At 36.7% G+C, this 72,089-nt stretch overlaps 3 protein-coding genes across 4 annotated transcripts; 1 reads left to right on the forward strand and 2 right to left on the reverse strand.

Annotated features, from left to right (window-relative positions):
* Window positions 1-5,785: 5,785 nt before the first annotated feature.
* On the reverse strand, window positions 5,786-8,830 carry LOC113298011 (NAC domain-containing protein 71-like). Of its 2 annotated transcripts, XR_003333956.1 has the most exons (4): window positions 8,208-8,830; window positions 7,207-7,521; window positions 6,210-6,586; window positions 5,817-6,078 (listed from the first exon to the last, which is right to left on the reverse strand). XR_003333956.1 is itself a non-coding variant. In XM_026546650.1 (3 exons), exons 1-3 carry the CDS (start codon window positions 8,718-8,720, stop codon window positions 6,434-6,436), a joined length of 981 nt encoding a protein of 326 aa, XP_026402435.1. In that variant the 5' UTR covers window positions 8,721-8,830; the 3' UTR covers window positions 5,786-6,433. The 2 variants fall into 2 exon arrangements, 1 of the variants encoding a protein (XP_026402435.1); XM_026546650.1 differs by having other exon boundaries at window positions 5,786-6,586.
* Window positions 8,831-41,033: 32,203 nt separating this feature from the next.
* Window positions 41,034-42,557, forward strand: LOC113298021 (caffeoyl-CoA O-methyltransferase-like). The gene is made up of 4 exons (XM_026546659.1): window positions 41,034-41,389; window positions 41,480-41,624; window positions 41,718-41,849; window positions 41,953-42,557. The coding sequence occupies exons 1-4, from the start codon at window positions 41,208-41,210 to the stop codon at window positions 42,244-42,246; spliced, it is 753 nt and encodes a 250-aa protein (XP_026402444.1). The 5' UTR covers window positions 41,034-41,207; the 3' UTR covers window positions 42,247-42,557.
* A 3,051-nt stretch (window positions 42,558-45,608) lies between these two features.
* On the reverse strand, window positions 45,609-46,354 carry LOC113298029 (40S ribosomal protein S16). The gene has a single exon (XM_026546669.1). It carries the CDS (start codon window positions 46,280-46,282, stop codon window positions 45,851-45,853), a length of 432 nt encoding a protein of 143 aa, XP_026402454.1. The 5' UTR covers window positions 46,283-46,354; the 3' UTR covers window positions 45,609-45,850.
* Window positions 46,355-72,089: the final 25,735 nt, after the last annotated feature.

Consider the following 72,089-nt stretch of genomic DNA (forward strand, 5'->3'; position numbering starts at 1 on the left):
AATGTTGGAATTCAGTGAGTGTTTAAATAAATGTGAACTACTTCAAGCTCCAAAAACAGGAATGCAGTATTCTTGGTCTAATTGTCAACAAGGGAAGAAAAGAATATTATGTACATTAGACAGAGTAGTGTTTAATCAAAAATGGTTGCAGAGATATGAAGATTGAGGGTATAAAGTAGGGCTAAGAATTGTCTCAGATCATTCTCCTTTGTTGGGAGGTTGTGCCAATATTCCAAAGCCAAAAAATGTGCCCAGGAAATTTCAGAAGATGTGGATTAGTCATCTTGAATTTCTATTTGTGGTTAAAGAAAGTTGGTTCACTGATATAGCTGGTGATCCTGCCTTCACCTTTATGCAGAAATTGAAAGAGTTAAAAAGAAATCTAAATGACTGGAATTGGAGTATTTGGAAATGTACAAGTCAAACTTAAAGAAGCTGAAGTAAAAGTCATGGAAGCTATGCAAGTTTCAGATAATGATCCATTTGATTCTGCTGCATTGGATGTTTAGTTAAGGCACAAAATGAGCATGCAAGTAGGGAAGTGCAACTTAATACACTAATGAGACAGATGTCAAGAGTTAAGTGGATAAAAGAAGGAGCAGCCAATACAAGTTTTTTTCATACTAATTTGAAAATAAGGTCTTAAAGTAATTTAATCAGTGAATTGGAAGATACTGAAGGCAATGTAATTTCAGATCAATCACAAATTGCTGATGCATTAGTACATCATTTTCAAAAAAAGTTTGAAAAGCAGAGTGTCAATATTAAAGAAGAGTTATTAGAAGTAGTTCCTCAGTTGGTTAATGAAGAAGATCAAAAAAGTTTGGATGCCATTCCTAGTGCAGAGGAAATAAAAGCAATAATATTTGGCATGGATCCTGAAAGTTCTCCAGAACCAGATGGTTTCTCTGAAATTTTTACAGGAGTTGCTGGGAAATAATACAAAAAGACTTGGTGGATGCAATTCAATTCTGCTGGAGGGGGAAATTCATTCCTAAAGGTATGAATTCTAGTTTCTTAGTGTTGTTACCTAAAACACAAGGAGCAAGAACTGCAAATCAATTTAGGCCTATAGGATTGAGTAATGTAGTATTTAAAATCTTTACTAAGATTATTACTACAAGGATGAGTAGTCTTATGGTGAAGTTAATATCTCCACAACAGTCAGCCTATATAAAAGGAATAAGCATACAAGAACAAGTATTACTTGCATCTGAACTGGTGAATGAAATGAAGGTAAAAAGAAGATGAGGAAATGTAGGTCTCAAATTGAATATTTCTGAAGCATATGATTCTGTCAGCTGGGAATTTCTTATGAAAGTATTAAAGAAATATGGCTTTTCTTCTTCCTGGTGTGATTGGTTGATGACTTTATTTCAATCAGCAAGAATATCAGTCATGGTGAATGGTGGTCCATGTGGATTTTTTTTCAGTGGGGAGGGGATTGAGGCAGGGAGATCCATTATCTCCAATATTATTTGTGTTGATGAAAGATGTGTTAAGCAGAAAAATATTACAATTAGTTGCCAATGGCAAAATTCTTCCTATGGTGGTCAAAAATGGTATACATCCTACTCATCTGTTTTTTTGCAGATGATGTGTTCATTTTTTGTAATGGATCAAAAAGAAGCTTAAAGAATTTATTATCTTTTTTGGATGAGTATCAACTCAGTTCAGGACAAGTAATCAACAAAAACAAAAGTAAGTGCTTTGTGGATGGTGTTACAGCTACAAGGAAACAACAGATAAGTGAAGTGGTTAATATGGAGTTATCACATTTTCCAGAAAAATATTTGGGTGTCATCCTAGCTCCAAGAAGAGTTACTTCAGAAATGGTGTGGCCTATGGTGGAACAACTTCAAAGCAAATTAGCTGCTTGGTAAGGTAAACTACTTTCATTCCAGACAGAGTAATTCTAGTCAAATCAGTCTTGTGTAGCATTCCAATATATGCAATGGTTGTCTACAAATGACCATCTTCTGTTATCAAGACTTGTGAAAAGATCATTAGAAATTTTCTATGGTCTGGTGATGGAGAAAAAAAAAAGTTTAAAATAATGTCATGGAAGAGAGTGTGTACTCCATACAAGGAGGGTGGTCTTGGGATTAAAAGGCTTGAGGTGATAAATAAAGTGTTGCTCATGAATATGTTGTGGAAAATTATTAATTCACAGGAAGAATGGGCTTTTTTATTATCTTCCAAGTTTAAAGATAAACAAGGACAGTGGATCACCACATGGAAACAATCATCTATATGGAAGGGTTTGAAATGGGCATGGAATTACTTAAAAGAAGATATAAGGTGGAGTATAGGAGATGGAACCAAAATATCAGTTTGGTTTGATACTTGGATTGGAGAATCACCTCTAGTAGACCAAATTGGTTTCTCTGAATTTGTTCAAAAAAATATTGGTATGAAAGTTGCAAACTTGATGAATGGCAATTCTTGGTGCATACCTACTGAACTGCAACCATTCATATCCAATGCATGCTTACCTGACATTAATGGTGGTAAAGATAAGCTAATATGGACTGGACACAAAAGTGGAAATTTTGTAACTTCAGCTGCGGTTGAGAGGGTAAGGGAAAAAGAGCCAAATCTTGCATGGCCAACTTACATTTGGAAACTATTTCTGCACCCAAGTATTGCTAGCAACATTTGGAAGCTTCAGCAGGGAGTATATATGGATGATGAGGAAATGAGAAAGATAGGCTATGATATAGTTTCTAGATGCTGCATTTGTCAAGAAGAACAGGATAACATGAATCATACATTATGGAAATGCAGATTCTGTTTGGAAATATAGTCTTGGATGGGATCAATTTTTGGATTCAAAAATCCAAACTCTTTTGAAGACATTTGTGTAGCTGACAAGAATAAAAGTCCCATCATAAAAGAAATATGGATGACAGCTGCCTGTGCAACCGTGAGAGAACTGTGGTTTCAAAAAAATCAACAATTATTTGAAGAAGTGAAGCCTCCTAGTAATAGTTTTAAATGCAGAATATATAAAATAGTACAGGAAGGAATCCACAGAATGAAAGGAAATAAATGGAGTCAAGACTATGATTCTCAAGTATTAACTTTCTTCAAAATTGGTGACAGAAACATAAAGTTTAACTGCATCAAAGAGTCCTTCTGGTTTTCTCCTGCAGATGGTTTTTCTTTATTTTGTTGTGCTGGAATATCATTTGGAGATCCAGGGAATGCAGGTATTGGAGTTATTGCTAAGAACTGCAACAGTTAGGTAATTGGCACTCTTACAGGTGGAATTGGTGTTGCTCTATCTTCCATTGCAGGAGAATATGCTGTGATTTGTGCACTTGAATGGGCCGCTTACCTAGAATGCACCAAGATAATCATTCAGTCAGACTCACTCACTGCCATTGAATGTTTTAAAAGCAGTGAAATGCCTTGGTACATTAAAGCAAGATGGCTAAAAGTAAGTAAGAAGTTTGATGAAGTTAAATTCATTTAGTGCTTAAAGGAGATAAAATTCACAGCAAATACATTGGCAAAAGGGGGAGCAAATTTGTATGCAGGAGAAAGGATCATTCACATGGGAAGACCTCCATTTCTAAAGAGAATTGAACTGCCAGGAGTAACTTATTTTAGCTTATGCTAATCTAAAAGTCTAGCTTTTCTTATAGTTTTACATTTTATCTTTGTCTGAGTTAGTCCTTTTAGTCTTGTAATAACTTGGTCAGTCTCTTTAGTCATTTTAAACTTTTGTTTTGGTTTTTGCCATTCTATTAATAAAAATGTGTGATTCAGCAAAAAAAAAAAAAAAAAGAGCTCCTTCTGTTTCACATCTTTTATTTGCAGATGACATTCACATTTTTGCAAAAGCTGATATGAAGAACATTACCGGTATCCTAAACATTCTGAATGATTTTGGCAAACTCTCTGATCATACTCTCAACTTTGGTAAATCCTGTGTTTATTTTAGTAGCAACTTAAATCTTGTTGATTGTGAAGACTTGGCAAAAGAGCTTAACATGAATATTGTTGGTGACTCAGAAACATATCTAGGTGCCCCTCTTCTGTTAGGTCATTCTAAAGTTAGATCTTTTGAACCTCTAGCCCAATTATTTGAGGCTAGACTAAACAACTGGTTTGGTGTTACTTTGAACCAAGCTGGTAGAACTATATTGATTAAGTCTAATCTGAATTCCCTTCCAACATACCAGATGGGTTGTTTTAAGATTCCTAGTACTATTATAGATAAACTTGACACTTCACAAAGAAATTTATGGTGGGGTCATAAAGCAAATAAGGGCATTAAATTTGTAGGTTGAACTAATCTTCAAAAGCCAAAGGAATTAGGAGGCTTAGCCTTTAGAAATATGGAAATTTTTAATAAAGCTCTTATAAGCAAAATTGCCTGGAAAATTTGCTCTAACTCTAATGATTTATATGTCCAGATTTTAGAAGTCAAGTATTTTAAGACTACTAATCATCTTCATTTGGAGAAACTTAATGACAAAAGTTCTTGGGTCTGGAAAGGTACATATAGGCAGATACAGACCATTAATGAGAATACTTTTTGGTCTGTTAGATGTGGTACCAAAATCAGGATTTGGCTTGATAAATGGGTAGTGGGTCTAGATCATCTCCCTGAACCTATGCCTAACTCAAATAGTGCTTCTGATCTTGTATATGTTCATGAGTTGTTTTTGCCGGGAACTAGATCGTGGAATGTGCAACTAGTTTATGCTACTTTTGAGAGGAACTCTGCAGATAAAATTGTCTCTATGCAAATTCATGATAGGAAAGGTGTTTTTACTGTCAAAAGTGCTTATAAAGTACTTAACAATTATGTTACTGTTTCCTCAGGTACTCAGCAGGTAGGCAGTAATATTTCGAAAGCTCTGTGGGAACGTAAACTTCCTCATAAAGTTAAACTTTTTGTGTGGAAATGTCTTTAACTTTTTGTGTGGAAATGTCTTAAGGACATAGTTCCTACTAGGGATAAACTTGCTACGTACAAACAGGGCATTGAAGTGCATTGTAGTGTTTATGATGCTACTTTTGAAACTGCTGAGCATATATTTCTAGATTGCCCCTATGCTAGGTCTATTTGTCTTGGAGTAAATGTGAATGTTAGCAATATTAAGAGTTTGCATGGATTCTTAGTTGGTTTACTCCAAATGTTTCTAATTCTACAACTCATTCCGTTGATAATGTGCATTTCATGTATTTACTTATGATCACTATCTGGTCCATACGTAAAGATAGATGCACAGTTATGATTCAAAGGAAAAAGCCAAACATGAATTTCATTATGTCTTTACTTGATAGTTGCAGGAACAATGTTTCTGTTGTATCTAACAGTGCTACTAGTTTACAGGAGCAGCCTCAAAACTGGGATCCCCCTGTTGGAGATTACATCAAAATTACCATGGATGCTTCTTTTCTCAAGGAGAATATTACATGAGGCGTATGACTAATAGCTCGAAATTTTGCAGGTCAATGCTATGGAGCTAAAAGGAAATTGTTCAATGGAGGAATGATCAAGGACCAAGAAGTTAAGCCTGTAATGCCTTGCAATGCATGAAGCTGAGAAGTGGGCAATATCAAAAAACTTTTCAAAAGTTATTTTCAAGCAAGACAGTGAAGTTTTAGTTAAGTCAATAATGGAGGAAGCTTCCTATGTTCACTGGTTAAGTCTTAGACATTAAGTTTTCATTTCAAAGCCAAGATTATTTTGTCTGCAAATCAATACTAAGAATGGAGTGGCAGAATTGGTGGCTAAGAAGTGCAGAAGTTCTGGTACTTTTAAATATTGGATAATTTCCCTCTTTTTTTTTTTTGAAGCATGATAATTTCCCTCCTGATATTGAATCCTGGATACAGGGGGATATTACAAGATGTAATTTGTCTATTTAACTTAATAAATCAACTTTTTGCATCAAAAAAAATAAAATAAAACTGCCCCCGCCATACAGAAAGTGGCCAGGTTTCAACCGAAGTCAGAAGTGGTGATGTAAGGCAAATAGGTATTGCCTTTTAATCGTGTATTTCTCTGGCAAATCAGTAGTTTGAATCTCCTAGCGTCCCCGAATGCAGCAATGTGCCCTGTTACATTGCACAGAGACAGATCGATACAAAGCTTGAAAACGCCAGCATAGTAATAATGTACAGAGATATTCTTCAATACCCACAGAAAATCACATTGGGATATGACTTGATATCAGGTAATGAATTACCTTTCTATGTGCACAGAATCTGCCAAGACCCCATTGTACACTGCAAAATTGGAAGTAAAGTCTTCCTACTCCTTATTATCATTCTGAGTTTTATTCTCGCATCCCTTTGATGCTCTTTCCCTTTTTTAATCCCACACTAAGACAGAGGTCATAAGCAATAATTTAGTCAAATTATCAAACGAAGGATTTCCATGTATCTCTTCATAAAGAGTTCTCAGCCGCCTTTAACCTGAAGCATCAACATCCTCAAGGGGGGACAACAAATCATCCAATTCTAAGAAATCACCCTCGAAAATTGTTGGATCTGTACAAAACTTGTCCACCATAGCATCATAGGAGATGATGCCACCACCAATAATCCCATCCGACAATTTCACCTGCATATCATTCATTACATAATAAGATACTCAAACAATAGATTAACCAAAATGACACAGCATAGATCTTAGTATCAAAAATGAGAAGCTCCAGACACAAGAAAGCTGCCAAATCTTCAACATTACTTGAACATGATGTCACTAGATGCCTAAAAAATGCACGAGATAGATCTACAAGACTACAAGTGACTATGAAGACAAACCCTTTTTCCTAAAATGTACTTAAGATGTCACTCGATGCCTAAATATACAAGATAGATCTACAAGACTACAAGTGACTATGAAGACAAACCTACCCCTTCTTCCAAAAACAGAAGACCATTATATCGTTTAAAGTTTAGGCCCCAACCATGAGAAGCACAATCCCACAACTGAATCAAAACCCTTTAACTGTATCTTGCTTCCTAACTAAGAGCCTATTACGGAATTTACACAAATATAGGAAAGTACCATTTAAAGAACTACAACCACGATTGTGAGAATAAACATTCAAACTCATATAGTAAATAACAGTCCTTTAGGAGGAAGTACGAAATTTATTAACAATGTTGTTTGAAACTAGTGAGGATCATAAAATGTTGAATGTACTGTAGGAAACAGAAAAATGTAATAGATCTTACTAGGTTGTTCGCCCGAGGAGTACCCACTGGTGACCCAGATCCGCCATCTGAAACTTGCTGGGAACTAATCACATCATTCAGCTCACGAGTCAATTTTGATGGACACGTCTCAATTTCATCTTTGGGAACAAATCTGTCCTCATGCGCAACAACCTTTCCACTGGCAGATAATACCGGTATATCAAGCTTTTTAGAAGGAGCATCAGTAAGAATGTTGTGCGTTGTAGCAATGTTGTCACCATAAGGGCGAGGGACATGTTCAACTCTGTTTTTCCTTGCAGATTTCAGAAACACTCGACACAGAACAAAAGCATCCTGTCCATAATGAACAACTCAAGATCAAATGACAAGAGATGCAATATGTTATTACCCTCTCCTGCATGTATTATCTAGAAAACAATGGCAGGGTTGGTAAAAGCAAAGATCCCGGGTTCAGTACTGCATTAACATACGTTGATTATTATTTATTTTTTTGTGTACCTAATACTTACACTCTGCAACAGACATACACATGTACTGAAAACTAATCACTTTGGTTCTCATTTTTATGACATGAAAATAAATAGAATCGAATACGCTACAGAGTAACAACGCGCATATGGCCCTTTCAGCAACTCACATGCTTAGATCGGATTCAGCAGCTCATATACTGCATTCTACTTTCATAACATGCTGAGTTTGACCATGGTTAAACTAATTACCAAAATTTCTAAAATTTTTGATCTACTAAAACAGCTAAACATAGCATGGCCGCTTAAACTATTTTTACAAACTGAAAATAGAGCTTTAGACGTTTGAAATACTCTCAATTTACATAAACTGTTTCCAAGTTCACCATTAACTATACCTAACTATGCAACATAGCTTAAAAGTGATAAACAAGACCAGCATTGCAACAGAATCAACTTATATATAAAACAGACAATCCATAACACAAAACTCCATTTAGGGTTAAATAAATCAACAGTAAAAATAACAAAAATTAGGGTTTTGACTCATACCTGTCGATTATCAATTAGGGCATACTCAATCATAACCCAATTCGTCTTAACGGAAGAACGAGAAGAACGATTTCTCCTATAAAACACAAAACTCCATTTAGTTCCTAAAATAATCTCTCCACCAACACTCATAACATTCGTTCTTGCACCTTTACACTTCCAAAACCCACCTTTACCTTTCCGCTTCTCCAAATCTTCAATACCCATTCTCATAGTATAACAGTAAGAATGTTTCTTAGTTCCGCCATGACCATAAGAAAAAGAAGAAATCTCGGATAAATCACAAGGATCAAACTTATAAAAATCAATTTCTTGAATAAAATCAATGCCAAAAATGGGGTTCTGCAGGCCAGAAGTAGAAGGGATTAATGATAAATTAGGGTTTTGATTGTTGTTTTTATTGTATAGATAGAATGATAAGAGCTGATGTTCAGTTGGATAAAATCTAATACCAGGTGGAAGTAGTGGTGAAATAGAGGATTCGTGATTATTAGGGTTTTTCTGATCCCCCATGAATATTCGTAATCGATGAAGAAGAACGCATTAGAAAAAGTTTGGGGATTTTATTGTGTGTGTTTTTTCTCTTTTATTTCTCTCTTTCTCTCTCTCTCTATAGACTTCGGTAAGTCTTACGCGGCAGAACGAGAATGGTAGCGTCACAAAGAAGCTTTCTTGGATGAATGGGGCGGGTGATGTGTTTCTGGGTTTATGGAGGGACTTTAACGTAATTTCAAAAAAGAGTACCTTATGTGTCATTCTTTTTCGCGAAACCTCCCAGCATAAAATATTTTTTTTTTCTTTTTTGGTTCGATCAACAAATTTTGATTTATTCTTGTCAAAATCATGATTGCACGATCACTTACAAAAATAACAAAAACATCAAAATATAAGAAAAAATCAAAATACAAGATAATCAAAATCCTAATACAAATAAAAATATCAATTACAAGTAAATCGCGAAGAGAAAGAACCGTAAACTGCAATGATATCCAATTTCTGTATATAGGGAAGAATAATAATATTTTAATCTGATTTTTATCTTCTTGAATAAGAAATGCTCCTACAAGAAAGGAATAATTTGCCCATAATTTTGTAAATCTGAACGTACCTGGATGCCCTAAATCTCTTCGATTGAATATGGGGATTCAAGAGATATTGTGTTGAAACATCGATGTTTTTGAATCGAGAATAGCAAGTCACGAACCAGCGATCAAGGTTAGAATAAATCGTCCTCAAAGCGAAGAAAAAATCGCCCTAAATGGCGAAGAAAATTCGCTCCAAACAGCGAAGAAATATGTCGAAAGACATAAAAAAAACCAATATAAAAAGAACGCGAAATTGGGGGATAAAAAAACTAATTGGGGGATATTGATTACTTCCCCCAACCCATTGTGTGTGCTAAGGGGTGATTTTTGGGTATGAAAATACTAAAATACCCTTTGCTCAAAATAAAAATCAAAAAATTTAAAATCAAAAAACAAAATCATATCCCCCATTTATCCCACTCCCTTTCAAATTAGAGTTTTCCCCACTCCCTTTCAAACTCTAAATTTTTCCCACTCCCTTTCAAATTCTCTTTCCTTTTAAACTTTCCCCATTTCCCCACTCCCTTGAAAACGATTTTGTTTTTTTATCATTCAGAAGCGATGAGGACCATGCCGGTAGTGATGAATACCATGACGGTATTGATGAAGACCATGCCGGAAGTGATGAAGACATGCTGGAAGTGATGAAGACCAATGTCGGCATAGATGAAGACCATGCCGGTAGTGATGAAAACCATGTCAGCATAGATGAAGAGCATGCCGGTAGTGATGAAGACCATGTCGGAAATAAAAAAAAATTACATCGCCGGAAGTGATGAATATCATGCCGGAATTGATGAAGATCATGCCGGAAAATGGTGTCGGCATACTTGGTAACTAACATTCAATGCCGGAACTGAGTGTCGGCATGCTCGATAGAAATCTATCAATACCGGTAGTCTAGTGAAAAAAATTTGAAGTTTCCTGGATACTTTTCATCATGTGACGGCATAGAAATTTAAGCAACATACTATGCTAGATACCGGCATGCTCGAGAATTAACTGACTATGTCGGAAGTGGACTGATTAAAACCAAAAAATTTAGGTTTTGAAGATCAAAACAAGAAAATTTTGTAACGAGACAAAGTCTCGTTGGGGCTACCCCCACCCCACCCCACCCCCCGGACCCCCAGGATAGTGGCAAACATTTATGAAAATTTCCAACAAATGCCGGCATGGTTTTTTCGGTTGAATACAATGCCGGCACCGAGTTATTTCAGCTGCAACAATGGTGGATTCAAAGAAAAAAAATTAAATTTTCAACCCCTTTTAGCAGCAATTCTCTCTTCACAATCGTCCTTCACTTTCACCAAAAAAAGTTCCCTCTCAAAAAAAAATTCCATCTTTCTACTCTCATCTCATTCACCCAGATACAAATACAAATACAAATACACACTAATCATTTAACAAATACTTAAGATTTTTACTAATTATTATTAACCACTAAACCTGATTAGTGAGGGGTAGATTAGGATTTAAAAAAATACTTAGATAAGGGGTGACCCTGATTTGATATTTGGATCCAGCTTTTGTCTTTTTCCTCTATCCCCCAATTAGTTTTTTTATCCCCCAATTTCGCGTTCTATAAAAATTAGTTTTATTCAAAACCTACCTATTAAAACTTAAAAAGAGAAGAAATCTTGCTCAGATCTGATCCAAAAAAGACTAAATCTGAGCAAGATGTTAATGGAGGTCAGGGTTTGTTTTCTTATAAATAAGGGGAAAGGAGAGAAAGAAAAAGGGGATAGGGTTTAATTTATTACATTACCACCTCTAAATAATTGATACTATTTTTAAAAAAAAAGAAATGAGATTTTATTGTGATAAAATCCAAACGATTACATCTAGTCTCTCTCTAATGAGAGTTTTAAACCATACGGGGAAATTTGAGACTAGTGATTCCGACACTCTACTTGTTCTAGCAGCTTTCGCTAGACAATTTCCGATTTCATTTGACTCATACATAAGTATATTTCCATACTTGAAATTTTCTTAACATCTCTTTACAATCAGAGATGACACTGTTATTTGTCCATCTAATTGACCCAACACCAACATTTATTTCTTTAACTACATTCTGACAGTCTCCTTCCAAATGCAAACACTTCACTGCAACCCTCTTAGCCCACTTAATTTCCTACAGTGCTGCTAAGGCCGCTGCTTGCTCCTCATCTTGAGCTATTCCCAGTATTGATATTGCTCCTCTATAATCCGTTGTATCATAAAACATAGTTTGTCTTATACCCATATATTTTTGTTTTCCTTCGTAAAGGATGCATCAAAATTAACTTTTACAAAATTACTATCTGGAAGTACCCACGGTATAATGGTCCGAGCATGTCCATTGGACAGATTACTTACTCTTCTTCTGACTGAATTACTTTTCCAATCATTTACAACACTGTTAACTTGCCTAACAAATAAATCAACTTGTATCACATCGTTATCAAAAACCGATACACACCTAAGTTTCCATGCATGCTATAAAACAAAATCCATAAGAGTTATAAAGTTATTTTGATTATTTGTATATGTTGGTGTTCTATTAAACCAATCTGCAATACATTCCTTCAACTGCCTATTTCCCACAACACATGCAAAATTAGGATTAACGACACAAAGAAAATCTTTTGTGACTTGACAGTCAACTAACAAGTGATAAGAAGTTTTAATTCCATCTCCACTAAGAGGACACTTAGTGTCTATATCCACCACATACCTAGCAAGTTTCTGTCTAACAGGTAGACAGTCATTGACACATTTCCATACAAAAAATTTAGTTTTTTTGTGGCATATCAAGCTTCCAAAGATCTCTCCATGCAAAATCAGGCTGTCCATTCCCATACACATCATTTATAATGACTCTATAAGCGGATTAAACACTAAAAATCCCATTATGGGCTGATTTCCATCTCAAAATATCAGAACCAGAAACATGAACTTTTATGTCACAAATATCTCGCATTGTATCCCTGTCAAACAAAGAATTTAACAGATCCACATTCCATTTGCATTCATTTGGTAATATTAGCTAACTAACGAATTTCATGTTAGAAGATGCATTACTGGAATCTAATAAACCAGTTCTATTCAAAGCTCATCTGTCATTCCAGATTTCACTCGATTCATTGTCACCAATTTCCCAACAGTACTGTTTCCTAATAATCTCTAGGCCTCTACAAACCCTTTTCCAGATCCAAGAAACAAAGTCTTCATTGACAGAGTGTAGGTGATTACTATTAGGAAAATATTTTTCCTTATAAATCCTTGTCGACAAAGCATCTTGTTCTGTAACTAGTCTCCATGCTAACTTAGCTAACAAAGCAGAATTTAAGTGTTCTGTTTTTTTGATGTTTAACCCACTTAAGACTATTGGCTTAGTAACATTATCCCAGTTTCTTAAGTATAAACCTCTTGTTGAACCTTTTTTGTTCCACCAAACCCTACGTTTGTATAGCATTTATCATGTCAGTCAGTTTTTTGGGCATCAGAAACTCCGCTAAATGGTATGAAGCCATAGTTCCTAGAACATACTGAATCAAAAAAAAAATTTACCAGGTTGGTTAAAATGTTTTCCTTTACAAGTTGTTAATATTTTATCGAAATTTTCCATAAGATGGCTAAAAGTTTCTACCTAGTTCTTATGAATCAACAGTGGCACACCTAAGTACTTATTCCGAAGTCCTAGTTTTTTTTTATGTTAAGGATGCTAACAATCTGACTAATAATTTGTTTTAAGGATAAAATCTGTACCTGATTTGTTGAAATTTATAGCATGTACATAGAACTTACTAAACATCCGTAACATATTCTTCAGACTCTTAGCACCCTTCACAATAGCCTTAGCAAACACCAAAGAATCGTCAGCAAAAAACAAGTGACTAACTGGAGGGCAAGTCTTAGAATCCTTTACCCCCTATATATATTTATTTATCACTATTGTTATCAACATTTTTGAAAGGATATCCATATATATTATGAACAAATAAGGAGACAAGGGGTCTCCCTATCTGAGACCCCGTGTAGGGTAGAGAATCTCACCTAGCGAATCATTCAAAAGAATATATGTTGAGACTGTAGTTATGCATTGCTCATCCATTTTGCACAAGTGGTCATGAAAACCTAACATGCATAAAATGTAAATCACAAAATTCCATTATATCATGTTGAAAGTTTTCAATATATCTAGTTTCATTGTCGTAAGCCCAGATATAGACTTATTTTCCCTTATGGTATCCACCAATTCATGCGCAATTACAATATTATCTGTAATCATCCTAGAAGAAAGAAAAGTGAAAAAGCGGGGGTCTAACAACCTCACCCAATATCTCGTTTAGGAAATCTGTATGGACAAACTCTAATATAATTCCAAGAGAATCAACTAGACAGTCACACCCAATCAATGGAAATATATCCAAGAGTCGTATCTCTGTTTCACAATGTAATCAACAAATCAAACAGATAGAAATCTGTGAGCCTGATTATTATGTGAAACAACTTGAACGGTACCAAAGACCAATGTTCAAGTGTCAATCAATTTATATCAACAACCAAAGGTTGGATTATCTAATTGATTGAACTACGCACAACCTGTGATATTTCAATTATATATAAAATATAATGCGGAAAAGAAATAACACAGACACCAGAAATTTTTTTAACGAGGAAACCGCAAATGCAGAAAAACCCCGGGACCTAGTCCAGATTTGAACACCACACTATATTAAGCCGCTACAGACACTAGCCTACTACAAGTTAACTTCAGACTGGAATGTAGTTGAGCCCTAACCAATCTCACATTGATTAAGGTACAGCCGCGTTACTTACTCCTATGAATCCTAGAAAGACTCTACGCACTTGATTCCCTTAGCTGATCTCACCCACAACTAAGAGTTGCTACGAACCAAAGTCGAAGACTTGATAAACAAATCTGTCTCACACAGAAAAGTCTATTGAATAGATAAATATGTCTCCCACAGAAATACCTATGAGTTTTGTTCCGTCTTTTGATAAATCAAGGTGAACACGAACCAATTGATATACCGGAATTATACTCCCGTAGAACATCCTAGTAATATCAATCACCTCACAATAATCTTAATCGTACGGTAGCGACACAAGATATTGTGGAATCACAAAGGATGAGACGAAGATGTTTGCGACTACTTTTATCTTGCCTATTGGAGATTAAATCTCGAGCAAATCTTAGAGAAAATAGTACTCAATACGATAGAATACAGAAAGATCAGAACACGCAACTACAGAGAAAATAGATGGGTCTGGCTTCACAATCCCAATGAAGTCTTGAAGTCGTTAACCTATAATGGTTTTAGAAAAACCTAGGTTAAAGAAGAATCAACTCTAGTCGCAACTAGTATCACACAGGAGGTGTGGGGATTAGTTTTCTCAGTTGCTAGAGTTCTCCCTTATATAGTCTTCAAATCAGGGTTTGCAATCAATGTTACCTTGGTAACAAAGCATTCAATATTCATCATTAGATGAAAACTTGATTAGACTCAATCTAATATATTTCAACCGTTAGATCGAACTTAGTTTGTTATACACAAATGAAAAGTGACTTGATTTAAATATGGGTAACCGTACCTAAACGTGTCAACCTTGTTGGCTCAACAATATTTAACTGAAGTTAGCCATATGAATACTTCCATATCAACCTTGTTCATATTAACACAACTAGTTCAAATGACTCAAATGAAACTAGTTACAGAGTTTTTCTATTGTTTATATTCTCATAGAAGTATACAAGACACAATTGAAGCAAAATCGATTTTGATTCACTCAAATCAATTCATGAACATTAAAGCCACGGTTCGCAAAATATTGCATTCCTTAATTTATAAATGTATTAGTTCATCAAAACTCCGGTAGTTAATACTCATAGATTTCCTGTTTATAAGGAAGAAGATATTCTTGTCTTAAAAATTGTAAATCCTTTACTGTTGAAACCCAAATTTCTCGCCAATATTCTGTTTGAAAATGAAGAAGAAGGTGGTGCCCCTATCCAAAGTGCAGGTGCCTTTATTAATTTTCTCAGAGAGGTGCAAGCATCACTATTCGAGCAACTTTTTCCACACAAGTGTATTTCTCCAAGAACACCTACACAAACATAAAAACACCATAATAATTACAAAATCAAGCACTAACAATAGAGACACTGGGGACAAATTAGACGCATAAATGCATCTATCAAATACCCCCAAACTTATTATTTGCTAGTCCTCGAGCAAAACTAAAAAAATAAATAAAACCGAGTTAATCTCGGGAGGGTTTACCAGAGGTGTACCCACAAAACCATTACTCCAGACCCTAACTATCTACGCAGAACCTTCGAAGGCACTAAAGAATCTCTTTGGTTTGCATACTCTCATTGACTACAGGAGGAAGTACCCCGATGCGAAATTCCAATTGTTGTACACGAGTTTGCACTCAAGCATACTAAAATTCATATAAGTGACAGAGCTCTACTCAGATATTTTCTGTACATCATAACCGAAGTCAACCAATCACATGGAAAGATTAAGAAGATGGATGTAGATAAAAACGTAGATGGTTTTGATGTAGACTAAGGTGAACCTATCCTAATGGACTGAGATACCGGTCTGACTAATATCAACACAGCTGGCATATACAAGGGAACCAGCGGGTGATAATCCTAACTCTAGGTCAACACAACTGGCATATACAAGGGCACCAGTGGTCGACTTTATTGAATTTATTCCGGTTGGTCTGATGGTCTGGTCTCAAATTTTTTTTTCATTTTTTAGTTGGTATCTCAATCACCGTATTTCACCCTAGCAAAGGTAACAACTTGAATCGTGTGCCCCACCAAATCACTTAAAAAATAAAAACAGAAGGATTAGGATTCAACGAGATATGGCGAAACTACCATGTTTTTTTTTTAATTCTAACACCTGAGCTCTGTGCTTTTATGAATAGACTCTTTAGATGTTTACATCTAATCAGATTGGTTCCTCAACTCCTGTAACCAAGATGCTTCGATCCACTTAGATTGGTTAGTGTCATCCTTAATAAGCATAAATTTCTAGGCTCTGGAGTTTATTTAATGCAACTAAAAAGTTTCTCCCATACCCCCAAACTTATCTAACATTGTCCTCAATGTTCTAAAAATAAAATTAAAAGCATGAACAAGGAGAAACGGTTACCACTTGAAGCAAAAGATATAAGGAAAGATATTACCGTGTCGCATGAATATTGGGTTACCTCCTAAGAAGTGCTAAGTTTAAAGTCTTCAGCCAGACTAAGAAAGGATTAGTCACCACGAAGAATCATATAGCAGCAGCCGGAATAATTGCGGGTCATCTGAATCAAAAAGTGTTACCCAAAAGAAGAGAAAATCGTAACAGACCATGAAGATACCGAACATACCCTTATTTAACTTAAATACAACAATATCTAGTTGTGGTTCAGGTTCAGGCTCTATAAAAGGGTCTAGATAAAAGGTTTTCATTGGCTGGACTTCCTCAAAAGAAGGATCCTGAAGGTCAGGTTGTAGAGTCTGGAAATACTCAACTAAGAATTTAGAAGCACATAAAAGTAACCTGAATAACTGGGGATCCTCTAAGTCAATCAAATTTGACTTACACATCTGACCATAATGAACGTGGTGGTCTTCATTAAACAAATGTGTCGACCCTAATCTCTTAAAGTAATTAGGTTTAGTCTCAAAACTCAATAACCGACACATTTGAAAATTCAAACGTTCCCACAATTGGAGTAAAAGTTTTTGGTGGGAAAACAAAATCAATCTGGGTATCATAGCCTGGGTAAACCACATCAACCAGAGGATGTGTTTCTAACAACTGAACTTCTTCATGGACATTATTAGGTTCGAGAGAGCTAGTATGAAGGTAATCTGGCACAATGGTTGAGGCACATAAATCAAGTCCCAAGTGAGGGATCTCTGTAAGAGCTAAAGGTAAGGCACAAGGAGAATGATAATAACCCCCAAACTTAGAGTTTTGGGTGTCTCTAGATAGACTAGCTACAATTTCCCTAATTTCTAGATCATCGGAATCCTGAAAATGGTCAATTGCTTCATGTAGATTATACTCAGGTGATGCATCCTCACTCATATTTAAAATCTCTACGAGTTCATCTTCTTCGTCGAAGACTAATGTTTCTAAATCGCTAGACTCTAAAACAATATTCTCAGAATAAACTCGTTCCTCTAAACTATCGATGGCTTCGTAATCATAAGGAAATACTACATCTTCTAAAACGGGAGTATCTCTAGTCAAATCCTCGTCCTTTTGAATAGGTGAATAATTATTAAAATTATTTGGATTTGAACAAGAAACATTATCATTATTAAGTTCAATTGGAATAACAAATTCCTGATCACTATGCCTACTTGTTTCAAATTCTTCATCAACACTATCCTCATCATAATCATCATTATAATAACATGAAAATGGTTGGACCTCATCTAAACAAGTAGTGTTACCAATTTTATCCTCTTCATCTTGATTATGTGAATAACTATCTTCATTCTCAAAGGTATTATTGGATACACTATATTGGAAATTCAAGTTATTTCGAGCAATACTTTCATTCGTCTCTAACTCAAGTCTACGTGTCGACTCAGCTATCCTCTCAAGGGTCTCCTCCAAAGAAAGTTCCCTTAGTGTTGGATCTAAGTTTTGAGTTAATCTATTGAGGATATCTTCTAAATATTCAGTCGTTGTTGCAGTCCTTTCGTCCATAACTACATTATTCACCTCAGCTAACTTACATGTCGATTCAGCTAACTTTCGTGTCGACTCAGCTAAACTCCTGAGAGACTCTTCTAGAGAAGGAATAGGAACTGAAGGATCATAAAAAGGACTACTTTTCAAAAGTTTGATTGTATCCTCTAAATATGAAGAACTGGTATTATAATCTTCTTGCTCGTAAGACTGATGCACATGCGGATAGTAATTGGGTTCACCATGGTATGACCCAAAATCTTGAAAAGGTTGGCGTGCCCAACCACTATTCACACTATGATCGTAAAAAGAGTAATGTCCATGTTGCTCGGTTGGATAATCATTGTATTGGCTATACCAGTTCGACATCCTAACTGCAAGGGGATTCTAAACAAGCACAAAGAAGGCTGACTCGACCACAACAAGCCTATTTTATCTAGCAAACAAAAAGCATGATGGCTCCACTTAGATTGTTTCTAGACCAGCTTCTAATCCTTCAAAAGGAAATTCGTTACAATTTAAACAAACCCCTCTGGAATCAATCTGAGTCAAAGTAAGTTGAATAGAGGCGAGGGAAGCTGCGTGGAGCTTTGATACCCAAGGCCTCACCGCATTACAAGGCGGCGCAGTCACGCATTCAACTCACATAAACCATCATGAACTTCGAAGTATGCTTAAAAGAGTAACCAATATTTTTCGAATGACTTTCCTATTAAGCTCGTTACCTTTAGGCTTAGGTTCGCGTTTGGTTTCGTTTTCCTAAGGCAGGAAAGAATAGAACGGTGATGAAATCCGAACCCTTATCTTGTATGGCCAGGCCTTGCCCTTTACTAGGAAATTAAAACAGCCGTATTCGATTCATCAACATATATGTATACAAAATCATCCAGTAAACCCGCTGACAGGGGATTCACGGGTGTTTAGAATTCTTACCTCCCGTTCCAGACGGGGGATGAACCGTTGAAGTCGACTCGGTCCACAACTCCTATGCCATGTACGAACCCGAGGGGCCGAGACGATATCATAATCGTCGTCCTTCCCTGTGCAGTTTATATTTGAAACAACCCTTCCGCAGGGTTTAAAAAAAAATTAATGTCCAAAGTCCAAGTCCAAAGTACAAAAAAAAATCAAGTGCAAAAGAAAAAGAAAAGTCTAAAAAAATATATATATCTAAATAAAATAAAAATGTCTCTCTTTTTTTTTCTCTCTTTTTTTTATTAAATAAAAAAAATCTTCTTCTTTCGCTCCTTTCGTTTTGCCTTTTACTCCAAGTCTTTAAGTATTCACCAAAAGCTTTGGCAAAATATTCTTTCGCTCCATTTCCAAATTCTGTAAGGAAAAGACAAAAACCCAAAAACGTAAAGAAGAACAAATAAAATAAAACAAATAAAAACCTAAAAAAGAAAAAAAATCTAAAAACTCTAGCCTAAAGACAAGTCCGCGTCGGCGGCGCCAAAAATTGATGGTTATTTTCAATGATGTTGTAGTAAAAGGTTCGTTGAGACTTGTGAAAGCGGGTTTTTAGACTTAATTTTTATAAATAAAAATAGCAGACTAAATTAAAAAGATGTTGTGAAAATTATGGAGAGAATGGGGCTAGGATTCCACCATTGGTCGATATTAGAGATTTAATAAAACAATAATTATGCAACTCAACATTTAAATTGATTCTAATAGTATTGCCTAGACATGTAGATTTCCAAAAGAATATATGTTAATCCAAGCATAGAATATCAAAACCCTAAAGCAAGCATATTCTATCAAGAGAAAATACACCTAACTAATCAAAATCATATAAACAATTTTTAGTTCAATGCAAAAATCATAATAGAGTTGTTGTAATTAATTAATGGAAATATATCACTTTTACCGAAACAACGGCTTCCTCCATAGCCCCAAGGATTGGGTTTAGCTCCTCATTATTACAAAGAAAACTAAATAGGAGAAATAAAAGAAAATTGTGAAACTGGCTACCGGCTCACCCCTTGGTTGTGCTCTCTTGCTCTCTATTTATACACACAAACCCATTAATCAAATATATTCTTCCATAACTCCAAAATCTTCTTCTTTTTAATTAAAAATATCTTCAAGAATTTTTCTTCTTCTTTATATTCGCTAAATTTCTTTATTATACCCAAATCTTCTTTAATTCGCAGAATCAAATCCAAGAGAAAATCCTCTAAGATATCTTTCATGTTTAATAGAAGATAACTTCCTTTTTTTTCAAAACTCCGGTAATTAATACTCATAGATTTCATGTTTATAAGGAAGAAGATATTCTTGTCTTAAAAATTGTAAATCCTTTACCGTTGAAACCCAAATTTCTCGCCAATATTCTGTTTGAAAATGAAGAAGAAGGTGGTGCCCCTATCAAAAATGCAGGTGCCTTTATTAATTTTCTCAGAGAGGTGCAAGCATCACTATTCGAGCAACTTTTTCCACACAAGTGTATTTCTCCAAGAACACCTACACAAACATAAAAACACCATAATAAGTACAAAATCAGCACTAACAACAGAGATACTAAGGACAAATTAGACACATAAGTGCGTCTATCAACTGTCGTACACCACCAAACTCAGTTGAATTCCCGGACTTGAACTTATGCCGGTACGCATACGTGTACTAAGTTCCCGGACTTTCAACTAACCAACCAGTACGCATACGGGTATGCATATTATGGTTCCTGGACTTGGAATAACTTGCAACAGTTAGCATACAAGTACGCATACCGTGCTATATCCAATCATGGTTAATTGTTCTAAACTCCCATTTCAATTATTGAAACATTCTTAGAAGACGACAATAGCTGTCTCACACAAACTATTAGCTTCAAAGCAATTTTCAAGTGATCGATAGATCAATACGAAACATTTCGAGTCTACATCAAATGACTGTCTCACACAAATCATGTAAGATGTTACCAGGCGATTTTCACATGATCATCTTTTGACTTTCGTCAAGAATATAAGATGAAATTGGTTAAAGCGATAGATTACCAACACATATTTCGAGAAACATGTAAGCGAGTTAAACTCAACTCGAAATATCAAACGTGTATAATCGATGTCTATATAGCTATATGACTTTTGTCTCAAATAGGAGATAGAGTATAAATAGACTTTTGAGTGACAGATGTGCTCAAGTCTCCACATACCTTTTGTTGATGAAGTTCCACATGCTCCCCTTAGTAGTTCTTCGTCTTCAATCGATGAACGCCGTGAATTCTAAAGCTCAACTACACTTTCTATCCTAATCCGAGACTTATCTATAAGTAGACTAGAAATCAAGACTTATAGTTTTGGCAACTAAACTTGAGTTCGACCGAGTAATGATCTAACAAAAAGCATGCTCCAATGGTTGTTGATGTCTATCGAACTAGAAAGGAACAAGAGATGTCTTATTCTTTTGACTCATCTCTTAAAAGGAAAAGGAAGAATATGAAGAAACCGAGAGCAGATCGCTCCAATCAGAAAAGGTTTGCAACTCTTCCTGAAGAACTTAAGAAAACCAAGAAGGAGGTGCATGGACTAAAAGTGATTATACAAAAATCTCTTGAACTACAAGAAGCACTTGTCAAACAACAGCCTAACAAGTTTGCAGGAACTAACTCCTTCATTCATGAACCGTATGTTCCTATGCCTGTTGTTGATAAGGAGTTTGGAGTTGATAAAGATTTTTTTAAATATTTTAAAAACTAGGAAAATTCTTGTGAGAATTTATTATTGTGTTCGAGAATGATAACTAGGGGTTGGAATAACAAAAATTGTGATTACACAAGCTATTTCCAACGATTTTCATTTTGCATGTTTTTAGATTTATTTTCTAAGTTTTTGGAAGATGAACTTGCAATATTTGATCATTATTGGTTTAATGTATTGCAAAGTCTTATGAGACATATGTGTCCTTTACTTTATGTGAATTGAACTGATATCTCATATATACTCAAAAGTTAAATCTATTATGTTTTTTGAACTAAAAATAAAACAAACTTTGTGAGAATTTTTCGCAGTATCTACTCGTGAGAATTACTGCACTATCCCCTCCATAATATTTTCTTATGTTGAGTCATACCGATTAAAATTATCTCTTTGTTCGTAACTGGCGTTGAGATTAATTTATGTCGATGTTCAGGATACAAATCCATGTGATTTGTTAATGTCCGACAAAATCCTTCTTTTTCATTAAAGTAAGGTCATTCATGTTGTTCTCTTGGGAATGACATCAAATGGGGGAGAGTTCTTAATTGGACTTGTGCTTAATTGCTATATCTTTGTGGGGAGAATAGATGTGGAATTTACAGGGGATGCTTGTATCTTAAATCTCCTAGATGAGCGCTAAGCATTTTATACTCTGTGATGTCATATAAATAAAAGTTGATATGTATTTCTTTTAAGTCTCAAAATATCATTTGATTGAATTCATTACGATCCTATAGTTTTCTTACCTTTGCCAATTTTTATTGACAAAAATTGGGGGAAATCAATTAGCAGTTTCACACTACATACATATTGTTTACGGATGATTATGTAAGGGGGAGTGAATCAATATCTACAGGTTTCACCTATTATACAAAATATGTAAGTATAGATTAAACGGGAGAAACGTATCAACGTGGTATTACTTCGAACTTGTGATACAATTGAATTTTAGAGAAGATAATAATATTATGTTTCTGTATAACGACGATTGAAAATATATGTTTTCAAAGTTGTTATCGTTATGGATCTTCAACAACAACGATGCTGAGTTGAACACGTTCAGAATCATTGCAACTTGAAGTAACAAATAATTCATGGAGTTGAAGAACCAAGGAAATCAAGCATGATGGATTCTGGAGTTTTGAAACTTTATTTTTTTAATTCATACATATTAATATTTTTGTCACTAAAATTGACAAATGGGGAGATTGTTATAGCATTGCTCGGTCGAACTCACAAGTGTTGCTATCACAATCTAGTTGTCAATTTTAGTTGTCAAAACTATATCTTTATTTTTAGTCTATTTAGTCAGGTATCGGATTAGGATAGAAGTGTGTAGTTGAGAATCGAATATCGTTGCGTTCTACCATTTGAAGGTGTAATGACCCGTCCCTCCACTGATACTGTTCCCACTTAGCCACTATGGTGGTCCGACAGTGCGGGTTTTCAACGGGCATCGTTGCTGTCATCCAGCAGCAATTTCCCAGGAGGTCACCCATCCCTGGATTGCTCCCTCCCGAGCATGCTTAACTTCAGAGTTTTCTGCCAACTCTGGAGCCAATTGTGCTGAAGAGGCCTCGGTGTTAGGAAAGGACAAATCATTACCTATATTTCATTTCATCGGCGTACCACTACCGAAATCGGGGTACTACAATACCACCACTTTAAATTGGAGCCGATCTCGGCTCCGGAATATATTTTCAACCCCAGATCTCCGACGTTCCCTGCCCCTCATGAGAAGCACCTGGACCAACCCCGTCCAGCGTACCTTCTCAGCCACGGCAAGTGACCCGTCGTCGGATCTGATACCATTTTGTAATGACCCATCACTCCACCGATATTGTCCCCACTTAGCCACTGCGGTCATCCGGCAGTGCGGGGTTTTCAACGGGCATCGATGCGGTCATCCAACAGCAACTTCCCAGGAGGTCACCCATCCCTGGATTGCTCCCTCCCGAGCACGCTTAACTTCAAAGTTTTCTACCAACTCTGGAGCCAATTGTGTTGAAAAGGCCTCGGTGTTAGGAAAGAACAAATCATTACCTATATTCCATTTCATCGGCGTACCACTACCGAAATCGGGGCACTACAAAAGGCGAAGACCAACAGGAGCTTTGGATAACTTCGACATTAAAAGGTAAGTGAAGACTGAACCACCTATTTCTCAAGTTTTCACCTTTCTATCTATGAGACATTGTCGCAGGACTAAATTAGACGGTACATGCATAGTAGAACTTTCGAGTCAAGTTTATCTTGAACATCGTTCTCGAAATATGACTATTTACGCTTAAGAACATTTGTTCATACTTGATGAATTTGGTTTAGAACAATTTATTGTTTGTAACCTAATCATGATTCAAGATTTAATAGTTTAAAAATAGCCTGGAACAGTGATATGTGTCATTGATGTTATTCAGGAATGTTTCAAATTAAAGAGATATAAAACTACTGTAAATCTGGATACAGGACAATATGCATACTAGTTCACATACTGGAGAACTGTTATCAGTCCAGAGACGCAGTACATGTGCCCAGTACACGTACCGGCGTAGCTATAGTTCGACAACGACTTTTTGGTACGTATATACACCCGTTATCCATACCATAAAAAGTTTGTTAATCGTGTACCAAGAAAGGTACGCATACCCAGTATGCAAACCATAAAAGATCAGTGAGTTCCTGGACTCGTTTTTGTCTTAAGGGTATCCATACCCGGTACACGTACTATGACAAAGATATTCACGAACAGGTACAATACACGTACCAGGTACACGTACTTACCCTTTCGAATATTTTCAGATCCATCAGAATTATTTCTGTGAGATAATCGGCATTTGAACAACTCTTTAAAAACATTATCTAGACATTTTTGATCATATGGGTGATTCATGAAATGTCTTAAAGTGTTATATGAAAATGGTTAACCTTATCATTTAATTGGCTAGTTTCGGCCAACCTTCATGAACAGGTCATTGTACATGGTTCTGTTACGGTCCATCCAAACCAGAGTGTATATTCTGTTATGTTAATCTTATGTCAAGTTTTTCATCTAACAGTGATTATTAATTGCTTGGTTCCAAAGATATCTTAGCTTAAACCTAAAGCAACCTTGATCTTGAAAGTCTATAAAAAGAGAACCTCTAACAACTAGGATCTTTGAATCCCGACACTATTCTTATGTGTCATAGTTGTAAACTAGAGTCGTCCTCTTCTTCAAAACCTTCTAGGCTTTAGCGACTAAAAAGACTTCACCTAGGGATTCGTGAAGCCAGGTCCAACTATCTTTATCTTGATAGTTCGTGTATCCCGATCTTGTTTTGATTGGTGAGCTTGCTCCGACAAACAAGATAGATAGAAATCATAAAGTATCTTCGTCTCAGACATCGTGATTCCACAAGTTTCGACTTGTGAGGTGAACAATAATCTAGGCTGCTCTTCGGGAGTCATAAGACCAGATTTTGAGGTTTGCTAGACTTTGTCCATTGCAATCGATTTCCTACCTCACCTTGATCTTTGATCAGAACGGAAATAACAAATAGGCTTATATGTGGGAGGCAAATTGGTTTAAAGTCTTCAATTGAGTTGAATCAACTCTTAGGATATAAATTACTTTAGCTAAGGGAATCGACTGCACGAAGTCCAGCTGTATTCAAGAGGCGAAAGGAGCGCGACTGTAACTGAATTGCTGTCACGGTTTAATTCGGTCTCAACTACATTCCAGTCTGAAGTTCTAATAGTAGCCTAGTGTCTGTAGCGGCTTAATAAAATTTGGTGTTCAATCTGGATTAAGTCACGAGGGTTTTCTGTGTTATAGCACAAGATTTGGCGCTTCAAGGACTTGCTCGTTTCTTTGAAACACCTGCAAAAACGACCAAAGTTCATTACTCAAAATTAAAACTTTATTTTTCACTTTTTTTAAATAAAAAACTTTAACGTGAGCAACTCACGTAAATTCAAAAAAAAAGAGAATTAAAACATGAACAACTCACGTGAATTAAAAAAAAAATCTCTTCTTTCGGACGAACGTCCATTTCGAAAATTTGTGAAAGCTCACATATTAAAAAAAAAATCGTAAAAGCTCATAAGCAAAATTTTATTTACTACCATTGGATGCACATCCATTGAAAAAAAAACTCTCTTACGTTATGGACAATCGTTCATCTCTCGAAAATGGACGTACGTCCATTCTTAAAGCAAATTTTTTTCGTGAAATCTCACACGCACATATATATATAAATATTATTTTTATTGAACGTTCATCTAAAAAATAATAATTTACCTGATCGGCGCCGGAATCCTGTTGAAAAGTCGTCGGTGGTGACTGGTTGACGCCGGTAAACGGGAGATTTTTTTTGTCTCCTCTTGGTCGGACGTGTAGGAAAGTGCTAAACTCACCAAGATTTGACGTTCCACCACCCAAATCAGCGGTGCCTCATCAATCCACGCTCACCGGAAAACGCTCTATCATACTTCCACGATCTTCATTCAAGCTGTTGCTCGTACCCGACATCATTGGAGCAAATCATGGAATTTTGGTAAAATCTCTTATGACTAAGTTCAATTACTTATTTCGTTTATAATTATAAAATTCACCATCCAGTGCTAACTGCGGAACATGATTGTCCTTCACTAAGAAGGGGACTTAATATTGATGGTGGATTGTTAACAAAGGCTAAAATCGTAAAATCATAATTTTGCATATTTCTGACCTAGCTTCAGACGAGCATGCACGTGAAATTCATATTTTAGGATTTAGGTATGAAAGCTCGTGCCACGATAATCTTTGACTGAGTGTATAGCCTCTCAGAACACGCATATGTGATGGTTGTCCAAAACACCTTGATTTACAATCTATTGTCTATGCTTTCTTTGCTATATCTTGTAAATTAGTGTACATTACGCTTGTTTTCTATTTTGTAGGTATTTTGAAGTCACGAAATCGAAAGAAGAAAAAAAGAGGCACAATTCGTCACTTGGATACTCTAGGTGCTGATGGATTCGAAGCTAGGAAGGATCAAATTGTCAGAAACAAAGAATTACTGGAGCACCATGCATCTGTGCTCAAAGCAATCACTGAATTTCATCTGCACTTTACTAAAAACACTCATTACTTCACTCGGGACCACCTGTTCTCATTTCCAACCTAAATACAAATCTAGGTCGCTGTTTTCTCTTGCAGTTCAGACAATGACTCGTCCAAAATAGATACCCGCAGGGTTGTTTTAAAACATGCGGGTCTTTTGCCTCCAAATAGGCTAAGGCGTGCTCGTCTGCATCAGATATGCGCCTGCCTACAAAATGGTAACAATCCAAACTCTTACATATTTACAGTTTCACTACCAGTTAATGATTATAGCATAAGATTTGGCACTTCAAGGACTTGCTCGTTTCTTTGAAACACCTGCAAAAACGAGCAAAGTTCATTACTCAAAATCAAAACTTGATTTTATTTTATTTAAAAAAAAAACTTTAACGTGAGCAACTCATGTAAATTCAAAAAAGAAAAAAAAAAAACGTGAGCCACTCACGTGAATTAAAAGAAAAAAAATTCTCTTCTTTCGGACTAGCGTCCACCTTTTGAAACGGACAGACGTCCATTCTTCAAAATTTGTGAAAGCTCACATACTTTAAAAAAAAAACCGTGAAAGCTCACAGGAATTTTTTTTTTACTACCAGTAGAAGCACATCCATTCAAAAAAAAGTAAAAGAAAACTCTCTTACGTTATGGATAATCGTTCATCTCTCGAAAACGGACAGACATCCATTTCTAAAGAAATTTTTTTCGTGAAAAATCTCACTATATATATATATAATTATTATTTTTATTGAATGTTCATCTAAAATTTTTTTACCTAATTGGTGCCGGCAAACGGGAGAATTTTTTTTTCTCTTAGTCGAACGTGAAGGAGGTGGGATGCTTGGTTGTAGGAAATAAAAAAAGGGGTGTCTCATCTCTTTTATAATAATTTTTATTGCTTAAACCTAACTAGACAAGGATTTTTTTTATTGCGCCATGGGCCCGCAAGTGCTAAACTCACCAAGATTGGACGTTCCACCACCCAAATCAGCGGTGCCTCATCAATCCATGCTCACCAGACAACGCTCTATCATACTGCCAGGATCTTCATTCAAGTTATTGCTCGTACATGACATCATTAGAGAAAATCAGAGGATCCTGGTAACATCTCTTACGACAAAGTTCAATTACTTATTTCGTTTATAATTAGAAAAATCACCATACAGTGCTTACTGCGGAACATGATTGTTCCTCAGTAAGCAAGGGACTTAATGTTGATGGTGGATTTTTAACAAAGGCTAAAAATCGTAAAATCATAATTTTGCGTATTTCTAACCTAGCTTCAGACGAGCATGTGAAATTCATATTTTAGGATTTAGGTATGAAAGCTCGTGAAATGATAATCTCTGACCGAGTGTATAGGCTCTCAGAACACGCATATGCAATCATTAAAGTTTTTCAATTGAGTTTTCAATATTATATATATTTCATCATTTACCGAGCAATTCCAATATTCACTTTTTTATAGAATCGAGAATGATTGGACGGCTCCTAGATGGATTGACCACTAGTATAGAGCAATGACGTCTTCAGGATGTCACAAGTGTTCCCTGACTATGCAGAATAAACATTCAGTATGATGCTTCTACTATCTCATACCTTGATTCTCGAATAAATATAATGCTTCTAGACAGATCGCCTGCTAGTATAGAGCCAACAATAAATTACTATAACTTTTATACTAATTCAACAATTAATATTTTTCAATGTTCGGTCTTGCTACCAACATTTTGATATCTTAACCCTACGAGAGCATTATCGTTTGGACGACTATCTACTTGGATGATCATCCAATGTTTCATGGGGCGTCCATCGATCATCCAATTGGACGTACGATCGTCTATTATTCACTAATACTCTAATCCCTACTTTGTCATTCGACAATTTATGATATAGTAGATCAGGTTCGATCACTCTACATAACTCATAACTCAGCAACATCTGATTTCCTGTCAAATGCTCGACATATCAGAAAAACTCCATGATCAAGTAATCTCATCGGATGCTCGTCGATCTAAATTATAAGAACATCATTATTGCCTCAACTGGTAAAATGATACACCACAATTCATCAGACTCGACGTCTGTGCATTATCTTGTCCCAGAAAACACCTTATGCTTAATTCATGAGTCTCAGAGCATGTCATATTCATCCATTATGCTCGACTCATCAAGGATAAGACTCATGGTCTAGCCAAGTCAATGATTGACCAACTAAATACACATCTGCCTTGCAGACTGTAATACCCCGATATTCGGCAGTGGTTGGCTGAATGGAATATAAGTAATGACTTGTCCTTTCCTAACACTGAGGCCTTTTCAGCACAATTGGCTCCAGAGTTGGCAGAAAACTCTGCAGTTAAGCGTGCTCGGGCAGGAGTAATCCAAGGATGGGTGACCTTCCGGTAAGTTTCTTCTGGATTGCCGCAACGATTCCCGTTGAAACCCCCATACTACCGGATAACCGCAGTGGCTAAGTGAGGACATTATCGGTGGAGGGATGGGTCATTACAAATGGTATCAGAGATCCCGACGGGTCACCTGCCGAGGGTGGGAAGGTACGCTGGATGGGATTGATCCAGGTACTTGTCTCATGAGGGACAGAGAACGTCGGAGATCTGGGATTGAATATATTCTGGAGTCGAGGATGGCTCCAATTACCCCGATATTCTGCAGTGGTTGGCTGAATGAAATATAAGTAATGACTTGTCCATTCATTACACCGAGGCCTTTTCAGCACAATTGGCTCCAGAGTTGGAAGAAAACTCTGCAGTTAAGCTTGCTCGGGCGGGAATAATCCAGGGATGGGTGACCTCCTGGGAATCTATTGTTGGATTACCACAGTGATGCCCGTTGAAAACCCCACACTTCCGGATAATCGCAGAGGCTAAGTGGGGACGGGTCATTACACATACTCCATATGCATGAGACATCAATCATGTCACATGGGGGGAATTCACTATAGTTTTGGTCTGGCGGCCTACGGCACGTGTGTACACCCACGATGAGAAATGTGAGTAAGTCGTGCAAGCAGTTGAAGGATTTAGCAAAGTAGTGGATGAACAATCAATCGATTCTCCCACGCATGTGGAACTGGTTTATCCACGATTTCCCACTTTCTCACTCTTTCACTCCTCTACAACCGTCACACTTACTGAAGATCAATGTGTTTACCATTTCTGCAATATAAATAAGTTTATCAATCCATCGTTGAACAACAAGAACTCAATCGATCAAAACTTATCTTATCTGAACTCAACAGTTCACTAAACTTGTAGAAGTTTCCAACACATTCACAATCCTTCGATCGTCATTGAACTCACACATTTAACAGCTTCCCTCCTATAGATCGACCCTCATCACTCTTTGTGACCGAATTGACTCTGGAACGGTCATTGTCTTGGCTTAGTCCGGAGTATTACAAATTGATCTCTCGAACTCAAAGCAATCCCGTGCAGTGCATCTGTTTGCTGAAGGTTTTGGAAATTTGCTCGATCGAGGAACCGCTCATCTCTCCACTTTTCCTCAAAAACTAGCAAATCGTTTTCATCCATCAATAGGATGAAAATTAGAAGAAACTCTAATAGTTATAATCTTAGTTAATATCATGATGTTGAATTTGTGCATAAATAGTAAAATCAGTTGGATTGTAAACCTGCTTGGACTCAGCACGATCCTTCTTTGGGACCAATAAGAATAATGATATTGGAGTTTCACAACTTGAAACTCAAAAGTTTTATAGGAAGTCTGATGTATTTGATGAACTGTACTAGAACCGACATTGCATATGTTGTGAGCTAGTTAAGTTTGTATATCTGTAATTCGAGGTAGGAGCTTTGGAATGCACTTATCAAGTGTTGAGGTACTTGAAATACACTTTGAACTTTTGTTTGAATTAAAAAAGGTACCTTATCCTTGGAGGGTTTTGTGATGCAAACTGGTCAACTAACTCAGAGAAGTCTAAATCTTCGAGAGGGTATGTTTTCTATTTAGGGGGTAGGTTTATTTCTTGGAAGTCCTCTAATAAGATATGTATTGTTCGATACACTATGAAATCAGAGATTATAACGTAGAATAAAGCAAGAGAGGAAGCCGAGTTGCTAAGATGATTTTTTAGAAGACATTTGTCTCTGGTATAGGTCATGTGTCACCTATGTCTATACATTGTGATAAAAAATTGATATACCTAGAGTTAAAGACAACTTTCGTAGTGGAAAGTCTATACATATTCATAGAAGATACAACTTCCTGAAACAACAAATCTCGACCGGCGTTATTTCCATTGAGTTTATGAAGTCTAACGACAATATCACAGGCCTTTGATGAAAGGTATTTCCAAACAGGTAGCTAGTATTGCATCGAGGGGATGAGATTTAAGCTCATGAAATAAACTTTCCATGAAGGACATTCGACATTGCTGACTAGAGATCCCAAGATCAAGGTTTCGAATAAGACAACTGATTTGCTTTCTTTGCCCCTCCCTATGGTGTAAATGTGATAATGTGACTGCATGTGAAGGTTAATTTTTTAGAAGTCTTAGTGTGAAACACTCTCGACGGAACTCACTGTCTGAATGTGGAAATGAGTCGCTTCCTATGAGAATATAGATGATTCTCTAGAGCATTCTAAGAAATAGGATACATCCAGGGTAGAAATGGACACAACTACATGATGACTACACCAAGAGAGGTAGCTCAAGAAGTCGCACTCGCTAAGCATCAAGAAGTTACAATAATTTCTCGTTGAGCAAAAGTTCAAAACATCATGGACACCTTTTCCCTGTAATAGTATTTCTCGCTTAATGATTTTTATCTTTTTATTGATATTTCCTTCACACGGGGAATTGTTGGAGAAAATGAGATTTTAACTTATGCTTTTTATTGTCTTGGTGGGAATTGATCTTAGGACATATAGGCCACTAAGGTCACTAGCTCATTTTCATTTAATGTCAAAGAAAGGTAACCTTTAGTCCCACATAGGGAAAATTAAAGATTTCTAGGATTTTCACAAATCCAAATATGACTCATGGTTCAACACACTTTTGTGCGAGGGAGAGGACCTAGGCAATGACTACTATTATGTAACCACTTGTTTTCCCCATGCGTAGTGCTTTGCACCGAATCACACACGTCGTGTCGGGCTTTGGCTTGGGAGTGGAAGTGAGTTCAACCAAGATCTATCTTGATTTTTAATATTTTACAAATGAATTAGCTTATGTGGGGGTACATATAACAACGGAAATATATTTCTTACCAAAAATATTCTTTCAACATTATGCGTTTACATAATTTTCTGCGGATGGTGCCGCTCATTTCACACATAATAATTGGTTGATATTCCTTAATTGCTGCATTGATTTCACTCTTCTTTGCCTATGAAAGAAAAATGATTTTTTCTTTCCAAATCGTTCCAGAGGAAGCTACTATTCCTCACTCGTATTAACCTCTTGTCGCTTTAATGTGCTTAATTTACTTGTTTATTTTGTTTTATCTTTGTTGCGAAGTTTAGAAAGCGAGTAGATTATATTGTGCTTACACAATCTATATCGATCAGCGTTATTCTGGATATATCTCTATTGTTGGGATATAACATCCCTCATTCTTGAGGTGTATCCGCGAACTATTGAGTTAAGGACAATCTATTGTGCAGGTGGTTCTGCCTTCATGTCAAATTGTTTAAGTTCATTGTAATTTCATTATAATTTGACTTATCTAACGTTTGTTGCTTCATTGTTACAAGTCCCAACATAACAATCTATGGAACTTGTCTTACATTTGCTGTTCAACAACCTATCCTGCCAAACTCTAGTTATTTTCTCTATATTAATAGTATCTACATGGCATTTGAAGTCATAATTTATAAGTATTCTTGACATTAGCCTGCCACATGCCTTTCCTATAAGGTTGTTTAGTAATCCCTGGAAAGGTAAACTCGCATCAATACTTGTGTTTTCTTGGACCATCTCCCTCCCAAAGAGCGTTTTTCTCCTCAGAGTAGAGCCGAAAACATTTAGCCGACAAAGCTTCACTCACAGTCCTCAAATTTTTAATCCCCAAAAACACTCACAATGTTGTAAATTACGCCTCATGCTACGCTTCCCGCTCAGTTAAAAAAACTATTTTTAGGGACCATGGTTTTTTTTGGGGAACATGGTCTTATTAGACCAACCTCCCTATATTTATAAGGGGTATCCTAAAGTTAGGTAAATATACATTTATCCTTTATTTTAATTTAAATTAAAACTAACCTAATAACTATATAAATCTAATCTAAATGAATCTATTAACCAAAATCAAAATCAAAAACAAACAAAAACAGTGGTGAATCGAAACTTTTTAGTTTTGAAAAAAAAATTGTTCTCTTCTTCTTCTCTCTTTCCTTGACGTTCCTCGTTCGATTGAAAAATGAGTATTAACCATCAAATGAGTTGAAAATGGAAGTTGCAGAGAGAAGTCCGGCTAGAAATTATGTGAAAAACTTTGTCGAACTAACCGAACCTAATGAAAATGATGAACATGAAGAACAATTTGGCTATTTCGCAAAACAAAATTCCCAACCGAACCTTAGTTCGGTTATGTCGCAAAAAATATTTTCCAACTGAACCCTAATAGTTCGGTTAGTAGCAAAAACCATTTTCCAACCGAACCCTAATAGTTCGGTTAGTTGCAAAAACATTTCCCAACCGAACCTTAGTTCGGTTATTTCGCAAAGATATTTACCAAGTGCAAAAAACATTTCCTAACCGAACTAAGGGTTCGGCAAAGTCGCAAAAAATATTTCCCAACCGAACCCTAATAGTTCGGTTAGTAGCAAAAAAACATTTCCCAACCGAACATAATAGTTCGATTAGTTGCAAAAAACATTTCCCAACCGAACCTTAGTTCGGTTATTTAGCAAAATATTTCCAACCGAACCCTAGTTCAGTTACGTCGCGAAAAACATTTCCCAGCCGAACTAAGGTTCGGTTACGTCACAAAAAATATTTCCCAACCGAATCTTTGTTCAATTTTTTTAATTTAATCTTGCATTAATCATTTAGTTAGTTTAATTATTTTTTTAGTTTATTTTTTTTATTTAATCTTGCACTAATCACTAATTATGTTAACCTAACGATACAACTAATCATTACACTAACTTAATTGAAATGGGTAATTTTGATATTAATATAAACATTTAGATAAAGGGTGACCTAAATTTACTTCTAATGTCTTACCCAAAATAAAATAATGGTCCCAGAAAAAAGGCTGGTCCCAAAAAACCGTTCTTAAAAAATGAGTCCGGCATGAGTCGCACTTAAAATCTACATCTGACAACAACCCATGAGGGCCATGACCATGGTCAGTTTAAAACTGAAAACCGAGCCCAACAAATTTATTTGGTAGGAGGCGGGACTAAAGATTTCTTAACTGTTTTTTCGAAATGTCATCCAACTCTGTACTATTTTTGAAATGTCATCCAACTCTATACTAGAATCTGTTAGTTATCGAAGACTAATTAATTACTTCCTAAAGTTAGTCGTGGTTACTTAGGGAAGGGATTTCCTAAAACGGTTAGAATTCCTGGTGGCCAAGTTTGTAACCTATATAAATAGGTAATTAGGCCTTGTAGAAGTACATTGTGTAGAAAACGATTAAGAGATCGGTGAGAGATTTCTTGTATAGCTTTTAGGTCTAAAGCTAGAATTTCGTTGTGAGAGCATATTGGTGAGGAACAAGAGACAAGGTTATCGTCTCGGGTAATTGTTGCGGTGTAACCAAGGGTTTGCTGGGATTCACACGACGCTGTAATCGTTTTTCTTCATAGTGGATTTGAGCTGGTGCGGCTCAAAGTGGACGTAGAAAATATATACAAGTTGTATGTATTGGTCGAACCACTATAAATCTTGTGTCTTGTGAGTTGATTTATCTTTCTCGTATTATTATGGTTGCTTGTGCTTGGTTTACTTATTATTCATCATAATATCTGAAGATCCGTTATTCCGCGGTTGTCAGTGATAATTCCCTAAGAAAATCCTGGCAACTGGTATCAGAGCTCGGGTTAGAGTTTTAGGGTTTATCGTAGTACGATTGGAGTGGGAGTTATGGGTGATAATAACGAAAGTACGGTAGCTAGGGTTAAAGTTTTTAATGGGAAGAACTTTGCGTTTTGGAAGTCTCAGACGAAAGACTACCTATATGAGAAAGACATTGCTGATCCATTGGGTGGATTTGCGAAAAAGGGAGCATGCAAAGACGATGAATGGACAACTCTTGATCGCAAGTGTGTAGCCGTGATCCGTAGATGTCTGACGGAGGAAGTCTACAATAACGTACAAAAGGAAACTAGTACGAAGAATCTTATGGATAAACTTGAAAAGTTGTATCAAAAGTCATCAGCCTCGGGGAAGATTATGTTGTGTGAACAATTATTTAATCTGAAGATGCAAGAAGGCGAAGCGATTTCAGCACATCTTGGGAAGTTTAAATCAATTATTTCTCAGCTTTCAAAAGTTAGTATTACTTTTGATGATGAAGTTCAAGCTTTACGGTTGTTATCGTCATTACCAAAGAGTTGGGAGACTGCAAGGACAACCATAAGCAATTCTGCAGGGAGCGAGAAGTTGAAGCTTGATGATGTGCAACAAAGGTTAATTGCTGAAGACGAGAGAAGAATATAACAAGGTTATGTTTCTAGTTCTTCAAGCTCAGCCTTAAGTATGCATGAAGAAGATAGAGGCAGGAGTTCAAATAGGAACAACAACAAGACTAGATGGAAGTCTAGAGGAAAGTCTAGGGGGAGATCTCAATCCCGACCTAGAGGTGTTGGTGAGTGTTGGGCGTGTAAGAAAGTAGGACACTACAAAAGCGACTGTCCGGAAAACAAAGGTGCTAATAATGGTGGAAATAAAGGTAATCAAGAAGAGGTCAACGTAGTTGCAGCTGCGGAACCGGTGAAGGTCCTTGTTGATAACAAGAAGATGATTACAGAAGGTTTTCTACTACTCTCTCAGGACAAGCAAGATGAGTCTTGGATTATAGACTCGGGAGCTTCTTTCCATGCAACGGGTGATAAGAGTATTATGATCTCTTATAAAGAAGGATACTATGGCAAAGTATTCTTGGGTGACGGTGAAGCATGCGACATCATCGGTTTGAGTGATGTGATCTTGAAAGTCAATGGTTCGACATGGAAACTGAAGGATGTACGACACGTTCCAAATTTGAAGAAGAACTTGGTGTCTGTCGGCTAAGTTTGTGATGATGACTGTGAAGTTGTGTTAACGAAACACAATTGGAAAGTGAAGAAAGGATCTATGGTATTAGCTCGTGGAGTTAGAGTCGGTACTCTATACCGGACTTCAAATGGAACTACTTTAGCAGTGGCTAGTAGTGGTGAAGACACTAACTTATGGAATAGAAGATTAGGGCACATGAGTGAGAAGAACATAAAGATTATATGTTCGGGAGGATATCTACCTAAGGTGAAGTCTGTTGATATGAGTTTTTGTGAAGACTGTGTTCTTGGAAAGCAAAAACGGGTTAGTTTCAGCAAAGGAGGAAGAGACTTGAGAAGTGCAAAACTTGATTTGGTTCACACGGATGTATGGGGACCAATTGATGTTGCATCTCACTGCGGGTTCCAGTATTATGTCACCTTTATTGATGATCACTCAAGGAAGGTGTGGCTTTACTTCATGAAGAATAAGTTCGAGGTGTATGAAGTGTTTAAGAAGTGGAAAGCTTTGGTTGAAACACAAACTGGTCTGAAGTTGAAGTGTCTAAGGTCAGACAACGGTGGTGAGTATGACAAAACAGAATTCTTACAGTTATGTGCTACAAATGGAATTCGTTTGGAGAGGACAGTTCCAAGGACACCACAAGAGAATGGAGTAGCAGAACGTATGAATTGGACGTTGAATGCACGTGCAAGGTGCATGAGGTTGCAGTCTGGTTTGCCCGAGACCTTCTGGGCACATGCAACAGAGACGGCTGCTTATATAATTAACAGGACACCTAGTAATCCATTAGATATGAAGATACCAGAGGAGGTTTGGACTGGCAAAAAGGTAAATCTTTCCTATTTGAAAGTTTTTGGTTGTGTTGGTTATGTTCATCTTAGTCCCGGTGAGAGGTCTAAGATAGGTGCTCAAACAAAGAAGTGTATATTCCTTAGTTATGGAATTGACGCCTTTGGGTATAAACTTTGGGACTATGAGGGTCACAAAGTTATTAGAAGTAGAGATGTCACTTTTAATGAGAATGAGTTGTACAAAGACAGGAATACATCACAAGCTGAAGATGTCAGGTCAAGCAACGTCGATAAGGAGTTGTATATCGATATTGATGATGTTTCTGGAAGAAGTGTGGAACAAGAAGAGCATGATATTGCTGATGGCAGAGAAGTACAAGTTGAAGAGACTTCTACTGCAGTGGGAGTTATTCCTATAGTTTCACAAGAAGTACGAAGATCGTCAAGAACTCCTAAACCAAACCCAAGGTATGCTTTGAATTATCTATTACTTACGGATGGAGGCGAACCTGAAGATATTAAGGAAGCACTAGCGGCTGATGATTCAGGCAAGTGGAAACTTGCTATGGAGGATGAGATAAATTCACTTGATGAGAATGGCACTTGGGTGTTAGTAAAATTACCAAGAGGTAAGAAGGCGTTGCATAACAAGTGGGTTTATCGGATGAAATCTGAAGCAAATGGAGATATTCGCTACAAGGCGAGGTTGGTTGTGAAAGGTTTCCAACAAAAACATGGTGTTGATTACAACGAGATATTTTCTCCAGTTGTGAAGATGACTACTATTCGAGTGGTGTTAAGTCTAGTGGCTTCTGAAGATCTCTACCTTGAACAGTTGGATGTAAAGACAGCTTTTCTTCATGGTGACCTAGATGAAGAAATTTACATGAAGCATCCAGAAGGATTCATAGTAAAAGGCAAGGAAGAGATGGTGTGCAAGCTAAAGAAGAGTTTGTATGGTTTAAAACAAGCCCCGAGACGGTGGTACAAGAAGTTTGATAACTTCATGCATAGAAGTGGTTACTCACAGTGTAATGCAGATCACTGTTGTTACTTCAAAAGGAATGGTTCTGACTACACCATATTACTACTGTATGTGGATGATATGTTGGTTGCCGGAACATCTCTACAAGAAGTTTAGAATTTGAAGAAACAATTAGCAAGTGAGTTTGCTATGAAAGATCTTGGTGAAGAAAAGCAGATTCTTGGTATGAGGATCATAAGAGACAGAGCCAAGGGTGTATTTATGCTTAGTCAGGCTGAATATATTGAACGAGTGTTGAAAAGGTTCAATATGGAGAATGCTAAACTAGTTAGTTCTCCACTTGGAAGTCAAATTCGTCTTTCGAGTATGCAGTGTGCGAAGACAGATGAAGAAAAGGAGTACATGTCTAACGTACCATATTCTTCGGCTATTGGGAGTCTAATCTATGCTATGGTGTGCACGAGACCGGATATTACACATGCAGTGGGAGTAGTGAGTAGATATGCAAGCAACCCAGGAAAACAACATTGGGAAGCTGTGAAGTGGATTCTCAGGTATTTGAGAGGTAACACAAACGTACCATCGTGCTATGGAAAAGGTGGTTCTATTTTGAGGGGTTATGTGGATGCAGACTTCACAGGTGATGTAGATAAAAGGCGAAGTACGACCAGTTATGTTTATACTGAGGGGTCAGCTGCAGTGAGTTGGAACTCAAGGTTACAGAAGTTGGTGACATTGTCTACTACGGAAGCGGAGTACGTAGCGGTGACGGAAGCGAGCAAGGAGATGATTTGGTTACAAGGATTATTAGCTGAGTTGGGCAAGGAACAAGGAGATAATGTTTTGTTTAGCGACAGTCAAAGTGCTATACATTTAGACAAGAACTCAGCCTATCATGCTAGGACGAAGCATATAGATATCCGTTATCATTTCATTCGGGATCTCTTAGAAGAATGAGAGTTGAAGCTCGAGAAGATTCTTGGTTCGAAGAATCCGGCGGATATGTTTACCAAGAGAGTTACATCAGACAAGCTAAAGATCTGCAAGACTTTAGTTGGTCTCTCAGAATGAGGATCTGGGAGGGGAGCCGCACTGACATGAAGATGTTTTAGCATCGTCAATCCAAAGTTGAAGAATGGAAGACAATCAATAAGTCTTCAAAGTGGGGATTGTTAGTTATTGAAGACTAATTAATTATTTCCTAAAGTTAGTCGTGGTTATTTAGGGAAGGGGTTTCCTAAAACGGCTAGAGCTATTGGTGGCCAAGTTTGTAACCTATATAAATAGGTAATTAGGCCTTGTAGAAGTACATTGTGTAGAAAACGATTAAGAGATCGGTGAAAATTTCTTGTATAGCTTTTAGGTCTAAAGCTAGGGTTTCGTTGTGAAAGCATATTGGTGAGGAACAAGAGACAAGGTTATCGTCTCGGGTAATTGTTGCAGTGTAGCCAAGGGTTTGCTGGGATTCACACGACGCTGTAATCGTTTTTCTTCATAGTGGATTTGAGTTGGTGCGGTTCAAAGTGGACGTAGACAATATATACAAGTTGTATGTATTGGTCGAACCACTATAAATCTTGTTTCTTGTGAGTTGATTTATCTTTCTCGTATTATTATGGTTGCTTGTGCTTGGTTTACTTATTATTCATCATAATATCTCAAGATTCGTTATTCTGCAATTGTCAGTGATTATTCCCTAAGAAAATCCTGACAGAATCACCCAAGCGTAGTTACTCAAAAACCGTAAGTAAAGCTAATTATAGCTTGACCGTTTTGGCATGTATGGTTGCAGATGCTCTTACTTTAAACAGGAAGTGATGTACCCGGAGTGGCCTTTGTAAACTGCAGAATAATCCAAGATATGAGATTCTAAAATTGAATAGCCCGGGAGAAAAAAATCAAATCTTTGATTCTTTTCACAAGAAGCATTAACGCGATTCCCCCTACTTTGAATCAGCTATTCTACGACTGCTGCTGAGATATAAAGAATGCAAGCGTGCTAAAATAGCTACTTGAGATGGACTTGTTCTTGAGATTGAGTGAGTCAATCGGTTCCAATTTTCTTGGTGGCTCCGATCTAGGAAGTCGGGCCTGGTAGGTAAGGATTGGTTGTATTACTTTTTAGTATTTCTTTCTTCTTTGATTATCTGATTAGAAAAAAAGGTACAAGTTGTTGAATTGTAAGACTGCATGTCGTGGTTGGTGAAGAAGAATTTGACCCAAAGCAAGCAATTATGCAAGAGAATGACATGCCCCCACCACTTATCATCTCCTTAGTAAATATCCATGATTTGCTTACAGCAAAAGTGCCCGTATATCAGTATGAACGCATAAGGAGTCCTGAGAGAGACAACAAATAGCCAAATGCTACTAGTATTTATGTCAAAAACTGCAAATATTAACTAAAAAGTCAAATAATCATCTCAAGATTCTTAACCTACTTATCCTTTATAACATCTTAAAATCCAAACTATAAGGTCAATTTCTTAATGTACAAAGTTTAACTAATCAAACTTCTTAGTCACATTACTTATATAGTTTGTAAGCAAAACTTGTTTAAGTTTAAAACCAGCTACCTGTTTTGTGCTTGTTTCTCTAAAAATGAATTACGTGATGTGGATTTCCCAATCACTTGGGTGTAGTTGGTGTAATGCAGTTGTTTCCACTCTTCTCAAGCAGTATATAATGTGCAACTCCATCACTAACGTGGCCCCTACAATTTGGTATCCGTGTTATTGTATGATTGTAAGTACATAATATCTTCCGTTTCACAATGATAGGCCGGTTTCTTGTACTATAAAAAATAAATTAAGATCAGCCAATAAAATTGAACCTCGATCCATCTTTAGAAAAATATGCTTAATTTCTTAACAGCTTGGATGTTGATTCTACTTTTCCATGAATAATGTTAATTCGTGAATTTTTTATCTCCAGTGCGAGTTTAGTGGTAATTAATTCAGATTAAAAATGATTTATTATCTATCTCTAAACAAACAAACACAACCATTACATTAGTATATCTAGCTTTATGTTGCATATTTGATTTGGTCATTGAACTCGGCCTAACTTTTGAATTTTCTCGTCACACAACAAGAGAATGACACTTCTACAATGATAAAAAAGAAAGTATAAGGAAGGTGGAAACCATGTCAGCATCAAGGGTTGGTAAGTAGGACCAGAGTTGATAGGGCCAACCATATTCTTCCTAGAGGAAGGAAGAGAATTCACCAACTACAGTTGGTGACCGGTAATTGGCCCGAGGTTGAAACTTCAACTCCTACTACCATAATCCTCGCACCATAAATACTCCAATTCCTTCTCCTTTCAAATTCAGGTTAAGCTTATCATTTGCAAAACCACCAAGTCTTTGAGTTCACAAAACAGACACAAGTCCAACAAAGTCAGAGAGAAACTAACAATGGCAGCTACAAACCAAGATGAGCAACAAACAACTACTCAAGCTTTGAGACATCAAGAAGTTGGCCACAAAAGTCTTCTACAAAGTGATGAACTTTACCAGTATATTCTTGAAACTAGTGTTTACCCAAGGGAACCTGAATCCATGAAAGAGCTTAGAGAAATCACAGCTAACCATCCATGGTAAGATTTCAAAAAAAACTAAAGGTTTTCGAATTTGTTCTTTTCTTTCTATGGTTTTGTTCATTTTTTCCTTTTGTGTTGCGATAATAGGAATATTATGACCACATCTGCTGATGAAGGACAATTTTTGAACATGCTTCTTAAACTCATCAATGCCAAGAACACCATGGAAATTGGTGTTTACACTGGTTACTCTCTTCTCGCTACCGCTCTTGCTCTTCCTGAGGATGGAAAGGTATAACTAGTGTTCCTATTTTTGCTACAAAATGACTACTTTTCTGGAGGAAAATCGAATTCATACTAAATGCATATTATGTACAAAATTCAGATATTGGCAATGGACATCAACAAAGAGAACTATGAATTGGGTCTTCCAGTAATTCAAAAGGCTGGAGTTGCCCACAAGATTGAATTCAGAGAAGGTCCTGCTATGCCTGTTCTTGATCAAATGGTCGAAGACGTAAGTTAACAAACTTACTTGATTGCTCAATATTACTTTTCTTTTTATATTATTCACAATGTTCCTAGAAATCCAGAACTGAACAAACAAAATAAAATTGCAGGAGAAGTTCCACGGATCATATGATTTCATCTTCGTTGACGCCGATAAAGACAACTACATTAACTACCACAAGAGATTAATCGACTTGGTGAAAATCGGTGGAGTAATCGGTTATGACAACACCCTATGGAACGGATCAGTTGTTGCACCAGCTGATGCTCCTATGCGCAAATATGTCCGATACTACAGAGACTTTGTTATTGAGCTTAACAAGGCTCTTGCAGCTGATCCTAGAATTGAGATTTGCCAACTTCCTGTTGGTGATGGAATCACTCTTTGTCGCCGTGTCAGTTAATTCCACTCAAGTCGCTTCATCATTCGTTCCCCCACCACCACCCACTCCAACAGTACAACCAACAACCCACCTACTTTTTATTCGGGTTGACCCGCTTTTCTAAATTGAAACTTTTTTTTAAATGAAAAATATCTTCTTTTTACTTCAGTTGTGATCAATTATGGAGAAATGTATCATGGGATGCTTGGATAAACCAATCCAATTCCCCACCTGTTTTTCTTTCGAAGTCATCCTTTTTTTTCCTATGTGCACTATTTGATTGTAATAAATATATTAATATGAAATGGGAAATTTTTACTTAATCAACACAATTTGTTTGTAGTAGTTCGTAGTAGAGATTAGTTCACCCATTACACCTACTATCACCATTCTATTCAAAGATTGGTATACCTAAACCTGAAAGACACTCCCACCGTTTCAAAGATTGGTATACCTAAACCTGAAAGACACTCGCACCGTTTCAGAATTCAAAATAATGGGCTTGTTTGTTTATGTACAAATTCTAATGAAAGACATGGATTGAGGCACTAAGAAAATGTCAATGTCAGAATTGAAGGAGGGTACCGTACTTGAACAGGCACTATTATTTCAGATCACCTCCTATAACTTACAACTGGAGGAAGTTTTAACATCTACAGATCCTTCCACTGCTAGTTCTAAAAACCCTGATTTCCGCTGGTAGTTCTATTAGCAGAAGCAGATTCACAGGTATAAAAACATATCCAAATACAGGATTTAGTGTCATATCCAATGTGGTCAGTACCTCTGCATATATCTCAAGTTCTTAACCAGAATTATGTCATTCCAAAAAGGAGTTGACAAGTTCTTCCAATTTTCAAATTCCAAATAAGAATGAATAAACAAACACCACAAAACCTCAAGAATACATCCACATATCTAGCAGACTGCCAAGTAATTGAAAGCTATTCGAAAGATAATACACTCAAGTCAAGTACAGGGACACAAAACATATTGCATGGCATGCGGCTAATATGCTCATACAGGCTCACTGAGTCACAGTCACCTTGGGTAAAAGGGGGCTCCCTAACAAGGAATTTTATAACCCATGAGGCCAAGAATTGCTGGCTGCTGCAAGGTGGTTACGAGGCTTTGACACTCGTTCTACCAAATAACAAGAACTACTGGTAAATATAAGTCATACAAATAACACCAACACCTAGTTGTGGTGATCCCATTGAGCATAAGAAGATATAATCCCATCAAATCACGTACAGCTGTTGCATAACATAGTTGGCTAGTATGCTCCTACATGCTTTAAAGTCACCTTAAGTGCAAGGGGCTCTCTTGCAAAGAATTTTATAACCCACGAGGGCAAAACAACCGGCAGCTGCAAGGTGGTTACGAAGCTAAGACTCTCATTTTTCTTACGAGAACGAGGGCCACAAGTGTTAATTCTCACACCCAACTTGCTCATCCTTTCACACAACACATCCAGACCACCAGCTATAAAAAGCATGATCATGACATAACTGATAGCTCAAAATCTAGGATAACATGCACTGAATACAGACCCTACACTAAGTTCACCTGCAACTACAGACCCTACACTAAGCTCGCCAGCAACTATTGATGTTGGGAACACATATATAGGTAAACTAATGAATGTACACCTGACAGATCGTTACTTACAGCACTATAAATAAATTATTTATTGTCAAAGGAAACTTAAGTCATCATTAAGACATGCATACCAAGTAATGTTAAGCAGAACAACAAACAGCACACTAAAGTGGATCAACGTATCAGAAGAAGAGAAGCACACTTAAGCCACTAACATTTTCAAGCTGAATAAACCAACGCTCTTGTTTACAAACTTAAGTGAAAATAAACTACGAATCACCCAATGTAAGGACAAAAATAACAAAAGGACAACTTGAGTTGTAAATACAACTTCTTATAGTATTCCATAGTTGTACATCCAAATGCCGAGTGTGCTAATGACTATAGCTACTCACTTTTCATGTCAAGGGTTTAGAAACTGAGCTACAGGCTGACCAGATGTTACAAAAACAATTCGTGTAACTGATTACTACTAGATTCACCCATAAGGGCCATAACTCAAATCTTAACCGCAAATTGCAGAACCTCAACCAAGCATGTGCATTTCTAACAACAACTTAGCTAAACCACAGGAATTAGTAAAACGGGGCAAATAAAAAAAAAACAGAAACAAACATCCATGATAATTAAGTAACAAGATTCCTTTAACTTCATAATACCAAAACCTTAGCATTTCACTTTACCCAAATAAAACTACTAAATCCAAAATTCTAAGATAATTCATAGATAGCATATGACATTCCGGAATGTAAGGATATATAACAAAAAAATGGTATATTTTCTTGAGTCACAGTCACCTTGAGTAAAAGGGGACTCTCTAACAAGGAATTTTATAACCCATGAGGACAAGAATTGCTGGCTGCTGCAAGGTGGTTACGAGGTTTAGACACTCATTCTACCAAATAACAAGAAGTATTGGTAAATATTAGTCAGACAAATAACACCAACACCTAGTTGTGGTGATCCCCTTGAACCTTGCAAAGAAATTTATAACCCATGAGGACAAAACAACCGGCAGCTGCAAGGTGGTTACGAAGCTAAGACACTCATTTTTCTTACGAGAAAGAGGGCCACAAGTGTTAATACTTCCAAACCACCAGCTATAAAGCATGATCATGACATATCTGATAGCTCAAAATCTAAAATAACGTGCACTGAATACAGACCCTACACTAAGCTCACCTGCAACTATTGATGTTGAGAAGCTACAGATGCGGGATAACATATATAGGGAAGCTAATGAATGTACACCTAACAGATCATTACTTACAGCACTATAAATAAATTATTTATTATCAGAGGGAACTGAAGTCATCATTGCGACATGCATACCAAGTAATGTAAGCAGAACAACAAACAGCACACTAAGTGGATCAACATATCAGAAGAAGAGAAGCACACTTAAGCCACTAACATTTTCAAGCTGAATAAACCAACTCATTCTCGCTCTTGTTTACAAACAAGTGTGAATAAACTATGAATCACTCAATGTAAGGACAAAAATAACAAAAGGACAACTTGAGTTGTAAATACAACTTTGTGCATCCAAATGAGTGTGCTAATGACTATAGCTACTCACTTTTCATGTCAAGGGGTTACAAACTGAGCTACCGGCTGACCAGATGTTACAAAAACAATTCGTGTGTAACTGATTACTGCTAGATTCACCCATAAGGGCCATAACTCAAATCTTAACTGCAAATTGCAGAACCTCAACCAAGCATGTGCACTTCTAACAACAACGTAGCTAAATCACAGGAATTAGTAAAATGGGGCAAATCAAAAAAAAACACAGAAACAAACATCCATAAATCCATGATAATTAAGTAGCAAGATTCCTTTGACTTCATAGTACCAAAACCTTAGCATTTCACTTTACCCAAATAAAACTACTAAATCCAAAATTCTAAGATAATTCATAGATAGTATATAACATTCCGAAATGTAAGAAAATATAACAAGAAATGGTACCAAAAACCTCGGTGATTTTCTTCCTTCTTCCTTGACATAGACGATCCCTCTCTTAACGGTAAGACTTCTGGAAACGAGCACGAGCACCACGACCACCAAACTTCTTAGGTTCACAACGCCTTGGATCAGCAACAAGAAGAGTTCTATCGTACCTAACAAGTATATCTTTAATCTCTTTCTTAGCCTGTTCATCAACAAATTTCTGATAATAAGCAACTAAAGCTTTTGCAATACTTTGTCTAATTGCATAAATCTGTGATGTATGTCCACCACCACGAACTCTAATTCTCATATCAACACCAGCAAATTTCTGACGACCTAGCAAAAGAACTGGTTCAAAAGCTTTGTAACGAAGGATTTCTGGTTCAACTAATTCGATTGGACATCCATTAATCTTGATTAATCCCTTTCCTTTCTTACAGTGAGTTACTGCTACTGCTGTTTTCTTACGACCGAAACACTGAACCGATTCAGTGGTTGCCATGGATCTATGAAACCCTAAAAGATCTTTGAGGGCGAGAGACGCTGATACTGAAAGTTTTAAGAGAGGAGATGGGAGGAAATGAGATTTAGGTTTTTATATGGATGTTTGGGCTAGGGTTTTTGGGTGAGAGTATCAAAATGACTAAATGAGGTCTAGCATGAAAAAGGAATTACGAATTGGCCGATATGTGATTGTGGCGATGGGCTTGCTTAAAGGGGAATTAGGGGGAGACCCAAAAAAAAAAAAATATTCTTGTTCTCAGGCCCACAATTAATTTTAGGTACTATGACACCCATAATTATTTCCATGACACCCATAATTATATGAAATTATTAAAAATGTATGCATTACGGATTATACATCTGCATGACAGGTTATGTATCAGGGGTATAATTGGCAACGCAACTTGGATATAACATATCTAAAAATCCGCGCCTTGGAATTTTACAAATTTTATATCGTTGGTAATCTTTTTAAGAGAGCTACGCAACGAGTACAAATATGAATATCAAATTTTTGTTTTTCACGAAAAAATCGGAGGTGATCATCATTCTAGGTAAAATTTCGAAAACTTGATACATAACCATTATGCAGCCACCAAAAAAGATGCATAACACATTATGCAGACGCATAACGAATTATGCAACCATTTTCTCCACTGCATAACAAATTATGCATTTGGATAACAAAGTTATGCATCTATAACAAGTTATGTAACCATTGTTTTGGTTGATTTTGGTGCGTACATAAAAAAAATTGATGCATAATGCAGTATGCATCCATATTTACGGATGCATATCAGGTTATGCATCTATTTTCTCGATGCATAATGCATTATGTAGCCATATTTTCGGACGCATAACAGGTTATGCATCCACTTTCACGACTGCATAACAGGTTATGCAGATATTATTGTAGGTGCATGACAAGTTATGCAGTCTTTGTTTTTGTTGGTTTCAATAGTAACAAAAAAGCTACTGCATAACGTGTTATGTAACCGTTTTCTGGACTGCATAACAAGTTATGCAACAAATTTTGTAGATGCATAACAAGTTATGCATCCATTTTCACGACTGCATAACATGTTATGCGGACATTTTGTCGACTGCATGACATGTTATGCAGTCATAAGCACATCATCATCTTCTTTCATGTTTCAATAACTCCCACGCAAATCATTATCCTCCATCCGTAGCTCCCGATCCACCATTACCAGATATAACAAGAAATGTGTATTTATGAGGAGGAATATTTTCTTTCAGCATAGACAAACACAGTTCAGATCTTCTTCTTGTTGATTATTTTAAATTCGAGTCCTGGTATTAGAGTTTCTAGCATCACACTCTTAGCACTAATAGTTAGTGTTGCTACCTAACCTTTGGACAAAGCTTAATTAGCTACATTTTTTTTGCTGCTAATGAGTTAACTCATTTTGACCCCAGTACTTAATAGGCATGACTTTTCTTATTTTAAATGAAGACCTTTCTTGGCCCCGTCATCAACATATCCACGGATCACTAAGTTAAAAAAAATGGTATTTATACTTTACAGAGCGTTGCACCTACTTCTTACTTTACAGTGATTTTCACGGGCAGCAGTTATGCGCCTGTGCTGTACCAACAGCGGCCGAGCTTGCAAATGAGTCAATGGTATGTACCTGTATCGCTCATCACATGTTCTATTCCAAATTAGAACAATGGCAATGGGTTAGTGATACATACTAGCTCGGTGAAACTATATTGATTCTTCTTCTGAATTTATCAACCGTGATTTAGTCTACATATAACCTATAAAAAGCAATACATGTCCCAATGGAGATTCCGAGATAACTCAAATCTTTTAAGCTTTCCAACTCGCTGAGACTTGGTCCACCTTCTTCTTCCCAATTGATCTCTGTATAATCAAATAAGTCCAACATTTTTAATTTTGTAAGATGAACAAAAGTCCCTGGACTTAGTATATGTCTACCTAAGAATGATAAACCCAAGTATTGTAATTCAGCCAGTGAAGAAATACTTGTTGGGAGCTTCGGTGCCCTCCAACCAGACATATCTAAAACTCTAAGCATGTGTATAGACTGAAAAAAGTCATCCGACATAGTCTCCACATAACTGTGATTGAGCAGCACAGTTGGGAGGTTGGAGCAATTTGGTGATCCATCGAGTTCTTTAATTGATTTATTGCCTACAAGAGAGATCTTCTCTGCATTCTCCCATTCATGGAGCTTCAGTTTGTTTTCTGCCCGGACTGCTAAGACCTTACCTTTTGTCCTACCAAGATCAGAGGCTCTCCATATGGCCAAATCACGGACTACATCGTGCATTTTTACCACCTCCCTGTAATCACCGCCTTCTACTTGTATAGTACCACCACTTTCTAACAAGCATGCACTTACGAGACTTCCAATAACATCATGACCTTCATAATAAGCTTCGTCTTTGTATTCCACTTCACGTTCAGATCGAGAATTGGAGATGGATTTGATGCAGAGACGAAGAAGAATTGGGGTTAGGGTCTAGCCGATTAAACAAAGAAGAAGAAGGAAGAAGGAAATCACATACCTTTTGTGGGCGTGGAAGAAGGAAGAAGGAATAACCTAATTTTAATAAATTTTGGGTTTGAGAGTAAGTTTTTTTCCAAAACTGGAGGCGCGCCTGAACTTTTCTGTCCAGGGGTTTTTCAGTGAAATTTTTTGGGAGAATGGGTCTTACTGTAGTTTTCACTTGCCTAAAACTTTCCAAAGTACGAGCTTGGGTGAGCATTTATGACCGAATCCGTGAATCCAATCCAGGCAATGGGTTCTCCATTCGGACATTAACAGCGTGTTCGGTTGGGAGAATACAACTCCTGCGAATTGGATTACAGGGTAATCTCTCTAATTATCCCAAACGAACAGACGCGTCGGATCCGGAATTTGATTCCGTGGGAATTTGATTCCCTCCAAACCCTCGATTACGATTGCATCGTTTCCGGAGTGGAACGGAAACGAATTCTGGGGAATCGGTTGTTATGTCATGAGAAATGACTCAACTACCCTTAGCGATAAATAATAAAGTTCATTGAAATTTTTTGTTTTCGTTTTCAACATAGAAAACGAAAACCACCTTAATACCTCATGTTTCCATGAAAAATCTTGTTGTATCCAATATCATGTCTTTAAAACCATGAAAAGAACAATATTTTTCTCCATATTGCTATACTAAAACCATCGAAGATGCATACTAAAGCATAAAGATTGGTTCTTCTTGGTTATTTATCGAAATATTCGGATGGTATTAAGTTCTAGTTTCTGAATTTAATGGATAATGATTAAGATTATTGGGAAGTTAGGGATTTTGATTAAGATTATACTTCTATGGAGAAATAAAGATTTGGGGATATTAAAGTCATTTTATGTCGCTATATATACTTCAGAATGCATTCTCCCAACCAAACACGTTTATCTTAGATTAGGAAAGCGTTTCTCCTTAATTTGATTCTTGGAATCCAATTACTGATAATTGGATGATTCTCCCTCAAATTCTCCCAACCGAACGCGCTATAATGGATTGGATGCAGATGTAGATCAATGGATTGGATGTTGGATATAAAAGGTGGCTTAAAAATCTGATAGACACGCACCCATTTTATTACATATAATCTAGTACATATTCATCATTCACTTATATCGAAATTTTAGGTTTGAACTTCAGAGGCAGAGAGGAAACAAGTAACAATTATATTCTGTCCTTTGTAATAATGATATATTGTGTTATTATTGTGGTTATCAATTGTTGTATTTGTTAAATGAAACTCGTTGGGTCATTCGCATCCAATAAATGGATCCAGTCTTCTCATTCGCGCATCAATTGGATGCTCGATCAAATGCATATGCTGAACTTGAGATCTGTCATTATTGGATTGGATGCGGATGAGGCTAAAACCGGTTCAATGCTCACCCCTAATAGGAACTTGCATGGTGGTTTGAGGAGGGGTGAGTACGGTCTATATTGGTTTTTTCAGTCTCATTTGTATTTGATTTAGCACATATCGGATTTCAAATTCGACATTCACGTTTTCTGCGAAATATAAGCAACTAGTTTTGATATAAGTAGGCTCATAATAGGAAATATCTTAATCCTGGGAACCGGGAAACCTATTGTGTTATTTCGTGGATGAACGGATAGATATAGACGAATCCATTGGTTTTTTTATTATTCTTATTTAAATTGGATGGCGATTAGACTTAAAAAATATTTTGTTTAAATTCCCATGTCTCAAAAAATTGTAATAAAATGTTTTTTTTAAACAACTGCTAAAAATACAATGACAAAGATCACTGCATAACAAATAAAATACCCGTAACAAAATATAAGCAGTGCTCAACTGTAGAATATTGTATAGACGTAAAGATTTATGAAAAGATATCAAAAAAGTATTGTAGTCAACAAGTAACACCAATTTAAAGAGAAACTAAGATCAAACAAATGAAAACAGCTATAAAGACCGATATTTATAAAATTATAAAATCCTAAATTTATAAACCTAAATACTAACAAAAGAATACCAAACAGTATGCATATAAATCAATAACCTATTATGCTGAATTTAATAATACAATACCGACTGGTCGTTGTTATGAAGTGCAGTTATCACCGGTTGAGAAATATCTCTCAAGTTCTAATCATATAAACGCTCGATGGAAGTAAATATAGAAGACGTACGACTTATATATCTTCCAAATTGTCCCAAACATATCCTAAGCTAGCGGGTGTGGGTGTCCAACGGACTCTTAAGCTGGCATAAGCAACCAACTCAGTTAGTTGAATCAACTAATTATAAGTTTTTTCAATTTTTTCTTCTTCCTCCAAATCAATAAATTCTAGATTTTTTAATAAAATAATCAAAATTAGCTGAATCAACTCATTTAAATGTTTGAATCGATCATCTCTCGACTCAACTCACCTAATATGAATTTTTTCTAAACAGAAAAGTGTTTGCTTGAATCTCAAGCGAACCTTTGTTTGAATCTCAAGCGAACCTTAGCTTGAATTCAAAGCTATATGTAGCCTTGAAAATCTATTAATAAAGAGACTCTTACAACATGATTTCTTAAGGGGATTTTCATAAAGTACTCATACTTTTCACATTACACAAAAAAGTAACCCCATTTTTTTTTTAAATTTGTTAAAGTACCATGTTTTATTCAAAAGGCAAATTACATTCAGTTAAGTGCTAGGTGGCAGTTATCTTTGCAATAAAAAGTCTTATTTATTCCCGAATTACATATTTTTGGTGGGGAGGGTAAATGATTCGACGATCCTGAAAATGGTGTAACGATCATGAACCGGGCTCGACGAACCTGAAAGCATTGTAACGATCTTGAACCCGGATCGAAAAACCTAAAAATGTTGTAGAAGGTCGAACTTCCACCAACCAAAAACCCCAAAATAAACCTGAAAGTGAGAAATGATGAACCCTTTTGGAAAATGATGTAACGAACCTGAAAGTGGGTAACGATCCTGAACCAGGCTCGACGAACCTGGAAATAATGTAGAAAATTAATGTGCCAATAAGTAAAGGGTAGATATGTAAAGCAAACTAGTCTTAACTAACACTAGATGGAATAATTAACTGTGAGGACACTTTAATAAATTTCAAAATAACAGGGGTATTTTTTTTGTGGGTACCAAAAAAATGGGGTACTTTATCAAAATTCTCATTTCTTAATCCCTAACACTCTTGTGTCATAGATGCAAAGCTATAGTCATCCTCTAAAACTTGGGTTCTTCACGAATCAAATTAGGTTACGACTTTCGAGACACTTCGGGATACTTTCCCGGCCAGACTATCATTTTACGTAATAGTTTTTGTATTCGGATCTTGTTCTACTGGTCATTGAAGTTCACAAATTTTATATCAGAAACAAGATAGATATAAATCATAAAGTTCTCTTCGTCTCAGACAATGTGATTCCTCAAGATATCTGAAATCTTCTTCGATTTGTTTAGATTGTTCTTGAGAGGTGGTTAGTGATCTAAGCTTTTTGCTAACAGAATATAAGTGTTCCGGATCCATGAGGTTTGCAGGACTTTGTCCAACGCAAAACATTTCGAAATCTAGATTGAAATATATATGAAAACGCAGGGGATACCAAATACACCCAACTTTTGCGTTCGAAAACCTGCATAGACAAAACTTTATACTATAGAAATTAGACCAACTGAATGATCCTTGACAATATGTATATAGAGTTAATATCTCAAACTTTATTCAATCAGCATATATATAGACATAAGATCCGTGAACCTGATTGTTAAGCAGAGTACTTGGACGATCTCAAAAATCAATACCCATGATCAATCTAGTCGTATCCAAATAATTCAGTCGAAATGCTACCAGGTGATTAAACTTGTTATATATCTTTCAAGATACGAATTCTACAAGAAACTAGTCTCGTAATCGATTACAATTAAGCAGACATATCTACTTAGATTGAATACATACTAACATGTGTAAAACTAATTATAAAGATAAACAATATAATTTGGAAACGGAAAAACACAAGATATATGAAATTTTATTAACAAGGAAACCGCAATAGCTGAAACACCCCGGTTGTCGTCCAGATTGAACACCACACTGCACTAAGCCACTACATATACTAGCTTACTATCAGACTTCGAACTGGAATATAGTTAAAACCAAACCCACCCTCTAAGTGATTCATTTACAGTCGCGTTCCTTTTTTTCGCTAAGTCACGTATTTTTATTAGTGAGAATAACTAAAAGTTTTTACAGAGATTGAAATAACACAAAAAGGAAAAAAAAAAAACTAAATACAAAAACAAGCAAAAAACAAAGCTAGTAACTAGCAGAATCTGTAGTACTGTCTGTCTGTTTTTTTAAGTTGAATAAGAAATGATGGTCTTCCTTCATGATGCACCACTTGATAGACACATTTTTGTGTCTGAATTGTTCTGAGTGTTTGTATTGTTAGTGCTTGATTTTTGTACTTATTATGGTGTTTTTATGGTTGCACAAGTGCTTTTGAAGAAATACACTTGTGTGGAAAAAGTTGCTCGAAAAGTGCTAATTGGACCCCCTGAGAAAAGTACTAAAGGCACCCTCACTTTGGATAAGGGCACCCAGGCACTCCAGCTTTTAAAGGTGCCCCTACTCTGGATAGCGGCACACCTTCTTTTTCATTTCAAATACTCAATTGGCGGGAAATCTGGTTTCAAAAGACACAAAATTAGGGTTCCAATTTTTGAGGTGTTCCAGTGAGACTGAATAGCTGAAATTGATTGGGAAGGTTTGATTAAACATCACAGGCATGGTAGGGTCGTGGAATCGATTAAGTTTGTCCGGATAATCGTTTGGGAGCAAATCAAGGAAGTGTTGTTTCTCTTGGAAAAACCGAGAATGTTGTTTTGGATTTGGAAGTTATTTAGAGAGATTCAATCGATAAAATCTGTTGTGTTAAGCCTGTTTCATCTAAACAGGATTGGTAAGTCCATCAATTTCGAAGCACTAGGGTTGCAACGTGGGATTGAAGTGAAACAGAGGTTGAATGATACTCGGGATTCTGTTGGGCTGTGTTGGAAAGATTGCGAGTGTTTTCAATGTGTTGACTCATTGTTTCGTGTGTTGGCAGCATGTTTGAAGCATCATACACTGGTTGACAGCGTCAGAAGACTAGAAAGGGAAGAAAATATTCCCGAGGATATATTCTTTACTGCCGAGTAATGGAAGAATTTTTAGAGGAATTGAGCGAGATTTCTTGGGGATGTTGCCTATATAAAGGGTTCCGGTGTATCAGAGAGGGAGGGAGAGTTTGGGTGAGAGTTTAGTGCATCACAGAGGCGTAAAAAAATCAAGTTGCAGAGCTGCCATTTCTGCTGCTGTGAAGAACACGAAGAACATAAGACGCACAAGGAACTGTCGTTCATGCTACAGTGTAAACGACACATCCAGAGAGAGTCGTATTGGGACAGTGTTAGTGACACTTTATCTGTATCGTTCTTCGGTTTGTAACAAATATAATTGTTGCAAACCCGGTTTTGAATCATTTCTCCATTTTTCATCATTTGTAAACCATTTTCGAGCAATGAAATCATATTCTGAGTGTGTTTCCATGATGAGGAGCTAAACCCAATCCTTGGGGCGATGGAGGAAGTTGTTGTTTCGGTAAAATTGATATATCTTTATTTTAAATTAATTATTGCAATTATATTATGATTTTTGCATTGAACTAAGAATTGGTTTTATGATTTTGATTAGTTAGGTGTATTTTCTCTTGATAGAATATGCTTGCTTTAGGGTTTTGATATTCTATGCTTGGATTAACATCTATTCTTTTAAAAATCTACATGTCTAGGCAATACTATTAGAATCAATTTAAATGTTGAGTTGCATGATTATTGTTTTATTAAATCACTAATATCGACCAATGGTGGAATCCTAGCCCCAGTCTCTCCATAATTTTCACAACACCTTTTTATTTGAGTTTATTATTTTAATTTTTAAAATTTAAGTCTAAAAAATCTGCTTTCACAAGTCTCAACGAACCTATTACAACATCATTGAAAATAACTGTCAATTTTTGGCGTCGCCGACGCGGACTTGTCTTTAGGCTAGAGTTTTTAGATTTTTTTTTGTAGGTTTTTATTTATTTGTTCTACTTTACGTTTTGGGTTTTTGTCTTTTTACTACAGATTTTGGAATTTGGAGCGAAAGAAAAATTTGCCAAAGCCTTTGGTGAATACTTAAAGATTTGGAGATGAAGACAAAGCGAAAAGAACGAAAGAAAATTAAAAAAAAATTTATTAGATTTTGTTTTTTTAATCTTTTATATTTTTGTTTCATTTCTTAGTTTTTAGAAATTGTATTAGGATATTCTCTATTTCTGTAATTTTTATTTTTTCACTTTCCTTCTTGGACATTTGGAGATTCTTTTATTTTTTAAACCCTATGGAAGGGTAGTATTAAATATTAAACTGTTTGCAGAGAAGGATGGCAATTACGATATCACCTCGGCCCCTCGGGTTCGTACATGACATTGGAGTCGTGGCCCGAGTCGACTACAGCGGTTCATCCCCCGTCTGGAACGGGAGGTAAGTTTGTCGAAACACTCGCGAATCCCCTGTCAGCGAGTTACTGTATTCCTTCGTTTGCATATATGCTGAGGAATTGAAAACGACTTCTTTAATTTCCTGGTAAAGGGCAAGGACTGGCCATACAAGATAAGGGTTCGGATTTCATCACCGTTCTCTTCTTACCCACCTTAGGAAAACGAAACCAAACGCGAACCTAAGCCTAAAATTTTGACTAGAACGAGACTTATAGGGTAACGAGCTTAATAGGAAAGTCGTTCGAAAAATATTGGTTACTCTTTTGAGCATACTTTGAAGTTCATGATGGTTTCTGTGAGTTGAATACGCTGCCTTGTAACGCCGGTGAGGCCTTGGGTATCAAAGCTCCATGCAACTTCCCTCGTCTCTATTCAACTTACTTTAACTCGGATTGATTCCAGAGAGGTTTGCTCAGATTGTAACGAGTTCTTTTTTGAAAGAATAGAAGCTGGTCTATAAACAATCTAAGTGGAGCCATCATGCTTTTTGTTTGCTATAAATCTTTAGGTTTGTTTTAGTGGAGTCAGCATGTTGTGTGTTTGCTTAGAACTTTCCTTCATGTTAGGATTTTTTTTTCTTCTTTTTTTTCTTTTAGTGTATGCCCGAGGTTATTAGAGAGCGGGCTTAGAAAAGAGACAATCCAGGTCGATTGATTAGTGAAAAACCTAGTAATTCTTCTTGTGGAAGCGGGGATCTAGAAGACTCTTCTTTTGAGAGCCTTGCTTTTGAAAACTTCAGTTTTGAGAATCTGTCTCTTCGTGAGGAAAGTACCCCTAGTACTTCAGCTGTGCCAGCAATGGATACTTTGAAAGATTACATGTGCCCAACTAGGACCAACCGAGCATCCTGCATTAAATTTCCAGTCTCTACGGCTAATTATGAGTTGAAACCTGGTATCCTTCAGATGGTCCCTATATTCTTAGGAAAAGACGATGAAAACTCTTACTTTCACATTAGGGATTTTGAAGAAATTTGTGGAACAATTAAGATTAAGGACCTTACTGATGAAGTCTTGAAACTTAGGATGTTCCCCTTTTCCTTGAGAGATAAAGCCAAGACATGGCTTAACAACCTACCATCTGAATCCATAGAAACATGGCAGAAAATTATTGCTGCTTTTTATTTGAAATTCTAGCCTAAGCATAAAACTGCAGCTGTTAGGCAGAAAATTAATTCCAGTATGCAACAAGAGGGAGAATCTATTTATAGGTTTTTAGAGAGATTCAATGATCTCCTATCTGAATATCCTCACCATGGGTTTGAGAAAATGAAACCAGTATAGATTCTTTATGATGGTTTAGACTATTCGACCAAAGCCATGGTCGAGTCTATGTGCGCCAGTGAGTTCACTAGTAAAAATGCCGATGATGCTTTTACCTTCTTAGGAGTTGTTGCTGAAAAATCCCAACAGTGGGAACCTTGTGTTCAACCCCCTAAGAGACTCTTGGTCAATCGAAGTAGCACCAATATGATAGATACAAGCTTTGGTTCAGATGCTAAGTTTGTTGCTTTATTTAGAAGGTTAGAAGCTTTGGAATTGAATCAGTCTAAACATACGTCTCTTGTTGAACCTGATGATAGGATTAGAGCCTCTCAAGTATCTAGTTGTGGAGTAGAACCCAATAGCTCGTTTTGGGAAGGTCAGGTTACTGAAGAGCAAGCACATGCTGCTTATAACAATGCTAGGTTTGAGAACCGTCAGAAGTTTGACCCATACTCAGAAACCTACAACCCTGGTTGGAGAAACCATCCTAATTTTTCTTGGTCTAAGGGCCAGAATCAAGACCAGTCTAGTAATTCTCAGCGTCCCCCAAGTTTTGGTTATACTCAGAACCCTTCAGGTCAAACCCAGTTTCAGAACACTTCTGAGAAAAAGATCTCTACCTTAGAAGAAGCTCTTACTATGTTAACAAAGAACCATGATATGTTATCAGTTAACCACCTTAGCTTTCAACAAGAAACCAGGCAGAATTTGAAGGATAATTCCCAGACTCTTGCTAAATTAGAACTTCAAGTCGGCCAAATAGCTAAGTACATAAGTGAGAGAGAAGATGGAAAGTTCCCTAGTCATACTGATCTTAACCCCAAAGGAGAGAAATCGTACAATCATGTGAATTCTGTTACAACCCTTAAGAACGGTAAAACAGTAGACAATAAGGTATTCATGCCTAGTGGACATACTGAAGTTCCACCTTCTACTTCCCAAGAGGAGCCAGTAGTTGAGGAAACTGAAACAGTCTCTAAGGATTCCCAAGAAATTCTTGATAGATCTACCTTTGTGCCTAGAGACCCATATCCTCAGTTGTTAACCCCAACAAAGAAGGAGTCAACTTTCAACGAGATAGTGGAAATATTTAAGCAGGTGAACATCAACATTCCTTTATTAGAAGCAATTAGGCAGATGCCTGCTTATGCCAAGTTCCTTAAAGATCTTTGTACTAGAAAGCGTAAGCTTAATGTTCATAAGAAAGCCTTTTTAGCTGGTCAAGTAAGTTCAATTCTTCTAAACCAAACACCCCCTAAGTATAAGGACCCTGGATTCCCTACCATATCTTGTGCAATTGGTAACCACACTGTCGATAAGGCATTACTTGACTTAGGAGCTAGTGTTAACTTACTCCTGTATCTTGTATACACCCAGCTAGGTCTTGGTAAGTTGAAACCGACTAAAATGACACTACAATTAGCTGATAGGTCTGTCAAAGTCCCTCGTGGTGTCATAGAGGATGTTATGATTGAGGTAGATAAGTTTATTTATCCAGTGGATTTTGTTGTTTTAGACACCCAGCCAGTTCAGGACCCAAGTTCTCAAATCCCGGTGATTTTAGGTCGCCCATTTTTAGCCACAGCTAACGTTGTCATCAACTGTAGAACCGGACTTATGAACATATCCTTTGGTAATATGACCACTGAACTAAATGTCTTTAATGTTACTAGACAACCTTCTGAGAATGATGATTTAGAAGAAGTGAATATGATTAGCACTTTAGTTCAGGATTTAGTTCAGGATAATTGGCATGAAAATTTACTGGGAGATCCTTTAGATGAATTTGAGGAAACCATTTTCTTAGACCAGATGTGTGATCAATCTTTAGAAGAATCCCTTGAGTATTTTAAAGACTCTACGGACCCAGAAATTCAGGCAATAGTGATGGCTCTTTCTGAGAGTAATGATGACTCTAAGTTTGGGGGTAGAGAACTAGAAGAATCTCTTGAGTATTTTAAGGACTCTAAGATCCGGAAATTCAAGCAATAGTTAGAGGTTTGTCTGTGAGTAGTGAAAACCCTAAGTTTGGGGGTAGTGATGGTTCTTGCGATCGTTACGTATCCCTGATTAGAGTCCCTAACTTGGGACTCGAGCCTTGTGTGTCTGAGATTTTACTTGAGTCTATTCAGACTCCGCATCCGGATCCTCCTGATACTGTCCAGGAGGCAACCCAGGTATTAGAAACCCGTTTTTCGGATGAATCTATTTATCGAGACACACATATGAAGCTCAATTGTTCAACCCAGATAAACCCAGTTGTCTTGACAGAAACCTTGGATGAGGATGTACTCCTTCTTTTCATTTTTCTGAACCAGTGTAGTTGTTTCATATTTGTGTTAGCTCTATTTGGTCTTATGGACCCACAATTGTTTCGACTATTGGTATACAACTTTGGAAGGTGACAATTCTTTGTGAGGTATTTGATTTCTAGCTAAAGACTTTAAATTTGGCATTTATTGGGAGGCTCCCGCGCTCATGCAAAACGGTAATATCCTTCCTTATCTCTTTTCCCTCAAGTGGTAACAGTTTCTCCTTGTTCATGCTTTTAATTTCATCTTTAGAACATTGAGGACATTATTAGATTTAAGTTTGGGGGTAAGGGAGAAACTTCTAGTGTCACATAGTATCCGGTTAGCTAAGTTTACATATTGTTTCTCACCGAAAAGATGAAAATTAGAATTGCTAGGGATAACATTCTATTGAGACATTAGAGAAAAAGACATTGAGATCATTGACACTCAGGAGAGAACATGTACCTTTTAGAGGGTAATCGTGATGTACCTAACCATCCATGATGGAAAGGCAATTAGGCCAGAAGGAAATGCCAGAAAGACAAAGCAACCTCACAATGTAGTCTTAGTTACTGGATTACGACTCTCTCTCAGTAGAAACTTATCATCATCAACAAGCGAAGCGACATCAAAATTTATGAAGAAGTTGAAGACGTCTAAGGTTTAGAAGCAACAATAGAAAAGCAGAATTCAAAATCAAAGTTTAAGACTTAGTTACAAGAAGTTATACGATGTAAGTTGTTGAAGTTCATGCTACCAAGAAACTACAAGTTGCAAAGATCCAAGTACCTAAAGTCCTTTTTTCATGGCCATGTAAATTTTAGTCTTGTTATTACTGTGTTTTCAAAAAAAAAAAAAAAACGATGCAAAAAAAAATCATCACTATGTTTTAATTAGCTTTTTGTTCAGTAAGGCCATAGGGAAGTAGAAATCTATAAGGAAGTTTCAAGCAAGAATTCGAAGAGAAGAGTTAATTGTCAAGGTTCTACGAGGTTCGAGAGTTTATCATCAACAGTTGAAGCCGAAGAAGATGTTGTTTCTACTGAGCACTATGAGAGAGTCGAAGAGAGATGCATATTGGTTGCTTTGTTAGTCCGCTTTCCATTGGCACAAGATCTTTCTAGCACTGGTTCAACTCATCACACGTAATTAGTCCAGCTGTATAGCATACGTCCCTCTCATCTTTATCTCTCTCCTAATCTTATCCAGCTGTAAAGCGGATGCATCTTACAATGTTTATCTAGTTGTATAGCGGATATCTCTTTATCTAGTAGTATTGCGGATATGTCTCCCTTTTCTTTATTCGGCTATAAAGCGGATACCCTCTAGCATTCTGGTTACTTGGCGATGATGTAGGATCAGAATCTCGCAGCAATAATGCCTCAGCGAAATTATTAGCAACACAACACAACAGTGTCGCAGAAAAACTTCAGAAATGACATAATAAACGACGTCAGCGAAATCATGAGAAAAATGTGATGGTCTTGCGAAAATTAGGGAGTTTGCGAGATTAACATTTGTAAGGTTGCGACAATGTCGCAAACCATATCCGAAAATAAAGGACAGATTAGCTGTCATCCACTATGTATTTCCCTATAAATAGTCATTCAGTTGTAAAGAAGGAGATAAATCTTTTTTCAATGAGAAGCAATTAAATAGGAGAGAGAAAATTGAGAGCAGAGGTTATTTTTGATTCCTTTATCTTTTCTTGTAAGATTGTTTAAAGACTGATCAATAAAATTAAGATTGTTAATCCAAAAATGAGTTGAATGTTAATGAAATCTTATGGGGGGTGTAGTGTAGGATTTCCTGCAACTACATAATGGCGCTAGAAACAGAGAGGGATTGAAGATTGAAGATTATTCTAGAAAAAATTGAAGATTAATATTGAGATTTGTGAAGATTTGGAGTAATTAGTTAAGAATTTTACATAATCTCTTGCAATTCATTAATATTGAAGAAATGGCTAGAAGAATAAATACATCAGAACAACCAACTACTGTTAGAAGAAGCAAGAGACTTGCTGGAAGGGAAAGAAGTGAAATGGGAGAATCTATTAGAATGAGAAATAATGGAGAAAATCAAATTCAACCACCAGTTCAACAAACACTAGTACAGGGAAGGAATATAGATTATGATAGGGTGAGTATACACACTTGGCAATCAAATTCAGCAGAAGAAGTTGAAGAAGAGCAGCAAACCAGAAACCATAGACAGGTAGAGAAAAATCAAGAAGCAGATGAAGAAATAATTCATGGAGATGAGGAAATTGGAGCATTAGAAACGTTGAGACGAAGAATACATGAAGAAACAAGAGCTGAGGCAGAAGAACGTGCAAATCTAACAAGGCAAAATCACGAATTGAGGATGGAAATATGAGATTACAGAGTAGAAGATCGAGAAGTACTACAAAATCATATTCAAGATCGACTAGAAGAGAGATGAGGCGAAACTCACCCACAATTAATGCTGGAAATAATATTCGAGAAGAAATATCAAATCCTAATGAAGAACATCGCGAAGATAGAGAAAGGACTGATGATCGTTACGTTCCACAAAATGAAACTTTTGATGATAGGCAAAATGATAGAAATCAAGAGAATGGACAATGTCAAGGACGAAATAATCAAGATGGCGAAGGGAATCGAGAGGAAGGAAGGAGAATTTTACATGAGAGAGAAGCTCAAAGAAATCAACAAACGAATGAAGAAGAAATTGAAAGACATTATGCTGAACAAGCACGTTTAATTTGCGAACGTGAAATATTGAGAGCGGAAATGGAAGAACAAGAGCTTCAGGAGATAATTCGCCAGAACAATCACGACAATCGAGAAAGAAGGCGTACACAAAACCGGAATAACGGTAATATCAATGAAGAGTATGATAGAGTACAGAGGATGGCTAAAAGACAGCGAATGGAATTAGTAAGAAATGAACAAAATCATGGAGGGGAAAATGAGAGACATCATCATATGCCAATTCAAGATAGAGATGAGGAAGAGAATCGCAGAAGAAGACGAGATGAGGATGATGAAGAAGAAATGCAAAATTTCGCGAGAGAAGAAAGACATGAACGCAGAAGAAGGGAGGCAAAATTAAAAAGACCAATGGATCAAAATTCAGGTGTAAATAAACAAATCTTAAAAGAATTAGAAGAAATGAGAGGAATGCTAAATGATAGAGGAGAAGTAGGCAGAAGACAATTAGATGAAGCTATAGAAGAAGCTTCGAAAACTCCATTTACAAGGAAGTACAACTAGGAGGAATACCTCCGAAATGCAATTTGCCCGCATTAACCAGCATTTTTGATGGAACAACTTGTGTAATTCAACACACTAAAGCCTACGTGAGGTGCATGTTGCAATGGAAAAATCAGGATGCCGTATTATGCAAGTATTTTGCATCCAGCTTAACAGGAGAGGCGTTAAAATGGTTCGAGGGTATACCAAAGAATACAATAACATCCTTCAATCATTTGCAGACTACATTCCTGTGGGCATATATAAGTAACAATTCTTCACGACCTGGTATTGAAGATGTGTTTGGATTAAAACAAAGGATTGGCGAAAGTTTGAAGCACCTAACTAAAAGATGGAGGACTATGTGTAGCGAAATGGCTGGTCGTGTGGATGAGAGATATCTTATCTTATCATTTATCAATGCTATGTTTGCAACCAATCTATTGTATATCCAAATTTTCAGAGTCAAGATACGATCACAATGACTGAATTGCGAGAACTTCAGGAAGAATATATTGCTCTAGAGGAAAGGAAAAATGAAATGGAATCATACCCGGTTGCGAACACCAGTTCACAAACAACGAATGAAAGCTTATTACCCAAACTAATAAACACAGAGGCGAGCACTTCGCAAGTACAACAAGAAAAGGTGATGGGCAACAATCAACATAAACTGGTGGCTATGGGAAGCCGAGATCAAGAGGAGTATGAAAGAGAAAGAAATTTCTACTATCGTGATGGAAATAACAAGATTCAAAGACTCGATCAGCCGCAAGAAACTTATGGAGGTCAAAGACAAAACTATAATAGAGGACAAGGAGGTCACAAGGTAGTATGGAAAGAAATCAAAATGCCCCCTCTGAATGCAAGTGCGGAGAAAATATGGGAAGCTATAATTTTGATGAAGAATATACCAACACCATGGAACATGGGAACGGAACCACCTCAAAGCCGCAGAAGTCATGAGTTCTGTTCTTATCATCATTTTCACGGACATACTACAAATGATTGCAGAAATGTAAAGAGAATTATTCTGAGAATGATAGATCAAGGAAAACTAAACCACTTTCTGGTAGGGCACCCACAATCTCAACCATTACTACCACCACCAACAGAGCATCACAGAGTAAACACGGTGAAAGAGAAGGAAACATTCTTCGTAGGAGTTGAAGCAAAATCAAAAAATCTATTATGTCACTCTATCGTACATTCATACAAGACAGTTGAAGATTTTCATGACAATGTTTTGAGTAGAGTGTTCGCAAGAGACAATGATGGAAGAAAAATTATGAATATTGCGAAAATCTCTCCGCTAGAGGAATGGCAAAAACAGACTATTTCTTTTACCGCAGAAGAAGTCCCTGAAGGTGGAGAAGTACATGACAATCCATTAGTGGTAAAATTAGAAATTAATCCCAAACCGAAAGAAGATGAAGATGATGAAGCTGAAGACTCATGGGCAATTAATAGGATTCTAATCGATACCGGAAGCTCTGTGAACATCTTATTCTATCATACTTATAAAACTATGGGAGGAAGAGATGATGATCTTATACCATCTACATATAAGATATATGGTTTTAATGGTACTTCCAACAAGCCTAAAGGGGAGGTTACTATGCGAATTCCATTGAAGGGAATATCTTCTGAAATCCTGTTCTTTGTTGTTGACGTAGAGTCACCCTACAATGCATTAATTGGTCGACCTTGGCTACATGGGATTCTAGGTGTAGCTTCAACTTTCCACCAATGCATCAAAGTCCTTCACCCCAGCGGTGTAGGAATCATAAAAGGAGATTGGGTTGAAGGAAAGAAATGTTACGAAACTGAAGTAGAATCCTGCGAAGGAAGAGTAAAATCAAAGAGACACAAATAAGTGAGAGATTGATGGTGGATGAAATCGAACGAAAAGAAGAAGAAATGTTGCGAAAATAATGATAGCTCAGCATAAGAAATGGTGAACATACCACTACCAAGGAAGCAGTAGTAGAAAATAACAAAGAAGCAAAGAATGTCAAAGGTAATAAAAATAAGAAGTGTATGAATAATTGATTTGTTGCGACACTCTCGCAACAAATAAAATTCTCAAAAGTACATTTTACTGAATGATAAAAAAGAGATTGAGCAGTGCAAATACGATGTGATGATGTGCGAGAATCTCGCAGAGATAATGGATTCTACAAAAGACAATAAGAGAACAATGACAAAAGAGAAAGGGGCGAACCTTTATGGCGTACACCCTAGTTCGCGAATACAATTTCGCAAGAGGCAAATGTAAGACCTAAAGTACGTCATATAAGGGGGTACCTGTTGCATGGCTCAGGGAAAGGCTACACCGTACCCGGAACCTGAGTCATGGAGATTTAGGGTCAAAAATCCCATTCGGGAGAGGCACCTTGGATTCTCAGCTTAAGCATATGACTTAGGTTGGGCGACTAAGGTAATAAGGACTCTCCCAAGGAGTGCAGAATCTGACCAAGGCGCCGAGGTACACGGTTGAGTCAAGAGTGCCAGGGGCGTCTGGAGCGTACCTTTCCATTCTTGACAAGTCTTGGCTTATACTGCACTCGGCCCGAAGAAAACCCCACTTAGGGTGCAGTCTCGTAACCATAAACCCTATAGGTAAAAGGGATAAGAGGCTGCGAAAACAACTGGTTGTTGTTAATACCGGATGGGAGGAGCCAACCTTGTATGGTAGAGGTACGCCTCCTTGAAGGGGCAACCAGGGGGAAGATAAGGGCGGCACCCTCCATTAGGGAGCTGATAAGTGTCTTAAGACGCAAATGTCATGAGGCTTTTTACTCGCAAGGGTATTAAGGCTTGTCATATTTGTGCGACAATCCTGAAGAGGCAATAATACAAAAGAAAAAGATAAGACGAGATCAATGGGTTTTCGCATGAAAGTGCGAAGACGTTCTGCGATTTCGTCGCAAGACGGCAATGTAATGGGGCTTTATTTTCGCAAGAATATTTAGGCCTATCATATTGTCGCAACATTCCTGAAGAGGCCATAATACAAAAAAAAAATTTAAGGCAAGATCAATGGGTTTTTGCATGAAAGTTCAAGGACGTCCTGCGATTTTGTCGCAATGACAAGAGGTGGCATAATAAGACCTTTAACTAGGAAAGCAAAATAAGACCACACAGGAATGAGATTTTGAAAAGAATTAAAATTCACTTCGCATATGATTGCGAAATTATACATAAACAACTGCGAAGTTGAGGCATAAAATAAGAAAAATATGCAAAATCGATACAAATAACAGAGGCAAGTATGGGAATTAATGAAATTAGAAAATGTTATTTGTCTCCATATGATATATTTACGCAAAAATTCAAAAATTAATGATTATGTTGATTAACCGTATTGCAAGGAAGAATTGTTTTAATGAATGCAGGTCAAAATGAAAGAAACTTATATATTAAGGAATATGGGGAACCAAAAGAATTCGCAAATATACAGAAAGAAGGAATAAATGTACAAGTATTACAAAAGATCAAAGAAAGAAACAAAGACTACTTCTTAGTTGATCCTTCATCATCTTCATCAGACTTGTTCCCTTCTTCGTCTGCATCAGAACTTTTATCTCCATCAGAACCTTCATCACCATCAGACTCTTCATCACCAGCTTCGCTATCAGATATGGTCAGACTAGGAATGTTCTTTGGGATCTCCTCCAAGAGACAAGGATAATCAGAGTGAGGAATACTATGGTCATCACAAACCATTTGAATAGTTTAATTGCGAAAATGCAGAGCGTCGTTCTTAAAGTTCGCAATAATGATCTTGATTTGATTCTTTAATCTAGAATACTTGTCGTTGCGAGAAGAAAGATTCTTTGCGAGTTAATCTTTTTTAGCTTCAAGTTCCTCAATTCTTTCGCGATATCTACTTTCAGAATCTGCGAGCAAAAGACAATCAATTAATAACTTGATGAAAATTCGTAAGAAACAAAATATTAGTGAAGAACAATAGTTAATAACCTTCTCTGTCAGAAATCATATCTCTAATCAAGGCTGTATGCTCAACTTGGAGACTAACATTTACACCTAAATCTTTTCTGGCATCGTCTAAGATTTTCGCAGCCCAAGCGAATTCATCCTCATTATTTATAAGGAGACGATAACGAATTTGGTTTTCTCTCTCGTTAAGCACGACATTTTGGCGGTTAGCTTCATCCCGTTCAAGTTGAACTTCAAGAAGAATTTCTTGGAATTTCGCCAAAGTCTCAGCACCTTGGTTAGAAATGCGATCCTTATCATCTATGGGACCGCTAATTTTGGTTCTTAGCTCATTGATTTTCTCTTTAGAATTAAGAAATAAACGCTTAAATTGGTTGGCTAAGCCTAAACTAGATCTATGGTCAATCTCTAAGAGGTGAAATTTGGATCTCAGTTCATTCAGAGAAAGAGATAAATTTTATCATTTGAGAAACTATTTAAAGATTTATTAAGATGCTCAAAAAGGGTGTCATTATATAAGGCATTAGGAAATGAACGAAGAACGGTAGCTTCATTAGAAAGACCATAAATGTATGCAAAAAGGATCAATCAAATAAGATAAAATAACAGGATGAATGAATGAAGGGAAAGGAGAAAAGTAACATACCATAGAGTTGATTATTAGCTTGCTGAAGACTAGAGATTTTATTCTTGTGCGAAGAAGAATCAATTTCTAGTTGTTTGTTCTTCTCGCGAAGACCTTTGACTTCAGCTTCCAATTCCTCATTCTTTGTACGAAATTGAAGATTCTTCTTTTCAAGAATTTCGCGTCTCCTCTCCAGATCTGAGGCAACAGCGAAAGAAGCTTTTCCAGCCTGCGAGAAAATACAAGAAATGCTAAAATAAAAAGAAATTTTGAGTCACAATAATGAAGAAGTAAAAAGACGAAGGCATACCAAACTATTGAGAGAATTTAGGAAGCTAGGAATCACTGATCTGGAGACCCCACGAAGAGAACTATCACCATCCAACAAAGGAGTATTGCAAATAGTTGCGAGAGCTTTGCATATACTGGTGAGACAATTATCTCCCATCCATTGCCAAGAATCATAGAAGATACCAGATAATTGTGCCATAGAGGATTCAGGTGGAGAATCTTTATTCGCAGCAGAGTCGTCATCCTCATATTTGTTGTCTTCATCATCTTCAGAACCATCAGGGAAATGAACATCTGAAGGAGGAGGAGAATTACCTCTCTTTCTTTTCTTTGAAAAGGATGCAGATGATTTTCCTTTGCGAAGAATATCTTTACCCTTATCACCAGCCGTCGCAACTTTGGTGGGTTCTTCTACTTCAGCAATAATCTTCACACACAAATGAAGATAAGAAATAGAGGCAACAACATATTGTTTAAAATCATAAAAGAATATTTCTTACCTCATCTGTGTATGAGCGAAGAGCTAACAAGGTACTGGCTTTCCCAGTCCTATGGTAGCTATCTTTCAGTTTCTGGATCTGTAGAATGTCGCAAGAATCATCGAACAAAAGAATAAAAAAAAATAAAGAAATGTAAAGTGGGCGAAACTGGAAGAAACATACCTCTTTCTTCTTCTCGGGCCAAGAAAATACCCAAGGTTGATAAGTAGCGAGATTCTCAGGAAGAACATTTGACCCAGCAATGTAAGGTCCTTTCAGCATCAAGGGAAAAACGCACCATTTATCATCTTTGGATTGACAAAGAGTTGTGTTCTTACCAGAGTGCCAATCAATGTCATGCATGAGCATTTTATCTTCAGCAATAACATCCTTCCTTTTCAAGCGAATACCCCAGCGAGTATTCTCTTTCTTCATGGATATTAATTCATAATTTTCGAAGAAATTCGCTACTGTATACTTCTCAGCGACTATTTCTAGATATACAAATTTAGGATCCCTAAGTTCTTTGGAATAAAGAGATCCTTTACCAGCACCACGGTTAGCGAACTCCAACATCAGACGGATGCAATCCCCACTCAATTGGAAGATAGCTCGCGAAAACCCCGAGTGAGCAAGAATTTCATAAAACAGAGGAATATCTGGGTCATAAAGAGGAATGGGGAGACCTGCGAGAATTTGACCAAGCGAAACTATGATTGATTGATCATCACAATGTTGATCAGAGAAAAGTTTAATAGAAAGAATTGACTTGGCACTTTCACTAGGAATGGTAAAAAGTGTGAAACCCTTCTCAGCAAGATCTTTTTGAACATCCTTTAAGGTTTTCTCATGTTTTTGACCGCTTGGAGGCATATCTGAATATAGAGTATGGGAATGAATGAAAAGTAAGAAGATTGAAGAGGGGAGAATTACAGTAGCAGAACTTACGGAAGAACAATAGAGTTGCAGAGATGAGAGAGTAAAAAGAGAAGAGAAAGTAAAAAGAAAACGGAAAGAAGAATAAGAAGAATATATAGAGAAGATTTTTTTTTACTCGAAGAAATAAACACCATTAATGCGAAAAGACGTGAGCGGTTGAAAAGCAGCGGTTACAGAAGACGTGTCAAGAAATGGATGGAAGAAAGGATACGTGTGATAAATGCAGAATATGAAGAGATGGACAGCTGCGGCATTTCTCACATAATTTTCTACTTCGCAGAGAAGATATGAGAAGAGGCAAGATGTATGATCAGAATCTCTCAACAATAATGCCTCAGCGAAATTATTAGCAACACAACACAACAGTGTCGCAGAACAACTTCAGAAATGACATAATAAACGACGTCAGCGAAATCATGAGAAAAATGTGATGGTCCTGCGAAAATTAGGGAGTTTGCGAGATTAACATTTGTAAGGTTGCGAGAATGTCGCAAACCATATCCGAAAATAAAGGACAGATTAGCTGTCATCCATTATGTATTTCCCTATAAATAGTCATTCAGTTGTAAAGAAAAGGAGAGAGATCTTTTTTGAGTGAGAAGCAAGTAAATAAGAGAGAGAAAATTGAGACCAGAGGTTATTTTTGATTTCTTTATCTTTTCTTGTAAGATTGTGTAAAGATTGATCAATAAAATTAAGATTGTTAATCCAAAAATGAGTTGAATGTTAATGAAATCTTATGAGGGGTGTAGTGTAGGATTTCCTGCAACTATAGATAGGTTGAGAATATGTATGTCCTCATAGCTCTTTGGATACTTGTGATGTGCCAATTAGAAGTAAAGATTTTGTGGTACACCTCTGGTAAACCCTCCCAAGATTATAACTCGGTCGCTAGGGCCACCTAGTGAGTTAGGACTTTATTTTCTAGATTAGTTTTGCTCGAGGACTAGCAAATAATAAGTTTGGGGGTATTTGATAGACACATTTTTGTGTCTGATTTGTCCTCAGTGTTTGTATTGTTAGTGCTTGATTTTTGTACTTATTATGGTGTTTTTATGGTTGCACAGGTGCTTTTGGATAAATACACTTGTGTGGAAAGAGTTGCTCGAAAAGTGCTAATTGGACCCCAGAGAAAAGTACTAAAGACACCCTCACTTTGGATAAGGGCACCCCAGGCACCCCAGCTGTTAAAGGCGCCCCTACTCTGGATAGAGGCACACATTCTTCTTCATTTCAAATACTCAATTGGCGGGGAATTTGGTTTCAAAAGACACAGAATTAAGGTTCCGATTTTTGAGGTGTTCCAGTGAGACTGAATAGCTGAAATTGATTGGGAAGGTTTGATTAAGCATCACAGGCATGGTAGGGTCATCGGAATCGATTAAGTTTGTCTGGATAATCGTTCGGGAGCAAATCAGGGAAGTGTTGTTTCTCTTGGAAAACCCGAGAATGTTGTTTTGGATTTGGAAGTTATTTAGAGAGATTCAATCGATAAAATCTGTTGTGTTGGGCATGTTTCATCTAAACAGGATTGGTAAGTCCATCAATTTCGAAGCAATAGGGTTGCAACGTGGGATTGAAGTGAAACAGAGGTTGAATGACACTCGGAATTCTGTTGGGATGTGTTGGAAAGATTGCGAGTGTTTTCAACGTGTTGACTCATTCTTTCATGTGTTGGTAGCATGTTTGAAGCATTATACACTGGTTGACAGCGTCAGAAGACTAGAAAGGGAAGAAAATATTCCCGAGGATATATTCTTTACTGCGGAGTAATGAAAGAATTTTTGGAGGAATTGAGCGAGATTTCTTGGGGATGTTGCCTATATAAAGGGTTCTGGTGTATCAGATTTGGGGGAGAGTTTAGTGCATCACAGAGGCGTAAAAAAACAAGTTGCAGAGCTACCATTTTTGCTGTTGCGAAGAACACGAAGAATATAAGACGCACAAGGAACTGTCATTCATGCTACAGTGTAAACGACACATCCAAAGAGAGTCGTATTGCAACAGTTTTAGTGACACTTTATCTGTATCGTTCTTCGGTTTGTAACAAATATAATTGTTGCAAACCCGGTTTTGAATCATTTCTCCATTTTTCATCATTTGTAAACCATTTTCGAGCAATGAAATCATATTCTGAGTGTGCTTCCATGATGAGGAGCTAAACCCAATCCTTGGGGCGATGGAGGAAGCTGTTGTTTCGGTAAAAGTGATATATCTTTATTTTAAATTAATTATTGCAATTATATTATGATTTTTGCATTGAACTAAGAATTGGTTTTATGATATTGATTAGTTAGGTGTATTTTCTCTTGATAGAATATGCTTGCTTTAGGGTTTTGATATTCTATGCTTGGATTAACATCTATTCTTTTGAAAATCTACATGTCTAGGCAATACTATTAGAATCAACTTAAATGTTGAGTTGCATGATTATTGTTTTATTAAATCACTAATATCGACCAATGGTGGAGTCCTAGCCCCAGTCTCTCCATAATTTTCACAACACCTTTTTATTTGAGTTTATTATTTTAATTTTTAAAATTTAAGTCTAAAAAATCTGTTTTCACAAGTCTCAACGAACCTATTACAACATCATTGAAAATAACTATCACCACTTCACCCAAGTTCAGTCTTACACCTTTCAAGTTGAATTAGAAATGATGGTATTCCTTCATGATGCACCACTCACCCAAGCAAAAAATAGTCGCGCTCCTTACGTCTCTTGAACTTCGTTAGGCTCTACGCACTTGATTCCCTTAGCTGACGTCCTTTACAGCCTAAGAGTTGTTTCAGCCGAAGTGAAGATTTTTGGTACTAATCTGTCTATAACAGATAAACCTATTTGATTTATGTTTAGATCAAAGATCAAGGTGTGTAAATATGTTTGCAATAGACAAAGCTAAAAAACCTCACAAATCTGGAACTTACGACTCCCAAAGAGCAGTCTAGGTTCTTAACCACCTCTCAAGAACAATCTTCGAAAGTTACATTTTGCATTGGTTAAGCACAATCGTACTCATCCTGCAACAACAGAATAAATGTCAACTCAATCATACTTATCATTTGAAATAAGGTTTCCTGTTACATTCATGTGGTTCCGCAAACGACCACAACTACAAATAGATTTTGTCTAAATTGTATAATTTTGTTAGATCAAATTAGTTCATCTACAAACATGTACAAGTGTATCCATTTCCATATAGCACGTAATACCATCTAAGGTGCATACCGTAGTAGTTATTTTCCATTTTATGAGCCATCTAGTAGGAGAATTACGATATTGGTAAAAACAAGTGCGACAAAAGTAATTAACATATAAGCAACCTTGATCAAGAATGTTAAGATATTATAATAGCTTGACAGCTTTGGTGTGTATATATGCAGTTATAGAGTATATATTCTTGTTATCTAAGTGTTTTACGATCAATTATGGTCATATATCTCTGTATCTTTTCCTTCCTCTTTTATTTGTTGTACTCCTTTATAAGTAGGTTGATTTTGCCCATCGTAATATACATATAAAGAGTTTATCTCATACACAGTTGTTGTCTTTCTCTATGCTCATGTTTATCATGGCATCAGAGCCAACAATAATCTGAG

This window comes from Papaver somniferum, chromosome 1 (genome assembly GCF_003573695.1).
Source record: "Papaver somniferum cultivar HN1 chromosome 1, ASM357369v1, whole genome shotgun sequence".
In the NCBI taxonomy this organism is placed as follows: Eukaryota; Viridiplantae; Streptophyta; class Magnoliopsida; order Ranunculales; family Papaveraceae; genus Papaver; species Papaver somniferum.

What these genes read in the sequence shown, in the direction of transcription:
- LOC113298021 (XM_026546659.1), top strand. Translation starts at nt 41,208, where the DNA reads ATGGCAGCTACAAACCAAGATGAGCAACAAACAACTACTCAAGCTTTG. An exon ending in ATCACAGCTAACCATCCATG is followed by an intron (nt 41,390 to 41,479) that starts GTAAGATTTCAA and finishes TTGCGATAATAG; the next exon opens with GAATATTATGACCACATCTG. An exon ending in TTGATCAAATGGTCGAAGAC is followed by an intron (nt 41,850 to 41,952) that starts GTAAGTTAACAA and finishes ATAAAATTGCAG; the next exon opens with GAGAAGTTCCACGGATCATA.
- LOC113298011 (XM_026546650.1), bottom strand. Translation starts at nt 8,720, where the DNA reads ATGGGGGATCAGAAAAACCCTAATAATCACGAATCCTCTATTTCACCA. An exon ending in CCCTAATTGATAATCGACAG is followed by an intron (nt 7,522 to 8,207) that starts GTATGAGTCAAA and finishes CATTATGGACAG; the next exon opens with GATGCTTTTGTTCTGTGTCG. An exon ending in CTCCTCGGGCGAACAACCTA is followed by an intron (nt 6,587 to 7,206) that starts GTAAGATCTATT and finishes AATGATATGCAG; the next exon opens with GTGAAATTGTCGGATGGGAT.
- LOC113298029 (XM_026546669.1), bottom strand. Translation starts at nt 46,282, where the DNA reads ATGGCAACCACTGAATCGGTTCAGTGTTTCGGTCGTAAGAAAACAGCA.